Here is a 72,089-nt window from a genome sequence, read left to right on the forward strand (position 1 = left end):
GTCCAAGAAGGCCATCTTAAGTAGAATTCCTTGGATACCCCCTAGCAGCACAACCCTCTAGGTGGAATCTTCTGGAGGATCTATACCAATGGGTAAATACCAAGGCCCAAAGTTTGAAGGTCTAGCTGCTGGGGTCCTTTGAAAGGCCTCAAAATGAGTGCAGTCAAGTGTGTAGTGGCAGCTGTGACCCAGACTGGCTGGCTTTCCTAGTATTTCCTGGCTCGACTTGATTTTATACTCTGGCTTCTTGACTCTTTTGAATCTTGACTGCCTGGGCAAGCTCTGAGTCCCAAGAAGCGGAAGGTTGTTAGGCGGGTTTGAAAGGAAGACAGGCAGAGGAGTCAGACAACTGCATGGTATCAAGGCACCCCTGAAGTAGTCTTGGGGGCAATAGATAACAGGGTAGCACAGAAAGATCATATCTCTGCTGGGTTTTCAAGGCTGCTGTGTATCTGCTTAGAGATGCAGTGCATGTAGAACACCCAATACACTGGTGCCCTGGCCACCCACCTCTCCCCAGAAAATGCTGCCAGTCCATCCTGCCAGTAAGTAATGCAAGAACAATGTGAGAGGGCACCCTTAGATCCAGATTGACCTCCTTAGATCTGGACATGGTGTCTCACCACCCACAATCCCAAACAGGAGTACACCACACCCAAGAATTTCTCATTTTAGGGCAATTTAATTGAGAAAGCAGAAGAAAAATGCACAAGAGCTCTGAAGCCTCCATGGTGGACTAGCAAACACAAGCTTTACTTCTAGGTGATCCCTTCCAAAACACTCCTCCAAACATCTCAGTGCTCTTGGGTCCCAAAGGTTACAGACTCAAGCAGCCTCAGGGAGTCTTGCACAGAAGGGCCCGAATCCACCCCTAGCAACCTTGGCTTTTCTCTTGGCCTCTGGCAGGGGCAGGGGGAAGAGGACTCTTACGAGAGTCACCACCACCAGAGGTCTTGGCCTCTAGACCTCCCTCATCCTTGTACCTGGAACACAAGGGAGCCCCAGAAGACAGTTGATGCTGGGGCACCTTCAAGACCCCCGACTCTCCTGGGTGTGCCTGCAGCTTCTTCTGGGTCAAGGACACCTGCTCCAGGACAGGAGGCTCTGTGTCCTGGTGCAAGGTGCCCTGTGCTCTGGGAAAGTCATCTTCCCATGACCAATGCCAGAGAAGAGGTCCTTGGGGTGTGGAATGCAGGTTGCTGTGGAAGGCGTGTCTGCCATAAGAGATAACTTGTTGCTGGATGTAGAAGGGCAGCAACTGGGGTCCAGGGTATATTGAGCTCAGAGTTGGAGGCCTCTGGAGACCTGGCTCATTGTATACAGAATTCCAAGCCTGTGGCACACAGCAGGGAAAGTGCTGCTCCATGGTGTTGTGGGCCTCACAGCAGGAACCAGTATGTGGGGCTTAGCAGGCAGCTAATTTGGTCTTCTGAAACTCTTCTGGCCTCCAATGAGTTTCTAAACACAGACTGGGAATAAGGATCGTGCTTGCTTTAATCCGGAAATAAAATCCCATCAGAAATCTCAATTAATGAGATTAACAACAATAACAATTATCTGTTAGTCACTGTAATAGGAAGTCTTGCTCCATAAGACACTGAAAAATAGACATTTTTCTTCTGGCTTTAGAAGGTTGTCAACACAATACATAGATAATCACAACATGTTTTAGTTGTAACCTTTTTCCTTCCTGATCTCTGCCTGTATGATAGAATACTTGTGACCAGGAGTACTTCCAAAAAACAATATGACCTGGAAAATAAACTTTAGTTTTCAGATCTGGTACTATAATCTGATTGATCTCTCACCTCATCCCCAACTCTATCAAATACATAACTTGAGAAATAAAACCCTAATGATAATAGGAGGACATGGGGCTCTTTGGAGTAAATTAGGCCACAATCCTTCATAAAAGTTATTTATAGCCCATAGAAAAGATCTTATAAAAAATATTTTAAAGATAACTGTCAGTATCTTTTAAACACCCAATAGGATGAAGCTAAAAATCCATAATAAAAAGAGGAAGTGAAAATTCACAAATTTATGGAAAGCAAAAAAAAAAGTCAAATAATTTTCTGATGAAGTAAAAAAGCACAAGGGATAGAAGAATATACATAGATATCTAATAACAAAGAAAACACACCATACCAACATTTATGAGATGAAGTAAAATCAGTGACCAGGAAGGTGTAGTAGTCAGGATTCTCAAGTGGAACAGAATCAAGAGAAAGTATGATTATAAAAAGGGGATTGATTAGATTGGCTTACTTGACCAGAGCTGGAGAGTCGCCAATGGCTGTCTGCAGGCTGTAGAGCTGGAGGAACCAGTAGCTGCTCGAAAAAGTGGCTGAAGCCCCCAAAACAGGAGAGATCAACAGTGCTCTCCTAGTCTGAACAGAAGCTTCTGGAAACTCTGGACAATCAGTATCATATGAGTCCACTTTAGAGGAGTGAAGAAGCAAGATTCTGATATCCTCAAATGACGGCAGCAGCAACCAAGAACTGATTCTAGGAGAATCAAGCTTGCATCTGCTGATGCTTCCTTGTTCTCCTACCTTTTATTCCATCCAAGCTGCCATCCTATTGGATGGTGCTGATCAACTTTAGGGGGGGTCTCCACTTCAGTTGTAATTGCACATGCCAGTCATTCCCGACACACCCAAAAGTCTCTTAATCATTGGCATGTCTTAATCCTATCAAGTTGAATGAATGTGAACATTAACAAAGAGTACCAGGACTGAATCAACAAGAACACCAGAACAAATCTACAACTATGACTAGGATTAAATCAGTAATCAAATACAAGGTGAGGCTGGGGATGTAGCTCAGTGGTGCGGAGCATTTGCAGGAGTCCCTCCCTGGGTTCAGTGTTCACCACTGGAGGAAAAAAGAAAATCCCAATAAATAAAAGCTCTGAACATAATGGTTTCATCGGTGAATTCCATTAAAGATTTAAAAAGTGCTTAGTGATATATTGCCAATTACTCTCAGGCTCATTCAAAAAATTGAAGAAGGGGGAAAAGAATTGTAGAACTCTACTCCTAAGTCTACCTGCTAGTGGGATTATAGAGAGCTGTCAGTGTGTGAATTCAAGGAATATTTCAATTGTACCAATATTTCATATTTCTGTCAATAATGTAAATTGCTATTAATGCTGAAAAAGGTGAGCACAAAATAAAGTATTAAACTAGGAGCTGTCCTTCATTTCTCATTTCTGGTTCTTCCTGATTGCATTTTCACTTTTCAACTCTAAATAAAAATACAAATAAAAAGGAAAGCAGAAAATTGAAGTACTTCCTTAAAGGTGCATCAACATCTCTAACACATATCTGGATTATCAGTTTCTCTGGGAATATAGTTTGCTTACTGTGTTTTGCCTTTCCTGGAAAAACTCTTTTTGAATCTGACAAAGTAAAATATCTCCTGGGTCTATCAAAGTTGTAAAAGTAAGACTTTTAGAATTCACTCTAGGAAATGGAGGAAAGGCTCCAAACATTCAGACAACTCTGGGATCAATCTGTGTGGATTTTTGGCCCCAGAACAATTACAGAAGTGAAATGAGTTTAAGAATACTTGTAATTAGCATTGACCATACATTTATTACCTGGAAGGATTAACAGGCAAGCGAGAACCTCATCTGCCCTCTGTGCAAAGGGGATCCCCAGTACCTATCCGATATCCAGCAAAGATACCCACAGCACAAAGTATACTGGCATCCAGGAAATCCGCCCTTCCTTTCTCAATCTCTAAAACAAATACACAAGTAAAAAACAATTTTTTTCCACAATTTTATTATATAAGGGACAGAACATTTTATGAAAATCCAAGACAGCATAAATTTCTCACATGATTACTAAACTGAGACACTTTTTTAAAATATTAATTTATATTTTTCATTGTAGTTAGACAGAATACCTTTATTTTATCTATTCATATATGGTGCTTGAGGATCGAACCCAGGGCCCCGCACATGCTAGGTGGGCAATCTACTAATGAGTCACAACCCCAGCCCTGAGAAATGTTTTTTTTTTTTTAACACTCTTTTCTTGCAGAGGTTCTTCCATTGCAGCATGTTAGCAGAGACCTCATGGCTCTCAAGTCAAGGGCAAGCACAGGGCAGTCCAGAGCCCCCATTATTCTAACGTCACTGAGCATGGGTGGGAACCTCAGGCAGCATCCTGTAGACTTGAGGTTGTAGGCCTTAGCACATAAGAGGGAGGCTCTGTAAAGAGCATGGATAATCTCAGGATTCCTCACTCCATGGGGGCAGACTGGATGCTGATAAGTCGGGATTCTCAGAGGCATCCTCTTCTCCTGGGGGTACATGGGGCTATTGCTGGGTCTCACATATCTGTACTGGACAGGCAGGCGGCTGTGTGCCCCTTGCTAAGGTGCTGTGCAATCTGGGTCCATGGATGGGGCAGGGCCAGCTGAGAAACCCACAAGGTCTAAAAGGCATTATACAGTTGAAGTCCTGGAGATCCCACGAAAGGAAGCCCAGCCTGGGATTTAAAAAAGCAGAGGCCAGAGCCCAGAATCTGATTCTTCATGGCTTGGCAGTGCCTGGGGCCCTGGAGCCTTATCTCCACAATCCCAGGCCTCCCACACAGCAGGGCAAATGTTTATCCATAGCTGCAGCCTCTCAGAGGAGGAAAAGTTTTCAGGGACCCCTTTGCCTGCTAATTTCTACTCTTCTGGGCTCCTCTTGATCTGAACCACAAGGTGTAAAGTTGAGGGAAGATAGGAAATCAGGGGAATATTTCTTCAGAAGGCAGGATCTCCTAATCCTAAAGGCCACTCCAATGATCTGGGATGTCAGTGTTCATTTAAGTAGATTTTCTTGATTGATAGGTTTAAAACAATTTTTGAAAATTTCAGGATCCCCTCTGCTGATTGTGATGGCCCCCAGCTTAACTACCCTGGTCTCCAAGGAGAAAAAGAGAGGGTAGAGGATGATAGAGAAAGAGTGAATGAGTTAGCCTGGGAGTGTTGTAGGGACAGCCAAGTAGGGCACTAAAGATAGAAGGAAACAATTTTATTTGGCTGCAGCCAGGCTCACAGGGTACAAATTTCCCTATAATTAATTAATCCCCTGAACCCGAAGTTCAGGTAGTTTCAGAACTTTATACCCATCATGTAAGGGGAGGAGCTCAGAAGTTCCACAGTCTGCAGAATTCCCATAAAAGCAGCTTTTTCTTTCACTGTTTTGGGCAAGTTAACCCTTCAAGGACAAGGCATGGGGTGGGGGCTGATTCTGTGGTGACATTGCCTCAGTGGGAGGATCAGAGGTCAGGAGTCAGAGGCTGCCCAACAACTTCACCCAGAGCTCTAGCCCCAATCTCATTTCAGCCCCAGGCTCCCTGGGGGACTTCTCCCTGCCTCCAGGGCCTGGCCCTTGGGGATAGCAGCCCACAGCTGACAGGAGCAGGTCCATGGCTTGGCTCACTATTATCTGAAGACTAGAAATAGAGTAGTTGCAAACATGGAAAGGCAGAGAGATTATTTTTACATTTCATAAATTGTCACCATATGTTATGTGAAATCAGAATAAATGATTTGTATAACAAAATAAACTCCCCTGTCCTTTGATAAAAAAATTGTAATCTATCTTTAGGAAAGAATATAGTAAAAAAAAATGTATTCTTGTAAAAAGGGTTAAACAAAAAGTTATTTGTTAACAAAATAACAAACTTATTTCATCAGCAGGGAATAGGGCTTTCCCTGGCCAGGAACAAGGGCAGCTTTAGTGATGGGGCAAGTCTTCTCTGAGATCCTAACTTTAGGTCATCCTATTGTTGAGACTTTGCTTTCCAGTGTTGGGGTAAGGTGGGCTTATCTATTGCACCCACGATTTCTAGACTTTTCATTTTTGTACCAGCATTGAACTCAGGGGAGATTAACCATTGAGCCCAAATCTAACCTATTTATTTATTCATTTATTTATACTGGGAGTTGAACCTGGGTGCTTAACCACTGAGCCACATCTCAGCCCTTATTAGCTTATATTTTAAGACAGAGACTGATTAAGTTATTAAGGGTTTAGCTAAATTCCTGAGGCTGGCTTTGAACTCACCATGCTCCTGCTTCAGCCTCCTGAGTCACTGGCATTACAGGCATGTGCAACCATTTTCCAACCCTTTTCTTTTTTATTTAAAGAAGTAAGGCACTGTGAGGGGTAGAATCATTGGTGTTCCTACCTCTAGACACTAGAAGTGATAACTGTGGGTCCACATCCCCTTGAAGCCTAATTTCCTCCTCACAAAAGTGAAATTTCTGTTTTAAAAGCACTCACACTCACACACATAAAGTGTCTACATTGAAATGCTTAATCTGTGTTGCCTTATTGGGTTCCTCTTCCACTCTCTCCCCTCAGCTCTCTACACCCTGTGTTCTGTGGCTCTGGGGATCAGAACCAGAGCCTACAGTCCACCAGGAAAATGCTCAACCACTGAGCTGGACCCTCAGCTCTCATATTTGCTTTCAAATGATGTTATCTTATGTATTTCTACCAACAGTGTTTGAGAGTCACTAAGATATAACTGTCTATCTACCTACCTACCTGCATTGCAGAGAAGGCAGATGTTTAGTATGTGACAGAATACTAATGAATATTTTAACTCACTTCTTAAATTTGAATTTCTATGATGTTAATGATCTCACATATCCCTGTGCTCTTCCTCAGACTACAGGTCGACCCCTAGTATTTCCTCTCTTGACTTCAAAAACACAAAATTTTTATTCCAAAGTTGGAGGGAAAAGGCTTTAATAATGTTGTAAATTTTAATAAGAGAAAAAACACATTCTGAGTAGATCAAAGGGAACATAGAATAGGATAAATTAAATAAAGAGATTTATCTCACTGAAAAGTGTTCAGTCATTCATGAGAAGAAGAGAAAGGAAGGAGTGGTGGCCACTACAGACACTTCAGGTGGGGAAAGAGAATGAAATGTAGGGGCATCAGAATTTTACAAAGTGGCAAAAAAGTACCCATATCCACTTTTCATTAGAAAAAAAAAAAACAGAACAAGGAAGAAGTTGTGAGGTGAGACCACCCTAAGCTCTCCACTCTCACTCTCTCCCCTTCTAGTTCCTGTGTCTTCCCATATTTTAAGAGACCTGCAGCTTTGATGTGCATGAGGCCTCTCTGCTGCTCAGCATGAGAAGTAGAGAAGATATAATGTACCCCCTGTTCACTAAAGAATTAAACAGCTTAATCTGGGGTCCTAGCAAGTTCTTCCCAAGTTATTTTCTAGAGAGTAAATGAAGCTCATCTTTTGCCACTGAGTTCCCATCGTATATAAGCAATGAGTCTATACATATGTTCCTACAATAATGTCTTAGCACTATGTTAATGTTGCACCCTGGAGACATGGAAAAATCTTACACAAAATAGACTTTTGTTGAAATGAGTACCCTGGCTTTTGCTGTTAGCCAAATCCAATGCTGTATATTAGACACAGGATATGAAAGTGATATTAAGCCAATTCTCCGAAGAAGGGCTGAAGCAGGTATTAGGATTTTTAAGCTACAGTAAGACCTCAGGACTGCCAAGCTGGATTTGGCTCTAGACCTGCAGCAGAGTCAGAGAAGGTCTCAGAGTTCAGACATAAGAATCACAAAGGCTGGTTCTGGAGAGGCAGAGCAGGAGAACACAGTGATAGTCAGTGTTTAGCTCCACTGGTGATCAGTAGACATCAGTTGAGGAGTCATCTCCATTGTCACCATGCCAACTGCTCTGTTCTTCAACAAACTGTGCACAGTGCTGAAGCTCCAGGTGTTTTGCCAGTTGCAGAAAATGTGGAGGTGAAAGACATCCCTGCTCTTTTTCAGGCCAGGGAGGCAGGTGTGAAGACAAACTTCAACATCAGAAATGACACCTGACATGATGTGCCCACTCCAGAAGAGTGAGTAGCAAATATGGCCACCTGGAATCCATTCTCTTTTCCTCATTTTTAAATTTTTTCTGGAGAGACAGTGTAGTAGAAGAAATATCCTAGGGGTTGAAACAGACACAAGTATAAATATTGGTTTTGTATAAAATGGAGACATTTCATATCAATAAGCAAAACCAATATTTGGATTTGTGAGGAGGACATACAATCAATCAACAAGTACATGAAAAAATGCTCACCATCTCTAGCAGTCAGAGAAATGCAAATCAAAACCACCCTAAGATACCATCTCACTCCAGTAAGATTGGCAGCCATTACGAAGTCAAACAAAAATAAGTGCTGGCGAGGATGTGGGGAAAAGGGTACACTTGTACATTGTTGGTGGGACTGCAAATTGGTGCAGCCAATTTGGAAAGCAGTATGGAGATTTCTTGGAAAGCTGGGAATGGAACCACCATTCGACCCAGCTATCCCCCTTCTCGGTCTATTCCCTAAAGACCTAAAAAGAGCATGCTACAGGGACACTGCTACATCGATGTTCATAGCAGCACAATTCACAATAGCAAGACTGTGGATTTGTGATTTTCATATGCAGATGAAATTGTGAACACATCTATCTCAACCAATAGAAATATAAGCTATAAATAAGGACCTAACTATGAAATTTTAAATTTCACTGTAAGAAAATACAGAATATCTATGACCATGCAATCAGACAAAATTTCATAGACACAATATAAAAATCAGATATCCTAAAGTAGATTTCAATGAAAGAATTGAGGCATTTAACCTACATCTGTTGATCAAATATGAGAGATAAGTTAAAACTACATCACTCTTGGAGAAGTCATAGAAAGTAACAAAAGATAGACATACAAGAAACAATAAAGGATACAGATATTTTTATAGCTCTAAAATTTGTAAATAAGACAAAGAATTTAACATTGTAGGCTTTAATTTATTAAAGGTTAGTAAATATTTAAAACAATCATTTTAAGTCAAATAAAAAGAAATCAAAACAATACCCATGTCACCAGGCATATCACTCTGGGTCACCAGTCAAATCTCTTACAACTCAACATTCCCACAAGGGCATCATCATGGTGACCCTGGGTAGGCACAAAGAGATTAAGTGGGCAGTTCAGCAAGCAGGAAGAGAGGCAGAGGGAAGCCCCAGCACAGAGCAATTTCTCTGGCCTTCAAAGCTCTGAGTTTTAGCCCAAAGCCAATCCAGTCTCCTTCCTTTCCCCATCAGGTCCTTCTAGTTCCTTCTTTCTCTTTCCCCTCTCCTAGCATCTCTTTGACACTCATATCCTTTGAAATTCCAAGACACCCTTCTGATAATCACCAGTCCAGTCAGGTGTGTACCCAGATTTTGTGGAGGAGGGCTAGCAAAATCTATTTAAAGAAGACTGAAAAACCTCAAGTTACATGGCTAGGGACCTTATCAGAAGCTCTGCGGGTTCATTAGCTTTATGAGATTGATTAATTTTATAGTGACCCTTTTCCTATTGCATTCTCTAATTATTAAACTTGCTGAATGTTAATTTCCCATTTATAGTCAGAGCTCTAGTGTTTTTAAAGACTAGGGGTGAGTTCTGTATGCCCTTGGGGAGGGCTTGGACAATACCCCTGAGTGGGGATTGCAGAAAATGCCAAGCTGATCTGAGAAACAGGCTTGCACTTGGGGGAATAAAAGAAATGATGAAGACAAAGAAGGCAACTATCTGAAGACACCTCAGAACTTTGTTTCAGTTGGAAACTGCCATCAGGCTAAGAGGCATGGACCCCACTTGGCAAAGCCTCATTCCCTGGGAACTTCACTCACCTCACACTGCCTCTGGCATTGTGGTGCTCCACACTGGCTGCCCCCTAGGTGGTGGCAGAATGTTGCAAACCCCTGGATTGCTTTTGCTTTTTGGAAAAAGTGCTAAGCATGCCTGAAAGAGTCCTTTCTCTTTTTTTTCTTTTAGCTATTGCAGGTCACTGCTGAAGCCTCCTTGGGCCCCTGGGGAGAAAACCCCATTGCACCAGGCATCAGAGTGGTCAACAGGTAAACTGGGGTTAGATAAACTGGAGAACCCAGCTTAAAGAGCTGTGCTTAGGAAGGAGGCGGGTGCAGGGGCAAAGCCTGCACTGTTGCCCAGGCTTACACCTAGGCAACAGTGCAGGCTTTGCCTATCATGTGTGACACCCTGAGTTCAATCCTCAGCACCACTTAAAAATAAATAAATAAAATACAGGTATTTGTCAAACTACAACTAAAAAATAAATATTAAAAAAGGACAAGTGGTCCCATAATAACTACTCTCATGTGAAAAAGGAGTAACAAGGTAGACAGGTATAGAAGGAAGAGGATCCCCTACTCCAGTGGGCTGCAGAGCCTCAAAGTTGGAAAGAAGCCAGCCTTGAGTTCACAGGCAGCCAATTTCCATTCTCAGCTGCAGGATAACCTATGGTTTGATTTGGGATAATGAATTAAGCCTTTGTAGGAACAGAGGTACATGTCCTGAAGAAGTGCTATGAACTTGGGATATCACATATGTAAAAGAAGCAGAGAGACTGGCATTTCATAATAAGTAAGCCTTTGTGAAATATTTTAACCTTAATCTAATTAATAACTCATAGAAATTGGATTTATTACCATTGCATCCAGCCCAACCAAGGAAGGTGTGAATCTGCAGGGCTCCTTTGTGGGGCTGGCGGCACAGGGCAGTGGATCGGAAATAGAAATGGGTTTCAGAGACCAAGAAAGCAGGAGCAGGCTGTGGGAACGCCCCTGGGAACACATGTGGCCTCCAGCAGGCTCTTCTTCCCTTCTGTACTTTTGCATGCACTGATCTACTGGGACTAGAACCTCATCTGCAGTAGCTTGGGGCTGCCAAGACCTGATAGGTGCTTATACAGAAGTCTCCAATCCTATCCACAAAGGAAGTCATTTCTGTGACTTTAAGGATCCTGCTCAGCAACACTGTGATCCCTTTCCAGGTGGAGCTCTAAGACTGCAGGACTCTGCACCAGCTCCCACAGGAGAAAAAAGATTAGTTTTATTCAACTTTGTGTTTTTGTAGTGCTTTTAAAATTCATCTCGACACATATTTACAACAAACATTGAGGGGTTTAAGTTATATCTTTGTTCATACAGAGTGCATTGGTCACTTCCATCAACTCATCTTCCATCTTCTTCTCACCCTTTCCTAGACTCTAATAATCCCTACTGTACCTTCAAGAAAACTTTGTGTTTATAAAGTTACACATTTGAGAGAGAACATGCCATACTTGTAGCTCTTTTCATAACAACTATAAGGTAAGCACTCTGAATATGCTTAATTAATAATAATGCAGAATTGATGACATTGAAGGTAAAAGGATCATTAAACAGAGAGGACTGTGTTCCTATAGATGTAAATATATACACGCTTCTGATAATTTTTAATAACCAATTTCCGATAACCAGGAAACAGTGGGCCACACCTGTAATCACACCTATTCGGGAGCCTAGGTGGGAGGATTTCAAGTTATAGAAAGCCTGGGAAATCTAGGAAGACCCTCAAAAAGAAAATACCAATAAAGTGGCTCTGGTAGAAGAACGTGAAAATTGCTTTTACATTAGGGAGATGTTTTAAAGGGCCACGATTATACATTTGTCCTTCTTTTGTGTTATGCTTCTAGGGTAGTAGTATGATCACATAAGAATTTGTTGTATTATGTCTCAGGAACTGTTACTTTATTTATATTTCCTTTATCTTCTGCAGTACTGGGAATTGAAGCCAGGTCACTAGAACAAAGCTACATCCCAGGCTTTTTTATTATATTGAGAGGGGCTCTCCTTCACTTACTCAGCCTGAGCACTAAGTTTCACTCCTTCTGCCTCAGCCTCCCCATTGCTGGGATTATAGCTGTGTGCCACAACTGTGTCTGACTGACCTATGCTGTCTTAAAATCCTAAAACCTACTTTTTAAAAATAACAACTTTGTTCTCATTTCACAGGTTGAACAATGATGACCAGCTGTGGCTTAGAAAATTTAAATAACACTTTAATCTACTAAAGTTTGAGACAAGAATTTAAATCTGAACCATATTTGTTTATTTGATATTTAAACTCTATAGCTTTCTATCTCCCCCTACCTCTCTTTCCCCCTAATTCCTTATAATTTAGGAATTCATCAGTAGAGAAACAAAACAGGTAGCTGAGAATTCCAGTAGAGACTGCAGAATTAATCTCCATCTCTTCTCCTAACAGTACTCTCTACAGAGGACTCGGTTGCAGCATTACATATAGTTTGATTTGGGATAATGAATTAAGCCTTTGTAGAAGCAGAGGTACATGCCCTGAAGAAGCACTGTGAACATGGGATATCACATATACAAAGGAAACAGAGAGTCTACAGTTTCATAATAAGTAAATCTTTGTGAAATATTTTGACCTTAATCTAATTAACAAGTAAGAACAATTGGATTTATTATAATTGCATCCAAGGTGATTGCTTTTCTTTTTTCTTTTTTTTTTTAATTTGTTCTTCCTAGATATACAGCACAGTAAAGATGCTGTTCTGTACAGTTGAGTAAAGAACTTCTTTTTAACTGAAGTTCATCAGACCCAACCTTGTGAAGCAGTTTTCCTCCAATAGTAAAATCATCACCCACATAATAAACTCTACTTTGAGATTGTGCAAGAATGCCATCAGTAAACACCAAATGCTGAGCAGCCACTCAATCATTTGCCTCCTCTCTCAGCCCTGCCACTGCTTCTTCTGACCTAGGGGCCAAAGTCATGGACCATTCACTCCTGTGTGAAGGCAAGCTCTGGAATCTGCAGAGATGACATTAATATCCCAGTTGCCTTTGTCACTGATCTTAGAAAAAGGGGCAATAGTCCCTCTTATGTTCTCAGCTGAAAGAGCCCTGGTGGGAAACCTACATTTCCACTGGTAACTGCTCTCTAGGCCATGGGGGCTGCTCTATTGGGCCTGCCCTCCACACAGACACTTGCCTAGAGCCCACCTACCACAGAACCATCCCTAGTTTCTCCTGCCTGCCTTCCTGGAACCCTATGCCCATGACACAGAAGAACTCAAATTCAGCCTCAGGAGAGTGCCATGCTGCAAAGCAACCAGATGGTCCCCTGCCCTGGCAGATTTTCTTGGTCAAACCCATGTAGTCCTAGAGACAGGCTCCCCAGAAACATGATGATCTTTAACCCTGGCCCATTACAACTGAGTCCTAGTGATGTGGCACCACATTGCTCCACAGAAAAGTCTTAATTGGGCTTCTCCAGAAATATTCACCATGGCTGGTTTTAGGACTGTCAGCAAAAGAGTTCAATGTAAATAAACTTTCTATTTTCATGTTGCCCTGTTTTACTTGGCCACTAGCTGGGAAGTTACCAGCACTCCAGGTGATGGACACCCCCTCACTAGTTTTTAAATAGAGCCTCTTTATTGGTACCTGTAGCTCAGGTACAATGTGTTCCCACAGCACAAGCTGGCAAAGCTGCCTAGGCAAGGGGGCAGGCCCAGAGCCTAGCTTTCTTGGTACAGACACACAGAGAAATGAATAAATTATACTTCTGACACTGATGGACAATATAAAAGTTAATGTAAAATTCAAAATTTATAATTCAACATCAGCAAACAAAGAGCATAAAACTTCTAAGGGGCCACCCCTTAGCAAGTGACCTTAGGGTACACGGTGGGCTGGGATGGAGTGCAGTGCCCCAAAGCCCTGCAGGGTCATGTTCATACCAAGGCAAGTCCCTTTCCCTTTCGGGGCATCTAGTCTCCCCTCCTACATTATGGGCTGGGAACGGAGGCCACTGCCTTTTGGAGGGGAGAAAGTTGATTGGAGGGCAGGAAGCAGAGGGGCTGGGTGGGGCAGGCATAAGGGATTTTGGTCACAACTGGCCAGCCCAGCGCCTGCTTACACAGCCTTCCCTGAACCAGGCAACTAATAGGAGATCACAGGGCTTGCATCCACACCTGGTATTCACCAAAGCCCAGGCAGGACAGGATGCAGGACAAAGGGGACCCTGCCCCCAGCACTACCTACCAGCCAAAGAGGCACAGCTAAAGCTGCTTCAGTCTCCAAATAAATTATGGAAATAAATTACAGTCTTCACAGTCCAGAGGATCTAGCCACCTTATGGGTCTAGGGCTCAGAGGGGCATGAGAAGCCTGAAGAGGCTGATTCGCCCCGTTTCACTGTCCTTGGGCTAAGGAATATCATACAGAGACTGAAAAGAGGTCTCTGAAGCTCCGGGAGAGCCATGTCTTCTCTTCCTGGCACACGCTATGGAGGTGGAAGAGCACTGTGTGGGTGTGGGGGGCCAGGCCACTGAAAGGGGGAAGCCCCTCTCCCTCTCTTCAGCATACAAAATTTATTTATTTATTTAATAAATAAATAAATTCAGAGTGTTTCCTGGAAACCAAGAGGGCCCATACTTGTGGCTCTGCCAGCCAATAGGAAACTTGTTACATACAGACCTTGGGGAGCCCCCAAATCACAAAAAAGCAGCAACATGGCTCTTGGGGCAGGGAAAAGTTACCCTAGTCCTCACAGCTGCACAGGCTCTACCAGAGAGGCTGGGGCAGTGTTCTCAAACTGGCTGTCGATGAAGGGGGTCGAGGCGATGGCAACTGGTTCAGACAAGCCCATGAGGGACTCCAAGAAGCAAGTGCTGCCATCCCCCGGTGGAGAGAGGCCAGGCAAGGGGCCATGGGATGCCTCAAAGTTGTCCAGGCTGCCAGGCGCCTTCTGAGAGGTATAGTGAGGCCCCAAACTATAATCTGGCAAAGACTGGAGTAGCTCAAAGGAGTCACAGGAAGATAGGCTGAGGTCCGCTGAGTTGCTCTGGCGGATGTCCACACTGGGTGGCAATGAGGTGCCAGGGAGGCTACTTTCTCTGAACCCTTCAAAGCCACCATTTAGGAAGTAGCTAGCATCCAGGTTGGCATTTCATCCAGGTGCCTGGCACAAAGCTAGAGCCAGAGCAGTTGTGGGTCCAGCTGACCAGGCCATTGGGGTCACCAGTAAAGATGTCAGTTGGGTAAAAGCAGCTGAGGTTGTCCAGGTTCCCCACACCCCCTCCTCTTCCTCCTCCTCTCTAGCCCCCAACCCACTTGCTGGCTTCATGAAAGAAGAATTGGAATAGTGAAAAACCTATAGGGAGTTTTAACTTAAAGAGACAGGACTCTAATTACCTTTAAAACAAGCTCCAGGATGGCTCCTCCCAGCCCCAGCCTCAAGCCACTGAATGTGGTAGTGAGTTTTACTGAAGAGGAGAGGGAGAGAGGGAGAGGGAGAGAGGGAGAGGGAGAGAGGGAGACAGGGAGAGAGGGAACATGCCAGGGAGTGGAATTTTATTGGGGAACAAAACATTCTGGGGAAAATCTTATCCAATGAAGATTAAGGGAGGCAGCATCCCAAGGTCAGGGGCAACCATTGGGTCTTTGGGGCAGTGGCCAGACTCACCTCTGCAGGGACAAGCTCTCAGACCTGGAGAAGGGTGGGGAAAGCTCAGACACAGCTGTGTCTAAGCACCTCTCACCCAGCCAGGGAGGTAACTCAAATCTCCAGCAAGGATGGCCTCCCACACTCCTCCCCACCAAGGTCAGAGTTACTGAAACTCAGGATCCCTGCCAGGCTGTCATCATCCATGCTTGGCTGGAAGCCAGGGCCAGGCAGGCCTGGGTGGGTCGAGTGGTCTGGGGCCTCACTAGCGCCTGATGAGGAAGATGTCATGGAAGAATCAGTCATGTCACTGCTGCAGCTATTGTTTCCCAGCTCACTGCTTGCTGGGGGGTTGGCCAGCGGCAAAGAGAACACCATGTCCTGCTCGCTGGGAGTGGGGTGGGCTGCCCTGTGCTGGGGCCTCCAGGTCCCCAAGGCTCTAGGCGCCCTACTCCAGCTGCAGGCGCTGTGGATGACATGGGTCTGCACACTCGCCTCATTAAATTCCACAAGGCCATTGGGGTTCTCACAGCCCTCCTGACAGCAGCCACAGGGGAACCCTGTGTGGTCCATCTGGCACTTGATACCCGCCAAGCTGCAGCTGCAGGTCTCAGGGTCACAGATCCTATCACAGGGACAGCCACAGTCCTCACGGGATTGGCTCAGCGCCTGCAATTCCTGCTTCTCCTCGCGGTGGATCCTTCACACACCTGAGCCTGCAGCGGAGCTGCACAAGGAGAAGTGGTGGCAGGCGCTGTGGCGAGGGGCCACGCCCAGAGTTCAGCCACCACGGCTGGGCACACTGTGAAGCCCTGGCACCGCGGGAAGATGAAGACAGTGATGCCAGTGGAGGCAACACGGCACGGGCGCTCCCAGGAGCCCGCTTCAAAATGGACCCAGGGGTAAAACCTTGGGAGCCACAGAAGCCCCGTTCAGGTAGGGGCATCTGACCCCAGGGGCTCTCTTCACCTGAGACTGAAGAGCCTGGGGAGCAGGCAGGAGAGACGCAGTCAGAGGAGGTGGAGGAGCAGAGCGAGGAGGAGTCGTCCTCCAGGTGGTCAAACGTCCTCTTCAGCAGCCCAGTCAGGGTTGCAGAGGTGCTCTAGGGGCTGGCGACAGACTGCCTGAGAGCACCGACGCGACCCTCGTCCCAGCCCAGCTAGCTCCTCCCGCCGCGACTCTCTGGGCTCCACAGCGCAGCCTTGGGTCAAGCTGCCCCTAGCTCTGTGCCTCTGGCGGCAGCAGCAGCGGCGGGAGACTTAGAATGCCTTCTTGATTGCTGCTGTCTTCATTGAAGATATCCGACTCTTGCTTCTTCACTCCTCCAAAGTGGGCTCTGAAAGTGATTGTTCAGGGAGTTTCGGGAAGCTTCTGTTCAGACTAGGAGAGCACTGTTGATCTCTCTTGTTTGGGGGCTTCAGCCACTTATGCAGCTACTGGTTGCTCCAGCTCTACAGCCTGCAGATGGCCTTGGGCACTATCCAGCTCTGTGGTTAAGTAAGCCAATCTAATCAATCCCCTTTTTATAATCATACTTCCTGTTGATTCTGTTCCTCTCCTACTACACCTTCCTGGTCACTGTTTCTGCTTCATCCCATAAATTTTGGTATAGTGTGTTCCCATTGTTATTAGTTATCTATGTATTTTCTTTTTTCTCTTGTGCTTTTTTGCTTGATGCGATTTTTTTTTCTTTCTACAAATTTGTGAATTTTCACTTCGCTTTTTATTACAGATTTCTAGCTTCATCCTAATGGGTCTTTATAAGATACTGACAATTATCTTTAAAGTATTTTTTACAAAGTCTCCATGATGGGCCATAAATATCTTTCATGAAGAATTATGGCCTAATTTACTCCAACAAGCCCCAGTCCTCCTATAATCATACTGGAAATTTGTTTCTCAAGTTCTGAATTAAATGCAGTGGAGTTTGAGGTGAGAGATCAATGAAAATATAGCACCAGATTTAAAACCAGAAACTTATTTCCCATTTTTAAATTGCTTTCTGGAAGTATTCCTAGTTAAAAGTATTCTATCATGCAGGCAGAGTTCAGGAAGGAAAAGGGTTACAAAACACACCATGTTGTGATTATCTAGGTATTTTGCTGACAATTCCACTAAAGCCAGAAGCCACAGCTCACAGGAGATAGACACTGATAAATGAGCCAGTGTTAAATCTAATAACAACACAACCCTGTAGTAAGTGTTGGACTCAGGCTGCTCGCTAGCATATGAAAAACTGATTCATAACTGAATGTGAGATCATCCTTGCATGTGCTATCATTTAATCCTTTTTGGGAATAAGTCTGTTATCTTAGTGTATCAAGTCAGAAAATGTGCTCACAGAAGTTAGTTAAAATTTACCAAAAATACTACAACAGTCACCCCAAGTCTTAATCTTTCAATTTGGTTTCTGGGGCTTCTTTTTGTGTATGTGTGTGGGGTGGATTTCTCCCCATATGATTCTGTTGCTGGGAAAGGCTGAGAACACCACTCCAAAAATAATATAGTGAGTTCTGAGTCTCTACTCCCACCATGTTTCCCAACTTTTTACTTTTTTTAATATTTATTTTTTAGTTGTAGTTGGACACAATATCTCTATTTTATTTTTTTGTGGTGCTAAGGATCCAACCCAGGGCCTCGAACGTGTTAGGCGAGCACCCTACCGCTGAGCCACAATCCCAGCCCCCAACTTTTTACTTTTATATCATGGGTTTCCTATGTTCTTTTTCCCAGAAGTTCTTACAACTCTCCTACAAGGTTAGCTTCTCTTCCTATGTTCTCAAACCATCCAGGTTGGAGACAGGCCTGGAGCCTAGACAACACAAGTCCCTGACTGCCTCCCCTACTCCAGCCCCACTCATCCTCAGTAGGCTTAATTAAGACCCCCCCCCCCACATACACACACACACCAGTCAGGATGACCGAGGACTGGGAGAGCTCAGCAGATTCCAGCTCTCAACTTGCTCTTTCATGTCAGCTCACTCCCCAGTCTTTTCCTTGGTAAAGAATACAAAGCTGCTGCAGCTGGGTTCCAATTAATAGAACTACAGATGTAATGACCTCATTTAACTCCAGGGCCTCACCTCATTTCCAGGTTCCTTTATTCTTTCATTGAATTTGTGTTAGAAATGAGATACTGAATGGGGAGCCAGGTGGTGTAATATACAACAAGAATCCTTGGAATATCATCCACTGCTTCCAATGGAGCCATCAGAAACAAAGACACTAATCCCTTCCAGAAAATAAATAATACTTAAAGGGATGATGGTGGATGAGGGAGTAGCAGCCTGAAGGCAGAACTCTGTGTGTGGTGTTATTCCATGCTTTTTGAGCAGTTAGCACAGTTGGGTTATATTACTTGTTAGTGTGTGTGAACGAAGGGATATAGATGATTCTGATAAGTGAACTGAAAGGCTCATTTTTGGCCCTCAGCTATTTGAAAAGCACATGGTAGACTGGCCATGCTGAACATTTTGGTTTTACCTGTTTGTGTCATAAGATTGCTGATACAAAAAGACAAGAATTAGACATATTCCTTAAAAAGAAGTGAAAATATACAGATGTGAATTATGTAGAAGAAATTGATATGGATGGGCACAGTGGCACACCAGCTTGTTATTCTAGCTGTTGGAAAGAATGAGGCAGAATCATGGCAAGTTCCAGACCAGCCTGGGAAACTTAGGACTTGCCTCAAAATTAAAAGGGGCAGGGACTAGATATGTAGCTCAGTGGTAGAGCACCACTGAGTCCAATTCCAATACTACAAATACATATAAATGACAAGTGGTCCAGGGCTAGGCGTGTGGCTCAGTGGTAGAGCACTTGCTTAGCATGTTCCAGGCCCTGGGTTCATTCCTCAGCACCATGTAAAAATAAATAAGTAAAATAAAGTTATTGTGTTAAAATACAACTAAATAATCAATATTAAAAGAAAAAAGGACAAAGGGTCCCAAAATAATTCCCAGTAGCAAAAAGGTAACTACTCTCAATTGAAAAAGGAGTAACAAGGTAGACGGGTAGAGAAGAAAGAAGGTCCCCTGTGGAAACTCCAGTGGGCTGCAGAGCTTCAAAGTTGGAAAGAAGCCAGCCTTGAGTTCACAGTTGATTTGGGATAATGAATTAAGCCTTTGTAGGAGGAGAGGTACATGCCCTGAAGAAGTGCTATGAACATGGGATATCACATATGTAAAAGAAGCAGAGACTGGCATTTCATAATAAGTAAGCCTTTGTGAAACATTTTAACCTTAATCTAATTAATAACTGATAACAATTGGATTTATTGTAATTGTACCCAGCCCAGCCAAGAAAGGTGTGAATCTGCAGGGCCTTTGTGGGGCTGGTGGCACAGGGTAGTAGATCTGAAACAGAAATGGGTTTCAGAGACCAAGAAAGCAGGAGCAGGCTGTGGGACCACCCCAGGGGGGCACATGTGGCCTCCAGCAGGCTCTTCTTCCCTTCTGTACTTTTGAATGCACTGATCTACTGGGACTAGGACCTCATCTGCAGTAGCTTGGGGCTGCCAAGTCCTGATAGGTGCTTATACAGAAGTCTCCAATCCTATCCATAAAGGAAGTCATTTCTGTGACTTTAAGGATCCTGCTCAGCAACACTCAGGTATGTGGATTGGGTCCTTGCCTGCTCCAGCTTTCCCAAGGTGGGGAATTTTCCCTCACACTGTGGTCCCTTTCTAGATAGAACTCTAGGACTGAAGAATTCTGTGCCAGCTCCCACAGAAGAGAAAAAATTAGTTTTATTCATCTTTTTTTTTAAAGAGAGAGTGAGACAGTTAGAGAGAGAGAGAGAGAATTTTTAATATTTATTTTTTAGTTCTCAGCGGACACAACATCTTTGTTGGTATGTGGTGCTGAGGATCGAACCCGGGTCGCACGCATGCCAGGCAAGCGCGCTACCGCTTGAGCCACATCCCCAGCCCTTATTCATCTTTTTTTGAGGTGCTTTTAAAATTCATTTATTGACACATATTTACAACAAACATTGAAGAGGTTCATGTTATATCCTTGTTCATACAGATGTATTGGTCACTTGCATCCACTCTATTTCAACTTCTCACCACTTCCTAGATGCTAGTAATCCCTACTCTACATTTAAGTAAACTTTTTGTTTATAAAGTTCCACATTTGAGAGAGAACATGCCATACTGTAGCTCTTTTCATAACAAGCACTCTGTATATTCTTATGTGAATGATAATGCAGATTTGATGACATTGAAGGTAAAAGGATCATTAAACAGAGGAACCTGTGTTCCTATAATATGTAAATATATATATATGCTTCTGATAATTTTTTAATAACCAATTTCTGCTAATAACCAGGCAACAGTGGGCCACACCTGTAATCACACCTATTCGGGAGCCTGAGGTGGGAAGATTTCAAGTTGTAGAAAGCCTAGGAAATTTAGGAAGACCCTGTCTCAAAAACAAAATACCAATAAAGGTAAAAGAACATGAAAAATTCTTTTACATTAGGGAGATTTTTAAAGGGCCACAGTTTTGCGTTTGACCTTAATTGAGGTTATGCTTCTAGAGTTATTATATGATTACGTAAGGATGATTAAACCTTTACAAAGTTTATTTGTTGTATTATGTCTCAGGAACTGTTGTTACTTTGCTCATATTTCCTTTTTTCTTTTTCAGCACTGGGGATTGAAGCCAGGTCACTAGGACAAAGCTACATCCCCAGGCTTTTTACCATTTTGAGAGAGGATCTCCTTCAATTGCTCACCTGACCACAAACTTTCATTCCTTCTACCTCAGCCTCCTAGTTGCTGGGATTACAGTTGCGTGACACAACTATGCTGGACTCACCTGTGGTTTCTTAAAATCCTAAAACATAATTTTTAAAATTTACAATTTTGTTCTCACTCCACAGATTGAACAATGTCCACGAGCTGTGGCTTAGAAAACTTAAATGACACTTCATTCTATTAAAGGAGACAAGAATTTAAATATGAACCATATTTGTTTATTTGATATTTAAACTCTATAGCTTTCCATCTCCCCCCACCTCTCTCTTCTATTTAGTCCTTAAAATTTAGGAATTCATTAGTAGAGAAACAAAACAAGTAGCTGAGAATTCCAGTCAAAACTGGAGAATTGATCTCCATCTTCTCTCCAAACAGTCTTCTCTAGGGAGGACTCAGTTGCAACTTTACCTATGGTTTGATTTGGGATAATGAATTAAGCCTTTGTAGAAGCAGAGGTATATGCCATGAAGAAGTACTGAGAACATGGGCTATCACATTCACAAAGGAAACAGAGAGTCTGGCATTTCATAATAAGTAAACCTTTGTGAAATATTTTGATCTTAATCTAATTAACAAGTGAAAACAATTGGATTTATTATACTTGCATCCAAGATGATTGCTTTTCTTTTTTTATTTGTTCTTCCTACATATACAGGACAGTATTGTGAAGATGCTTGCTTTTCAAATGAAGTTCATCAGTCCCAATTATCTGAAACAGTTTGCCTCCAAGAGTCCCATCACCACCCAACATAATGAACTCTACTTTGAGATTTTGGAAGAGTTCCATCAGTAAACACCAAATGCTGAGCAGTCACTCTATCCTTTGCCTCCTCTCTCAGCCCTGCCATTGCTTCTTCTGATCTAGAGGCCAAAGTCATGGACCATTCACTCCTGTGCAAAGCAGGCTCTGGATTCTGCAGAGATGACACTAAGATCTCAGTTGCCTTTGACACCAATATCAGAAGATTATGGGCCAAGGGAACTACTGTTCTGTATTCAGCTGAAAGGACTCCTGGTAGGATAGCCTACATTTCCACTGGGAACTCCTCTCTAGGTTATGGGGGCTGCTATATTGGGCCTACCCTCCACACAGACACTTGCCTAGAGCCCACCCACCATAGAACCATCACAACTTTGTCCTGCCTCCCTGCGTGGAGTTCTATGCCCATTGCACAGAAGAACTCAAATTCAGCCTCAGAAGAGTGCCATGCTGCAAAGCAACCAGGCAGTCGCCTGCCCTGGTAGTTTCTCTTGGTCAAATCCATGTAGTTTTGGAGACAGGCTGCCCAGAAACATGTAGACTTTTAACCCTGGCCCATGACCACTGAATCCTAGGAGTACCAAGTGTTCAGATTGGTAGATTTTATTTCAACTTCTGTTCCAGAAAAATGTAAGACATATCACTTACCAAAGTCTTCTTGTATGGGATGGCAGGAATTCCTTAGGTGGAAAGTATATCTCTTTGGACAGTATTTTTATTCTACATCTATCTAAGAAAGGAACTGGAGTCTTCAGTTTCTAAGACCTCCACACAGATGTCCCTGTCCAGCAGAGCCTCTTCCAGACACTGGCCACTGTCAGACTGGTGTCACTCAGATCCAGTTTAATACCCACCAGGGAGAGGTGGTCCTGGAAGGCAGAATGTCTGCCTCTGGTCCCAGGATCCCTGTGGTAATACAGTTAACATGTATAGAAAATGTACAAATATCTCTATTTAAATAATGTATTTCTTTTTAAAAAAATAAATTTTTATAGTTGAGATGAACAGCATGCCTTTATTTATTTATTTTTATGTGGTTCTGAGGATCAAACCCAGTGCCTCACAGGTGCTAGGCAAGTGCTCTGCCACTGAGCTAAGCCCCAGCCCTAAATAATGTATTTCTTGATGGAAAGGCTAATAAAAAAGAAAAACTGTAAAATATGAAGATGAAATTTTAAAAAACTTTTTAAAATCTGTATGTTTATTTTCAAATAAAAATTATGTGAAATTAACCTGATAAAGACCTCTTATAAGCAAAAAGATTTTAAATACTTTTTATGGAGAATATGTATTTTTTAAATATTATTTTTCTGTAGTATATGGACATAACACCTTTATTTATTTCTGTTTATGTAGTGCTGAGGATCAAATCCAGGGCCCATCACATGCTAGGTGAGTGCTGTACCACTGAGTCACAACGCTAGCCCAAGAGGAAATGTATTACTTATGGATGAAATCTAAGTCCATTTTTCTGGGGTTTTTAAAATTAAAAGACATTATAATAAGCTCAAAGGCAAGAAGTGAAATGTAATGGCACTATTGTTTTCCTTCTATCTTTAGGAACAGATACTGAACACACACAGTTTAAGCACAAGGGAGAAAGATAACTAACAATCTGATCAAAAAGCAAAGGCAAATTTCAGATTGAAGAGAGAATTTCTCTCAAAATCACAGAGCAACTGGCCCATAGAAAAAGACTTTCAGAAATCAGAAAAAATCAGAGCAGGTAGCCATCAGCACCAGAGCAAACCTCTCCAGAGCCACAAAGCCCCTGGCATATGTCAGAATCTGGGTTATTCCAAGTGTTTGTGGGAATGTGTGCATGCAATACTGCACACCATTATTGTTGGAAAGTAAATGCTATGTTCACTCTAAATATCAATGTGGCAATGCTCAATAAAACTCAGGTTATACTCTTTTAAAGGAACAATTGTATTTATGGGCACCTACCCTAGAGAAATTCTCCCACAGCTTCATATGTGTAGTGATGAGGGATAGCAGCAATATGAATGTCCATTGCAGGACAGTGGAGATGTAGGGTGTGCTAAGGCACATCAGAGACTACCATGTCAGAGTTTGAAGCAGCAGATGAAATGGACATAAAAAGATCTTAATAACTTGCAAATGGGTCTTTGAGTGCAGGTTAGTGTAGAGTGCTTGCCTGGCATGCTTGAAGCCCTGGGGTCAATACCCAATGCTAAAAAAAAAAAAAAAAAAAAAAGGAAATATTAAAAATTCCATCACACCTGGCAAATTACACATTTAAATAAACTAGAAATAGGAAGAATTTAAATGAAAACAGGGAGAGTAGATAAAGGGAAGCAACTCAAGATAGAATATGCATATTTACATTAAAATGTTTAGGCTCCTGAGAAAAACTATGGATAAAGCATGACATTAATTCCATTCATTTGCCCTTTAGAAAGGAAAATCAGAGGAAATTTAGATATTTTTGATGCAGGAAATGTAGACATAGATTAGAAAAATTACAATTCTAAATAGCCATAGGACTTTCCTTTTCTCAACATAACCTGCTCCCATACTTAGCTCTGTATGCTCTAAAACTTAGCTTCTCTATCCAACTCCAGGATGAATTAGCTTATGGTCTTGAAAGTATGATCCAGCACTACTGAGTCTGGTCTCTAAAACCAGGCAATCCATATGGGGAGAATTAGCTGGGTGCACTGAGCCATTCAGGCAATCCCAGCCAATGAAGAGACTGAGGGAAGATAAACATGTTTGAGGCCATTCTAGGCAACATTCCCTACCTTGGCCTGGTAGGGAAGCTGAAGCTATGGCAGTCTGTCAGCCTCAAGATTGCTGACTCCCAGGATGGTATGTCTAGAGCCCCACATGCCACCAGGCCTGAACCCAGGATAATTTTCCTGCACTGAGCCACTACTCTTGCCAGTGCCTCCAGAGCTGCAGAGACGTGAATTTTCCAGTAAGCCAACAGCCTCACTGGGCTTACACAGAGCAGGAGCTGTCTTTGGGAAACAGGTTGAGAAACTGATGTGACTCCATTTTTTAAAAACCAGCAGAGCCTGTCCAAAGAGGGAGGGGTGACCCTTATCCTTGGAAAACCCATTCCTAGGCACAGAAGCAACCCTGCTGAGTCATTTGTCTGTACCAGATATCCTTGACTCAGCAAATGCAAGTTCCTGAAAAGACCAAAAAATGCCTGAGGCCTAATTTCATACCATTGCAACAACCCAAGTGAGACAGGGAAGATATCTGAAATACCAGGCAACTCTCCCAGTAGTTTCTTGATGGATAATGTGATTAGGCAACCCTGCAGTTTAGCCTATACACTCTTGCAACCCCTGGAGGCCTAAATCAGTTCAAAGGTATCCACCACTTGAACTAACCAATCATCCTTACCCAACTTGTTCCCACCAAAGAATGTGCTAATCAATGTTAAGTGTTGTCTGGGGGCTGGGATTGTGGCTCAGCAGTAGAGCACTCCCCTAGCAGGGGCAGGATCTGGGTTCCATTCTCAGCACCACATAAAAATAAAGGCATTGTGTTGTGTCCATCTTCACCTAAAAAATAAATATATATAAAAAAGTTTTTGTTTTAGTTTATCGTGGTGTCAAACGATTTGCTGTGTGATGTTGTGATGCATAGAGTATCCCCCAAAAGCCTATAAATCCTCATTGAGCTAAGGGCGCGGACTCACTCCTAGAGACCACTGTTTCAGAAATGGTTTTGAGTCCAGGCTCGAGCTGTAAATAAAGACTCTTGTGTGATTTCATGGGATTCGGCTCCTGGAGGTCTATTGGGATCCCATGAATCTATCATAACAAGGTGGTGTACTAACAGAATATGTTGTTACACAGGAGCAGGGAGTTGAGAAGAACCAGCATGGAGTTCAAGACCATCCAGCAGCCAATGGCTGAAACCTCTCAGAAGCTCCAATCACCTCAAGAAGAGGCAAGCACTATGGTCGGTGGGGCCCAAAGGGCTCTGAATCTCCCAGAAGGTGCCAGTGCCTGGGCCATTGGACAGACACACACTCGAGCTGTCTCCTGGAGCCCAGGTCCTCCTGGGAAGCTGATGAAAACTGAGGCTTACATCACAGAGGAAACTAGAAGGGGGGAAAAAAACAGTCTTGAGGATGCCTTGCACTACAATGTCCTTCATCCAATGCCCTGGAAGAAGCCAGAAAACTCCAGTGGAGACCCTCATACTGTCCTTGTGAACTCCTGCACTGGGACTGTGCCTGGCAGGCCTAGGAGGCTTGAAGTCTTGGCTGTGGTGGTCATCTCTTATTTTGTTCTTTCTCTCCTGAATGATTTAAAGGTTCGTGAATAAGAAAAACTCTTCAGTTACTAATATGGCATTATGTAAAAATGTGGATGTGTAATCGATGTGATTCTGCAATCTGTATTTGGGGTAAAAATGGGAGTTCATAACCCACTTGAATCTAATGTATGAAATATGATATGTCAAGAGCTCTGTAATGTTGTGAACAACCAATAAAAAAAAGGTGAAAAAAAAGAAATCTCTTTCTGTAATTAATTTGTTAAGGAACTCTTCTTTTAGATGGACTGAGAATTCTCACAGTTTCTAATCCAATTGAGTTTTTCATGATGAAGAAAGCCATTCCTTGATTCACTGCTTGTCTATTGATATTGAGGGGGTGAGTCAGGGTTGGAAGCTGTATAGGTGGGTCTGGGGCAAGAAGAAGAAAATTACCCAAGTCAGAGCTGTGGGCTGAACCCCAGGGCATCTCTGGAGTTATAAGGGTAGTGTGCTAACAGAATGTGTAGTTGGGTAGCTACTTGCTGGTGTTTCTTCAAAACTGACCTTCAGAAGAGGGGAGAGAATCAGCATCAAACAGTATTCTTTAAATGGTCTACAGTTACTTTTATTAATTAAGAAAGGACACCAAAATGAAATCTCTAGTCTTGGGCCTTCTGAATTGATAATCATGAGATCCAAGAAATCAGCTCTAGGTCAGATATGTCCAGGAAGTTACAGAATTCTGCACAGGTCGGCTGTGTCCAGTGTAAGTGACTTCATAGATTGTACTTCAACATCCACTGTCGCAGTCCGGCTGCAGCAAAATACCTGGCAAAATAACTAGCTTGATCTGAAGTTTTGTCCGGTTCTTAGCAACACTGGAAATTCTTCCACCTTTGTTTTTCCTGGCACTGGGATGAAGGCAGGAATTCCGGATAGCTAAAGAAAATCCTGTAGTATTCCAGCAGGTGCTAAGAAAACAACCTTCTGAACAATTTAGTACATTATCTCAAGCTTTTTTACATTTGAAATAAGCCTTAATAGTGCTCATTACTCATTAGCTTTCAGGTGTGGGAGAACCATTGTAGTTACTGGCCTTGGAAATGGTCAAACTTCAGGGACGAATCAGGCTGTCTTCAGCCTGTAGCATCCCAGACAGCCCCAGGTGGCCCAGGGGAGTGTCCTGGACTCAAACTGCTTCTAGGCACAGGGAGCAAGAGCCTGTGAGACTGTGCCTCCAGGTCAGGTTTGGATTTGGGCTCTCCTAGTGGCATCTCTCTCCCCGGGCGGGGGCGGGGCTGCCACCAGTTGGAAAGTCCTTGCTGTTCCATGACCGCCTCGCGCACATGGCAGCCGCCACGTTGATTCATGCACCCTCTGGTAAGGAAAAGTATTCAGTAATAGTCTTTTGCTGTAACTTTTTTTCTGATAATCCTTCTTCTTCTGAATTTTCTTCTTTTTGACTAGAGTTCCTGGGCTTCCATCAACACATGCCCTAACTATTCTTGGTTCCATTAGGGTGCCTCTTTCCCTTATCAATTTACTTTTCACCCCTTCTATATTTTCATCACAAACATACAATATACTGAGACAAAACAAGACACAAACATGCTGTATCAATCTTCTCCATTTTTTCAAAATGGCCATTTTTCCTCTCGCCCTATCTAGGGAGGAGTAGATTTGTTCCCGTCCTATCTATGGATGGAAAGCTTTTTTTCATCAACTTACCCCTGAGTGTCCCGGGGCTCCCCGTACGGGCCACCATCTGCCACAGTCTGGCTGCAGCAAAATAACTGGGGGGTGACGAACAACTTATGTACATTGATACAGCAGGAGTGGGAGCCGTTTATTGTAGGACAGCAGAGGTATTTATACATTCCACACAGCTTATCTAATTAACATAAACTAGATACAGCAGTCAACCAATAAAGAATCTCCACACTTAATGGCTCACTGGCTGCCATTACTTCATAAACCACTCCCTCTGGCAAAATGCCAGGCGCCATCCAGACTTGTTTACAGATTTTAACATTTGCCAGGTGCCATCCTGACTTGTTTACAGACCCTAACAATCCACCAAAACTGAAGGCTTGTGGGTAGGGTCACATGGCAAATGTCAGTTTGCTCAGGTGGCTTTAGCAAACTATCAGCAGGGTGTCATGATGTGTACCAGTAGTCTAAGCTATACAGGAGGCTCAGACAGGAGCATTGCTTGAGCTCAGAACTTTGAAACCACTCTGGGCAACAGAGAAGATCCTGTCTCAAAAAATGAAAAGATAAATTACTACACACTGGGCTGAGCTTCAAGGGATATAAATTCCTTCATTAGCATGGACATGAACTTTTAAACTTTCCTGTTCCTTAAAATTCAGTAGGTTTTAGATTGAAGGGATTTGGATTTAGAGGGGTTTAGGTGCTGGGTCTTCCTGAACAGTGGGATCAGACCTGTTTACCTTGTTTTTCTCATCAGTTTATTTGAGTGTCAATGGTCCATGGCATGGAATGGGAGTAGAGGGTCAAATAGGAGTTGGAGTGTTTTTGTGGTTCAGATATACAGACAGGATTCCAATGTGATCATCTTTCTTCTAAAAACCTGAAGTCTAAATCAACTTTCTTTGCTCAGCAATAAAAGAGAATACAAAATCATAGCATTTGCAGGTAAATAGATGAAGTTAGAGAAGATAATGCTAAGTGAAGTTATCCAATCCCAAAAAGCCAATTGTCAACTGTTTTCTTTGATATAAGGTGGATGATTCATAGAGGAATAGGGAGAGGGAGCATGTGAGGAATAGAACTCTAGATAGGGCAGAGAGGTTGGAGGGGAAAGGAGGGGGCATGGGATTGGAAATTATGGTGGAATGTGATGATCATTATTATCCAAAGTACATGTATGAAGACATGAATTGGTGTGAATATACTTTGTGTAAAACCAGAGATAAGAAAAATTGTGCTCTATATGTGTATTTGTTTTAATTTCTTTTAAAATTGAAAGAAAAACATTAATTCTTATGCATAATATAATATTTGATATATAATATCAACATATTGTCATAAAACCATAGGAGAGACTATAATTTTTAAATTTATGTATCCATTGAGTTTTCAGTTGAGGAATGAGTGCCTTAAGGCAAAAGTGTTCCAGGGGCCAAGGGTCAGGGTGGGTCTCTGCAAAGGGCAGAGGGCCACAGGTTCTGTTGCAATTCCCCAGCCTCAGGAAGGCTCAGCCTTTGATAAGTAGCACTGGGAGAGACCAAGTGCTTTGGTCTGAGCTAGCAAATGCACCAGGAAGAGAAGGAGGTATCTCTCAACTTGACCTCCACTTAATTGTTCTATGACACCTTTACTTGTCTTAACTAATCTGTATACTATTTAAAAGTTTGTCTTTTAATAATCATCAGTGTCTTTTGCATCCATTTAATAATTTAATAAACTTCTTAATTGAATTATTATTGATACCATTTGCATCCATTTTGCAAACTAAAATCTCATTATATTTTTGTAGTTTTTGTGACTCTACAAACATCTTGCTAAAAGTCATTACTTAAATTTCATTTCACCAGAATAATTTCCAGGAATACAGAAAAGGAATGAAAGTGGAACATGAGATTAATAGAGAATTGATTTTATCAAATATTTCTTTTCTGATTAAAGGTCCTACAAATCCTACAAATGATGTGTAGCATCATTACCTTTGTTTAGTGATTTAGAATCTACAGGATTCCACATCAACAGGGAGCCATGTTTTCATAACTATAAACATTTACATATATGGAAAAATTCTTAATGCTTTCTACATTTTGGAGTTATAAGGTATTTAATATGTCCTAGAACCTCTATACAATCTATTCCCTTTGGGATTCTAAGGATTGCCTTGTTTCTAACTATGTGGATCATTTTTATCTTGTACTATGAAAGAACAGTATTTTTTCCTTAATGGAGTTTCTTGTTTCTGTGAATGAATCTGTGGAATAAATTTCTAAAAGTGAAATTTCTATATCAAAATAGTATATTTAAAACTGTTAGAACCCATGGCTATGTTGCATGTTAAAGAGTCCTACCAAATTCATTCAAACAACAGTATTGAGGAAGGTCTTTCTGCCAATATATTTTTTTAATTTCTTAGTTATACATGGGCACAATATGTTTATTTTGTTAGTTTTTAAGTGGTGCTGAGGATCGAACTCTGTGCTTCACATGCACAAGGCAAGCCCTCTGACACTGAGCCACAACCCCAGCCCTTTGCGAATATTTTAAGAACATGGTTATAATCAAAATTTCTTCTTCTTTTTTATTTAGCAGGAAGCAAATCCAGGGACTCATTGCATGCTAGGCAAGTTCTCCACCACTGACCTACATCCCTGGACCCTGTAATAAAAGTTTTGGACACTTTTTAATATGCTATTTAAATGTGTATTTCTTTTAATTTGTGACAATATTAGCAAGGCCATGATTATCTTTCCTACTACAGAAGTGTTTAGTATTGTGTATTTATCTGTGGGAATTTGAAAAGAGTTCCATAATTTATAATGACTTTTCTAATTGATTTTGGGTGAATGACATTGATAATATCTGTCAATAATTCATACTGTCAAAGGGGCAGGGATCCACTCCCAGCAGGCTTGGCTGGTCTCCTGGCCTCTGGCGCAGGCAGGGAGCAAAGCACTCTTACAAGGATCACCACCACCAGAGGTCTCTCTTGCACCTCACACTTGCACCTAGAACACAAGGGAGCCCCACCGGGTGGTTGATAGTGGGGCACCTTTGAGATCCCCGACTTTCCTGGGTGTGCCTGTGGCTTCTTCATGTTTGCAGACACCCTGTCCAGTACAGGAGGCTCTGTGTCCTGGTGCGAGATGTGTGTGCTTTTGGAAAGTCATCTTTCCATGACCAATGTCAGAGAAGATGCCCTTGTGGTGTAGATTGCAGGTTGCAGTGCAAGTCTTGGCTGTCATGGGTGATAACTCTTGACTGGATGTAGAAGGGCAATGACTGGGGCCCAGGATATATTGAGCTCAGGGCTAGAGGCCTCTGAAGCCCTGGTGTGTTATGCTCTAATTCAGGACCCCCAAATGACCACCAGAGACCAAGATGGATGTAAGCAGCAAAGAGGTGTTTATTGGGACGTAGCTCTGTCCTCTGCATACACAGAGCAACTGATGATGCTGACAAGCCAGGAGCCTAGGGTTTGCAGCAGTTTTATACCTTCTTTGGAGTAGGCAGGGACCCCACATACATCATAGGATCTCTTAGCAAATCATCACACACACCTCGGAAAATCAAACAACAACTCTAAAACATGATTAGCATATCAAGTGGCTGGAAAGAATCTGAAAAGAATTTTTGGTTAGTTCAAGTTGACTCACTTAAAATTGATTGGTTTAAACCATGAGGATGTCACAAGGGGGGGTCTCTGCCAAGGTTCAGGGCTTCTAGTTTAGATATTGGTCACCACACCTAGGTGGGGGCTGTCTGGAATTTCAGATATTTTGATATCTTGGCTTATCTTAGGCCATCACCATCTGCAGCTTTTGGGAGAACTGTTTCCACAGAGCTTTTCTGTGGTATTTTCCTGACTTTAGGACTGCAGTAGGTCAGGAGTTAAGTTTCAGAGCAAAATGAGGCCCAAGTAGAATGAGGTTGCTTAGGTCTTTCACCTGATCTGCAGAATTCCAAGCCTGTGACACACAGAAGAGAAAGTGATGTTCCATGGCATTTGGGGCCCTAAACAAGGTGCCACCAAGTATATGGGACTCAGGAGGCAGCAGATTTGTTGTTTTGAAACTTCTCTGGCCTCCAGGGAGTTTCTGATCATTGACTGGAATCTGGGTGATGTTTGCTTTAATCCTGAAATGAAATTCCCTTGAAAAACCAGCCTCTACCTCAGAGCAAAGCCTGTCCAAGGAAGGGACATGACCTTTGTCCTCGGAAAGACTCACGGAACAATCCTAGGTACATTCCCACTCTGATACGTTGTTTATCTACAAATAACAGGAGAGATCTGCTGTGCCAGGTGTCCCTGACTCAGTCAGGCTAGGTGGGGATCCATAGCAACCCCCTAGCAGCCACCAATCAGCATGAGACAGGGAAATTCCTGGGATGCTAGATGACCCTCCCAGTAGTTTATGGTGGTTGATAACAAGTTGGGAAACCATGTAGTTCAGCACATACACCCCTCTTGGCTTAAACCAATCAGTTCAAATGAATACCCCTTTTGTATTGACCAATCACCCTTACCCAACTTGTTCCCGCCAGTGAATGTGCTAATCATGTTTTAGAGTTGTTGTTTCATTTTCCCTCGGTGTGTGATGATTTGCTAAGAGATGCTATGATGTATGTGGGGGTCCCTGCCTTCTCCAAAGAATGTATAAAACTGTTGCAAACCCTGGGCTCCGGGCCTCTCAGCGTTACCAGTTGCTGTGTGCGCAGGGAGGACCGAGCTAGCTCGCAATAAACACCTCTTTGCCGTTTACATCGATCTTGGTCTCTGATGGTCTTTTGGGGGTCCTGAATTCGAGCATAACACCATCAGAAAGCTCAATTAATGGGATTAACAACAACAACAATTATTTGTTAGTCTCTGTAATAGGAAGACTTGCTCCATATAAGACAGTGAAAAGTAGATATTTTACTTCTGCCTTTAGCAGGGTTTTCAGCACAATATCTAGATAATCACAAAATGCTTTGTTTGTAAGCCTTTTCATTCCTGAACTCTGCCTGTGTGTAGAGTACTTGTGATTAAGCAATTTAAAAATGGGCAATGAGTTTTGTTTTTCACATTTGGTGCTATAATCTGATTGGCCTATCACCTCATACCCCACTCCATTCAATTCATAACTTGATAAATGAATCTCTAATATGATAATAGGAGGACTTGGGGCTCTTTGGAGTAAATGAGGCCATAATCCCTCATTAAGTGTATTTATGGCCCATTCTGGAGATTTTTTTAAACTATTTTACAGATATCAGTCAGTATCTTCTAAACACCCAATAGGATGAAGCTATAAACCCATAATAAAAATGGGAAGTGAAAATTCATGAAATTGTGGAAAGCAAAAAAAAATTAAATAATATCCTGATCAAGGAAAAAAAGCACAAGGGAAGAAAATACAAAGATAACTAATAACAATGGAAACACACTATACCAAAATTTATGGGACGAAGCAGGTACAGTGACAAGGGTGGTGTATTAGTCAGGGGTTCTCTAGAGAAACTGAATCAAAAAGAATTATGATTATAAAAAGGGGATTGGTTAGATTAGCTTACGTGACCAGAAGCTGGGTAGTCCCCAATGGCCGTCTGCAAGCTGTAGAGCCGGAGGAACCAGTAGTTGCACAAGTGTCTGAGGCCCCCGAAACAAGAGAGATCAAAGTGTTCTCCTAGTTTGAACAGAAGGCTTCAGGAAATTCCCTGGACAATCCCTGCCAGAGTCCACTTTGGAGGAATGAAGAAGCAAGAATCCAATATCCTCAAGTGATGGCATCAGCAATCAAGAAGATGAGCACTTGCATTTGCTGCTGCTGCCTTGTTCTTCTACCTTTTATTCTATCCAAGCTACCATCCTTTTGGAGGGTGCTGCCCAACTTTAGGGAGGGTCTCTGCCACAGTCTGGCTGGGCACAAAATCACGAGCCACTCAAGCAGGAACAAACTTTATTTTTGAAACTGCCGCCAATACCCCGTACACGTCTGGGAAGAAGCCGGTCCACACACGCGGTGTTCTCCCGGAACCCCAGAACAAGTTCCTCCCCCGGAATTCCCTCCTACTGTACTTCCCCAACCAATGGGAACTCTCCAGGAGTCCCGTAGCAGGCGAGGTGAACAGCAGGAGTCCAATATCCATATGAATGCAAATCTTAACATAATCATATCATCTCAATGGCTAGCTGGCGTCACCTTTCAACCAAAAGTGCCATGCATCATATTACTTGGCTGTGGCTCTTAGCATCTGCCCCCTTCTGTTTAATTAAGCAACAGGCAATGTGGCTAGGGACTGTGCCTTTTAGGTTTGTCCAATTCAACATATGGTTCTTATCCGTCATCGGAAAACTGACCTCTAGGCATCAGCCTCCTGTCTTAGGTTGATACCACTGCAATTGGATCATACCCGTCACTGACTACCAACCGGTCCAGTATATAGCCATACCTGTGGATAGGCCTATGCACCAGTTGGGGGGAGGGGTGAGGTTCTTTGCCTCACCTCAGTTGGCCCCCAAAATTAGACCATCACTAGTAGAAGGGAGGAGGATACAGAAATGCCATGACATCAAGTCAATTGACGGCTCTTTAGAAAAATTGCAACACTGGTGACACATCAGCAAAGATAATTCGCTATATCAATATATAGAGCACAATGCATACAAGTGATACATAGTCCAGGCAAGTTTTGTAAGCAGTTCAAAGCGGAGGACTCTATCAACATGTCCATTTCCTCCCAAAATAAATCGGCTCAGTGATTGAGCATTACTTGTTGAGTTATTATTCATTGATGCATCAGTTTATACAGTTTGTTGTGATAATTATCGAAGAAGTTGTAGTTTGGTTTCATCTTTGTCTTCACTGGCACTGGGATGAAAATAGGGATTTTGACAATGAGTTCAAGAGGGTGTGAAACCGTTAAAAGGTAAACGGGTGGGGTCCAGCCCGTGGACTGTGTGAGGCCGGTAGCAGCCCCCGGTGCACCGGGCCCCGGGTCTTCCCGGAGTCGAGTTGCTTGGGAATGCAGTCCAAAGCGGGTGGTAAACTCCATCTAAGGCTAAATACTGGCACAAGACCAATAGTCAACAAGTACCATAAGGGAAAGTTGAAAAGAACTTTGAAGAGAGAGTATTTTTGGGATACAGAGCCGAGTGGAAGTGTGGATTTTGCCCAGAACGTGATTTTCCCCAGGACGTGTTTGTAGAGGGCCGGTGTGAGTTCAGGAATAAAGAATTGCTGTTTGAATCTACAAAGCTGTGAGTGGCTCGTGATTTTGTGCCCAGCCAGACTGCGGCAGGTCTCCACTTAAATTGCTGTCCCACATGTCAATCATTCCTAAACACACCCTCACTGGCACACCCAGAAGCCTCTTAATCATTGACATGTCTTAATCTTAACAAGTTGAATAAATGCTGACATTAACAAAGACTACCAAGACTGAATTTAAATCAGTACTCAAACACAAGGTGAGGCTGGGGATGTAGCTGAATGGTATAGAGCATTTGCTGGAGGCCCTGCCTGGGTTCAGTGTCCACCACTGGGGAAAAATAAATAATAATAAGTGAAAGCTCTGGGCGTAGTAGTTTCATCAGTGAATTCTATGAAAAATTAGAAGAAGCATGGCTGACTACTTTCAATCTTTTTCAAAATATTGAAGAGGACCCGGAAAAAAAACTGTAGACCTCTACTCCTAATTCTATTAGTGATTATTTGCAAGTTGGATTATAGAGAACTGCCAGTGCATGAATTCAAGAGATATTTCAATTATACTAATATTTCATTTTTCAATAATGTATCTTGCAATTGATGCTGAAAAAGTTGTGCATGAAATAAAGTATTAAATTAGGGACTGTCCTTCATTTCTGATTCTTCGTGATTGTGTTTATATTGTTCAACACTTAAAAAAATAAAAATAGATAAAAATTTTAAAAAACCTATTGCTGAAAATTGAAGTATTTCCTTGAAGACACATGAACATCTCTATAACTGATCTGGGTCATCAATTTCTCTGGGAATATACTTTACTTAGCATGTTTTGCCTTTCCTTGAAATATTCTTTTTGAATCTGACAAAGTAGAACATCTCCCTGTGGTGTATCAAAAGTGTAAAAGTAAGACTTTTGCAGTGCACTATAGTAAATGGAGGGTAAGGGTCCAAACGTTTAGACAACTCTGGGGTTAAGCCCTGTGAATGTTTGGCTTGAGAATACTTGTAATTAACATTGATCATGCATTAATACCGGGCAGGATTAACAGGCAAGGGAAAACCCTGTCTGCCCCCTGTGCAAAGGGGACCCCACCATCCACCCCTTGTCTAGCAAAGAAAAGATACCTGCCCAGGGCCCATGCTGGCATCCAGCCAACCTGACTTTCATTTCCCAATCTCCAAATCAAACACACAAGTGAAAAACAATTGTTTCTATAATTTTATTATACAAGGGACAGAAAATTTTATGGAAATTCAAGAAGGCATAAACTTCTCACTTGATTACTAATCTGAGAATTGTTTATTTTAACATCGTTTCTTTTCAGAGGATCATCCACTACAGCATGTTCTCGGTGTCACAAGTGCTCTCAAGTCAAAGGCAGGCAGCCAGGAGTCCAGAGCCTTAAAAGCTAAAGTCTCTGCATGGGAGTGGAAACCTCAGGCAGTGGCTCTTGGCACCCGCAATGCACGATACTAGAAAGAACATGGGCAATCTCAAGATCGCTTGGTCGAAGGGGGCAGCATGAGCACTGGTCTGTCTAGTTTCTTAGAGCATCCAACTCTCTTGGTGGGGCCTGCGGCTCCTGCTGGGTCAAAGGCTTTGGGCCAGGGCAGGCAGGCAGCTCTGGGCCTCTTCTCAAAGTGCTGTGTGATCTGGATCCATGGAGGGGGCAGTCAGAGCTGAGAAACCCACAGGGTTTTAAAAGTGGTTCAAGATTAGAGTCCTGGTGATCCCAAGAAAGGAAGCCCAGCCTGGGATAAAAAGGCAGAGACAAGGGCCTAGGATTTGCTTCCATGAGGGCCAGCAGTGCCTGTGGCTCTGGAGCATCATCTCCACAATCCCAAGCCTCCTTCGCACATCTGGGAAAATGCTTGTGCATAGCTGTAGACTCTCAGAGGAGGAAAAGTCTTCAGAGAACTCTTGCCTGATGATTTCTACTCTTCTGGGATCGTCTTGATCTGAAGCACAGGGTATGGAAGTTAGTGGAGATAGGATCTCATGAGTATATTCCTCCTAAAGGGCAAATTCAATCATCTTGGATGTCAGTTTTGATTGGATTGATTTTGTTGATAGATAGGTTTAAAACAATTTTTAAAAATCCCAGGATACATATCACTGGTTGCCATGGCCTACATCTTACTACCTGGTCTCCAATGAGAGAAAAAGAGAGAAGAGGGAGAAAGAGAGAGAGAGAGAGAGAGAGAGAGAGAGAGAGAGAGAGAGAGAGAGAGAGAGTGAGTTAGCCTTGGTGGAGGCTGACGCTGGAGGATTGCAAGTTCAAAGCCAGCCCCAGCAATTTAGCTAGACCCTAAGCAATTTAGGAGACATTTTCTGGAAAAAAATATGCTGAGGATGTGGCTCAGTGGTTAAGCAGTTTGGGCTCAATCCCTATGCATTACAGTTCTCAAGAGGAACAGAATCAACAGGAAGTATGGTTATAAGAAGGGAACTTATTAGGTTGACTTACCCACCAGAAGCTAGATCATCCACAATGGCAGTCTGTAGGCTGGAGAATTGGAAAAACAAAGTATCTGCACAGTCCAAGAGGCTGAATCCCCAGAACAAGAGAGATCAGGGTGCTCCCCTAGTAGTAGACCAAAGGCTTCTGGAGAATCACTGGCAGAGTCCACTTTGGAAGAACGAAGAAGCAAGAGTCTGACATTCAATCACAGCAGCAATCAGGAACTTTTCAAGAGGAATTAGCTTGCATCTGCTGCTGCTTTCCTGGTTCTTCCAACTTTTATTCTATCCAAAACATCATCTTATTGGATGGTGCTGACCATGCTTAAGGAGGGTCTCCTTTCTGTTGGCTATCCCACATGCCAATCCTGTCTAGACACATCCTCATTGACACACCCATAAGCCTCTTAATTCACCATATCTCTTAATCTAATCAATTTGATAATCAAGATAACCATAACACCTGGTACAGTAAATAAATAAATAAAATAATTAATTAATTAATATTCCAGGGTCCCTTCACAAACAAACACACACAAAATGAGAGAGAAGATAAGAAGAAGTTAGAGATGGATAGTATAGGGGAAGGGATTTTCTGGAGGTCAAGGGTTGGGTTACCATGAACACAGCCAAAATAGTAACCGAGGAAATTCATGTGGCAAACTACACATAAAGGGGATTAGACTTGAGGAGCAATTTAGAACATTGTTCCCTTACAAAAATATCTAGGCTGGGTATGGTTGTGCTTGCCTGTTACTCTAGGACTCAGGAGGCTGATAGGATAATCTTAAGTTCAAAGCCAGCCTCAAGCAAGTTAAGGAGGCCCTAAACAACTTAGTGAGACCATGTCTCAAATATAATATAAGAAGGCCTGTGGATGTATTTTGGTGGGTAAGCAAATCTCCAGAACTCCCTACCACCACCCAAAAACTGACTAATAAATGCTTCATAACGTTTGTTGATTTCCATCCCTTGATTCTCAGGATGATTCTGCTTGAGTCTGAGAGGTTGGCCATCTGTGCAATACATTCCTGCTCCATGCTTGTGAATACACTGGTCTCTAAGGAGAGACAGGCACACAGAGAGAGTTGAATGGAGTATTCAGATGTGGTGGGTTCAGGTGTAATTGTTGAATTATAAATTGTAATTGTAATTGTTGACTCCTAGTTTTTATTTTTATGTTTTTAATGAATAGCTACATTAAAGCACTTTTTAAAATTGTGGTGAATACCTCTGATAGGGAGGGACCAATGCCAAGGGTCCTGAGTTTCACAAGTTTAAGTTCCATTCCTACAACTTTATAGATGTGATACTCAGCAGGTGATTTAAAATCCATAGTCTTCATGTTTCCATCTGTGGACTGAAAACAAAACCTTTCATAGGTAGTATCATGATACAATTCATCCATCAGTGACAAGTAGACAGCTCAAAGCAGAAAATCAGTTGTTAAATTATGATTATTGTATTATCATAATTGATGAAATCGTAAATACAATCTAAATGACTAATACATTATAAAGGTTTCTAATGTGTGTTTCTGCTGTGAACTTATTGCTTTTCCTCATGTCATGTGCTTGGAGCAGTTACATTCCAGTGGATCTTTCCTTCAGTTTATCAGATATTCTAGTTACAAAAATGTGAGTGCATGAAAGCAGAGCTGTCCTTGACCAGACATTTATCTTCAATGAAACCAAGTCAGTTTAATTCAGATATTTAGGGAGCATGAATGGTAACCTGCCATGAGTGAAATTCTGTGATGGATGCAGCATATAGAGACTTGAAGAGCTGCTTCCTACTTTTGAAGAGCTTATGTTAATGAGTGAAAATTAAGTGAAAGTCAAGAGACAATGCAGGACACAGCCAACTCTCATACCCCATGGTGGCTGGTTAAATGCAAAGTAACCTAATGTTCATGATGACTCTATCAGAACCAGCCTTTATATGAGCTGTGGTGGGGGAAGAGACAACGGTAGGAATAATTATGAGAAATAAGGGAATAAAGAGGGAAGAGAGTCATCACAAAAATTGAAAGGGATAGAGGAGAAAGTAAAAATAAAAAGGAAAGAAAAGGAGGGAGAGAGGGATGAAGGAAGGAAGGAAGGAAGGAAGGAAGGAGGAAGGAAACTGTGGACATCAGAAGAGGCAGATGATTGTAAGCTGTGGCCCAGACAGCCAATAGTGGCAGGTTGTAGAGTTCAGTGGAGAGAATGGACTCTCCACACCTGGGTCATGGAACAAAACTTCTCAAAGATAAGCTTTTAAGGATGAGACAGGCATAGGTTCAAAAACTGTATGTATGTATAGAAATATCACATTGTAGTTCACAAATATGTTTATTTGTTGTGTGTCAATTGACAACATTAAAAAAGAGAGACAGAGAATTGAGGGCATTGGCAATACTGCTGACTTCATCCAGTGAACTCATCCAGTGCTGGGGCCCAGGTGTGTGCTTGGCTCAGTCTCCATGGAATTGGGGGCTCTGGACATGCCTGATACCAAGGAAGCTTTTCCAAGTTTGATGGATGGAGCTCCAAAGCTTCAGGTTTTTGATCCGGCTAAGCAATGTCACTGGTCTGGGAAAAGGGCAAAAGATTCACTCAGATACAGACAGTGCACACGTAAACTGTGTTGCATGGTACAGGATGACAGAAAACAAAACCCAAATACTCATCTGAAGAATTGATGCTTATTTGATTTGAAAATTGCCTGAAACCTCATAGGATCAATGTGAAGTTTTTATCTTCCTGGAAGGCATGGCCTGATCAGCTTGTGTTTCCTTGAATGCATGGGAGAGGGAAGGTGTTTGGAGGGAGGGATCCAGTTCCTGACCATTTCCACCGAGTACAGGAAGCCTGTGTGTGTCAGGCATGCCTAGACAAGGACACCAATCATTGTCATTCTCTTGTCACTTCAGAGAACATTGCCTGGTTGAGATGAAACCCAGGTTAGACTATGATAAAGGTCAGATGACGGTAAAATTACAAAAGTAGTTCATGCTGGGGCTGAAAAGCTAGGTGCTAAGGATACAAGTCAGGTGGGGAAATTAATGAATGCATAATTTCATTGTGTACTGAGTGTCCCAGATAGTGCTTCAATTTTTTTTTTAAATTTTGTTACCAGTAGATTACCTTAATCAAAAGAAGGGGACTCACTATATGTGATTTTCAGAACCAAGGGCAAGCAAACTGAGTGAATGTAACATATGTAACATTTTCAAAGAGCCCCCCCTCCCCAAATCCCTATTCTGTTTTTTATAATTATGTGCTTTGTATTATTACCCATACCCAATTATATTCTCTTCTACTTGTTGGAATTCTTCCATTAAGAATCTCTTTTATTTTAAAATGTATATTGTAATATTTTATCCATTTTATACAATATTTACTTTTGTGTGGATATATTCTATTTAATTTAAAAAGATTCACATATTTTTTATTACTTTTTATTCATTTGTATGTTTCTATGATCTTTTACACACATTTCACCTGCCTCTTCCAAATCCAGCATATTATCCTCTGATGAGTGAGTTTGCCTCACTCCACTGTACATCCACCCATGGACAGTCAGATCACCATCATCAAATATAGTAGTCACAGAATTCCGAGAAAATCTGTCTAGGACAGACATCCAAGAATACAACTATACCATGGAAAATGTAAAAACTTATAACCCAAAGGTTACTGAGCATTGCCAGATGTTCTTTAGGATAGCTGCTACATTTATATTCTATCACAGCTCCCCCACATACTTGGAATTACACCATATTCTAATACTTTTCTGTGGGCAGCTTGCTTCTGAAGAGTGCAGCTCTTGCAGTAATTTCCATTCAGGGTGTTCTAATTTCTCACACTTTCTCTTTTAGACAGTGATTTTACTCTTTGTGCATATTTTACCTTGGAAGTTTGTGGGTTTTCCTTTTTTTAAGTGCTCTTCAATCCAAAATGCTCACATAAATATCCTTTGTTCTCTTCTATATGTGTTTATTTCATTAACATGGATGCAGGAGACAAGCCAGGATTTTTCCAATCCTTTCTGGGAACAAGAGTAAAGTTAGGCTCCTGAGTCTACCCTATGGGTAGGGACTGACAGTGGTGGTGCTTCATGGGTGGGGAGAGACCTTGAAACTGAAGACCAAAGAGCTGCTATATAGCTAAACCCAGAAAGGAAGTTTTCCAAGTAAAAGGCTTTAATCTGAACCAGACCCTACTTCACCCTAATCCCACTTCCACTGTTGCTCAGAATTTGAGGCTGACTTTAGGACCAAAAATTGCACTTGCCTCTTTAGATACCTCGCACATGAGCTAAAGTTCTGGACTAGTTTCTCAACACACCAGAGAGAGAAGAGACCTTCTGTAGGTAGGATGCATAAGTCAGAATCAGCGATCTGTCATTCTTCAGTCTAAAGTGGTAGAGGCTGCAGAACTGGTGTTATGCTTGAATTTGGGACCCCGAAAAGATCACCAGAGTCCAAGATCGATTTAAGCAGCAAAGAGATGTTTATTGTGAGCTAGCTCAGTCCTCCGTGTGCACACACAGCAACTGATGATGCTGAGAGGCCTGGAGCCCAGGGTTTGCATCAGTTTTATGCATTCTTTGGGGAAGGCAGGAACCCCCACATACATCATAGCATCTCTTAGCAAATCATCACACACACCGCAGGAAAATCAACCAACAACTCTAAAACATCATTAGCACATACGTTGGTGGGAACAAGTTGAGTAGGGGTGATTGGTTACTACAAGAGGGGGATTTGTTTGAACTGATTGGTTTAAGCCAAGAGGGGTGTAAGTGCTGAACTACGTGGTTTCCCAACACGTTATCAACCACCATAAACTACTGGAAGGGTCATCTGGCATCCCAGGTATTTCCCTTTCTCATGCTGATTGGTGGCTGCTAGGGAGTTGCTATGGGTCCCCACATAGCCTGATTGAATCAGGGACACCTGGTGCAGCAGATCTCTCCTGGTATTTGTACATAAACAACTCAGCAGGGTGGGTATATGCCTAGGAGTGCTCTGTGGGTCTTTCCAAGGACAAAGATCATGCCCCCTTCCTTGGACAGGCTTTGCTCTGAGGTAGAGGCTGGTTTTTTCACTGGTAGATGCCAGAAACACCACTCAGAAGGTGCAGGCACCAAGTTCCAGTGGGTTCCCAGGCCAGGTTCACAGGGCTGCCATCTGCTGCTTGTCTTCGAGGCTCAGAGCTGTTAAGTATGTGAGACTTCTGATCCTGCTTGTCACCATGCACGATCAGAATCCAGGACACTGGTCAGACAGGGCTGTTGGATTCACAGACTCCTTGAGTGCCTATTCCCCTGTCCTGTACTGCATGGCCACTCAGAGGGCCACTTGCCCTCCAAGAGCTCCTTTGGCTCCCAGCCTGCACTGGCTTCCCGCTCCCTTCACATGGCTGCTTGCTGGGGCTCCTGCTGGTCAAGAAAGGAGCTTTCCCGGTTTGGTCCTCTGGAGGACCCTCACTGGCGCTCTCCAACCTACTCATCCACAGCAATATTCCTTTTGCGTCCACAAGGAAATTCTCAAATGCACACATCTGTATAGCAAAATAAACATCATACATTTCGTAACATTCTCTTGGGAACATGAAAAAATCAAATCAATATTTAAAGCCATGATTTGAAGTTGATTTTATGGATTCTTTTCATGAGATGAATTAAACTGCCATGAGGACCTTTCTGGAAGCTAAAGGCAGAGACCGGGAAGGCACAGGCACAAGTGCAAGTGCAGGCTTGGGCCCTCTTCTCCTGCCCCTCTGCCTACTCCAGCTCCTGTGTGCCTGCACCTGCATGCGCATCCCTGATGCTGGGTGGACAGTAGCCCTCAGAAGGAAGGATTTGGTGGTGCCCTGCTCTACTGGCAGGGTCGCATCAGTACCTATGTGGCCCTAGACCTGCTTTTACCTTCATCAGTCCTTTCCTCCATAAGAGAAAAATCATATCTGTTGGCTGTGTTGGTTTAAAGGCAATGTTAAAATTTTATATCATATGAAACATTTTCTTTGAACTTGGAGTTTTTGTTTTTTCTGCCTTTATTTTTACCCCTCCCCTCTTTGTGGCTTTTGAAAGAAATTATATTTATTTGCATGTGGCTTCAAAAGTACTGTGAGGCCCCAGCTAGACTCTGGTGGATGAGTCGGTTCTGGTTGGCTGCCTATTCACTCCAGGCTGAAGCAAGGTGAATTCTAAAGCCTCTCACATGAGCTCTCCTCCACGCAGCTTCGACACAGTTTCTGCCATGAGGGCGATGAGGCAAGGATTCCATAACTACAAGAAGTTAAGTTCGTACTCTTTTTTTTTTCCTTTAAACCCTGAACTTTTGGCTCTTGATTTAAGTCTTACCATGAGTCCCTAGGATTCTCCAGTGCAGGCCTGCATCTTGAGCCTCACTCAGCAGAAGGAGGAACACATGTGGCAGGAGTTCACATTTGGTGGACCCTTTTATTGGGCAGGTCACAGAAAAAGGCAGGAAGCAAAGTGAAAAAGAAACTTGTCACATACCGTCTGAACAAACACAGAGTGTAACTGGAACATCCTATCTCCAGCTGAGGGTCTCTGGGGGAAATGGTGAGAATCCCAGAGGCCAAAGGTGGGTGACTGAGGCAGACGGGCTTGTGGTCTAGTCCCTAAAGTGCCTGCATATCTGTCTTGAGAGAGCTGGAGGGTGAACTAGTGCTTCTGGGAACTAGTGCTTCTCACATTCTGAGAAGCTATTGAGGAGCTGTATAGTTTCAAAACATTCATGCATATAAAACAAGTGGAACTATGAGATACATACCATTGTTTCAGTACCTTTCCATCACTTAATAAGTTGTAACTATATCGTGAGATTTTGTTCATCAATTTTATATGTCCTGATTTGGATTCATAATATTTCTAATGCCTTATTGCTCAATTTAAATGTTTGGATTGTGAACATCTTCAGCTTGTAGGTGTGTGTGTGTGTGTGTGTGTGTGTGTGTGTGTGTGAGAGAGAGAGAGAGAGAGAGAGAGAATGCACCAGAGAAACAGAAAGATGTACACTGACCAAAAAGTTAACATTTGGGTTTGAAGTATAGATGTATTCTAAATTTAGGTTGCTTCCTTACATTTCCCTTTAAAATACTACACCCACTGCCATCCTACTTATGTTGTCAAAGTGTAGTTTGCCCTACTATGTGAGGATAGCTCATTAAAACAAGCTAGAGTATATTCTAAAACTTTTCTTTGTTTGTAATTTTTAAATAGATTTTATGCATATTGTTCAGTCTCTTTCAAACTGTAAAGTTCTGTCTGAGGAAAGACCTACTTATTTATAGACAAAGTAAAACAAGTACAATTTTTCCTCAATGTTTGTAAATGTAGCCTCTGTCACGTGAGTTGTTCGTTGGTAAGTTTTCTTCCCTTCCCTTTGCCAAGTATTCTAAATTGTAAAGAAAGTTTGCACCTAACTTACCACTATGTTCGCTGCTACATAGCCTTTCTTTAGATTGATGAAACCTAGATCATTTGGTGACCTTCAGATTACATCAGAATGTGGAATACACCTCCTAAGTCTTCGCTTCTGTGCATCAGTTAAAACAAAGCATGTATATTGCTGTGAGATCTGACTTGCAGAAAAGTAATCAGTGTGGCTAAAGAAATATAGGAACTATTCCCAGGAGGTTCATGTTGGTTGGAGTGTTCTGAGGAGGGAAAACTGTGAAGCAGACAGATGCCCTGGATGAAGATCATCCCCATCACACCTTCTTCCTGCCCATTGCTCATTACACCTCATTTCCCTCCTTTTACAACCCCATTCATGCACCTGAGTTCCCTGTGGTGGTCTTTCTGGGAATGATGTCTGCACCCCAACTTCTCAGGGTGCAAACTCTTGAGTAAACCTGATTGTTTCTGAACTCTTGATTTCCGGACCTGGATGTGGTAACACATTCAGCTTTTAACAATTTGAGTTCACTGGGGACCTGGATCTGCATCCTTCTCATGCCATACACTCACTTCTGAAGGGCCCTTTCAGTCCCTTGTCCTGAAATACCAAGCAGGAGAGTAAATCTTTCCCCCACATGAATCTATTCCCCCAACTCAAGCTCTGAATCTCCAAAAATTGATTCCTTTTTCTGTACTGAACACTTGCACTGGATGCACTCAGACATTTCAATACTAAGCCTACCCTCCATGTGTATTCCCTGTGTTGAATAATGATACCCAGAATCGTTAACAGTAACTCAGAAATCTAGGATGAATGTTCCCTCCATCGCTGTCTCATTCTTTTTTTTTTATTGGCATCCTTTTTCCTGTTCTTCCTTTGAACTTCCCTACCTCCTTCACCATAATCCTAACTCTAATTCTATCCAGAGACTGAACACTTCATGCCATGTTACTTATCACAAGTTTAAAAAATGAGATATTACAAATTTCAAATCCAAGGCATGGAGAGAGAGAGAGAGAGAGAGAGAGAGAGAGAGAGAGAGAGAGAGAGAGAGAGAGAGATTGATTTTCAATGAGTTCACTGCTTAGCGACAGATTAACAGATACATCCCACATTCTCGAATATATTTTGAAATTTTCACATATAATTAGGAGTTTTCTTAATGAAGAGGATTATGAAAGAAGGTCAGGATATGCCACCCTCAATGTATGCCACTTTAGCATAAGGATTATTTTGAACTAAAGGCAGTTTACTAGAGCTACCACATCTAGCTTATGTGTGAACTTTCTGGACTATGAACATTGACCAATCCAGAAGCAACAAGTGAACTCTCCCACTAGTCCTCAAAGTTCCCAATTTTCCATTATAATGCCTCTCTTATCTATAGCCAATGTAAGCTAAATTTAAAATGATTTATGCTTTCCTTCCTTACATTTTTATGATAAGAATACTTTTGGCTCTTAGGACTGGTAGACATATTTCCAGCCACACTCTAGCCTTGCTGCTGGTAGTTGTGGAACTTATCTTGGGACCTGTCCCTTTTCTGGCTAGCATCTGTCATGGCCCAATATGGACAGTGATTTCAGGGAATCCTCAGTTTAAAGGGGTTTTGTTTAATATCACCCCCTATGTACACATTCCCCTTTCTAGGGAGAATGATGTCTGCATTCACTGTCCTCAGTACATGTTCCTAGGCAAGTGCACTAAGACTCACACCAAAGTTTAGTGAAAGAAGAAATTCTCACTAGGTTCTTAGTGGTTCACATTAATGCCATAACATTCACGAACTCAAGATGCCTTGTGTAATCTGAACTCAACTAGGCCCAGGTTCATGCTGTCCCCACGCATTGCTGCTTTCCTTTCACAGGAGAGACACACAGTTTTAACCCAGAGCTGGGTGCGCTCCTGGAATCAGTAGCTGAATACAGCCCTAGATTATTAGAAATAACTTACCCAAATCAGGAAAAAATCTTCCACAAGTATATTGGGAGTGCTACTCAGGGAGCTCCTCTTTACCCTGCTAGACTAGAGAATCAGGATACTTACAATCCATCCATATCTTCTAGAGAGCATCTCAAAGCAAACTCCTTTGAGCTGCAACAAGGATGCAAAATTGACACTTAATGGCCAGGGGGGAGGGTGAATTTTCAATCCAGGAGACCAATGGAAAAATGCTCTCTTTTTGGCTGGTGAATAAGGTGACACAGTGGAGTTCTCTGTTGAGACAAAAGGCTACAGGAAGAATTGTGCACTGTCTATTTCAGTGTTACTGACCCTGGGAAATGTTCTCTTTTACTTCTGCTCATTGGTTGCCCTGGTCTTTATTTTCACCTGAACTACCTGGCCCAGGGGTGATCACTGTTACCTCAGTATTGAGCCTCAAATTGACATTTGAAAGAAGGAGGTGGAGATCCTTGCTATGGTTTAAGTATATCCCGGAAAGCTTATTCATAGGAATCTGAATCCCCCCATGCAACAGTACTGGAAGGTAGGGCCTTATAAACATGATTAGGCCAGCAGGGCTAGGCTTCAGTGACCTTTACAAAAGGGCTTTCAGTAATGGGCCCTCGCACACATGTTCCTGTGCCTTTCCATCATAGGACAAGGTAGCAAAAAGGCCCTTGTCAGTCACCTGCACCATGTTCTTTGACCTCCTTGACTCCAGAACCCATTAAGAATGTATTTATTTTCTTAATAAATTGCCTGGTTCCTGAGATTCTGTTATAGTGACAGGAACCAAATTAAAATAGTTGTTACAATTAGGAGTTTTCCTAATGAAGGGGATTATGAAAGAAGGTAAGGATATGCCCCCCTCAATATATGCCACTTTGGCATAAGAATTATTTTGAACTAAAGGCATTTGAGTTTCTGAAATCTCTCCTTATACCTAAACGTAGGGCTTTCCCAAATAACTTGATCATCATTAGTACTCACCCTAGGAAAAATTACATCTCCCTCTGATTAGAGAATTTGCCACCACACTCAAACAGACATTCTCTACAAACTATCTTAATTCCCTATTAAGGTGAGTGTAAGTTCTCCAATTTCACCACTTGGAGTAATTAGGTCTTTCTGTGTTGCCTCCATACACACAAAACTTACAATTCATAAATCTGTTATGCCTTTGGTCCTGTTCAGCTGTTTCCAAATTATTTCACAGTCCCAACCACAGCTATTGAACCTACCAAGGTGGAGAAAAAGCTTTTCTTTGTTTTCCTGGAAAGCATGGACATGTGTTATTACTATCTCTCTAAGACATTACTGCATAGCTTCTAATCCATGTCCACATTTCCCACAAGGTTCACTTGTGCACATTGCTGTGCTTCCAAACTTCCTTTCTGCATTTTCGCTTCAAATGCAAAAGCTGGGTTTGGCTTTTGCAGGGTCTAGTGATGCCAGCTCCTGGAATCCCAGTTCACTAGTATCCTAACAGTCAATAGTATCCTAACAAGTCTTGTTATTGTGCTGCTTATCTTGGTTTAGTGAATCTTTCCTTAAGGACATTTTACAGACATTTTACAAGACATCTCTCTCTGTTTAAACTTTGTTTCCTCTTTCCATTGCAAATGAAGACAGACACTGTGAAAGGCTCCACATCATGTTTTTCTGTGCCCCCAAATTGGCCCTGGGTGGTTGAAACCATGGCATGGCACCTATACACCTGACATTGCCAGCCTGCCCAGAATGTAGCCAATTTCAGGCTGCCAATTTCTCCTCATGGGGAATATGCCCTTCCCATGATCAGTCTCTGGCCATTCTCACAGACGCACACCACACTGGAATTAGACTGAATTTGAAGGCCTGAAGTAGCTCTGATGCACACTCCTTCAGGGGAGTAACTCCTATCAAACTCCTCTTTAGATTCCTAAAGGGGAGTTGGTTACCTTTACCTCTAGGGGTGCCTATTCCAACATTTCTGTTAAGGTGCAAGGTTAGGTTGGAGGAGAAGGGTTGGGGGTTTAGCTCAATGGTATAGCACTTGGTCAGCATGCCTCAAGTACCTAGGTTCAATCTGCAATACTGCGAAGTGAGAAAGAAAGAAAGAAAGAAAGAAAGAAAGAAAGAAAGAAAGAAAGAAAGAAAGAAAGAGGCAAGGGGTGGGTGAGTGGGAGATAGAACTAATGAGCCCCCAGTTTTGCTTTAAACAGCTCTCTGCCCTGGCCTCTTGGTCCTGATAAGGTGGCTATAACTTTTCCTGTGGGGATAAGGCACTTCTTTCTTCATTCTCCAGACTCACAGCAAAGGAGGCAATTGGAGATGCTTCAAGTACCAAGAGGGCTTTGGCTAGGGGAGGAAATGGTAGGATAGTGGGGGAAGACTGTAGTAGCCAGCTTGAGAAAAGGTGAGATAAGAGTGCAAACGGGGTCCTCTAATCTCTCTGGGGCACCTGTCCCTTCCTGCAAACAACCAAGGTTCATCTGGGAAAAGATGGAATTGATTTGATGGGACCAGCCAGAGGAGTGTGGGAAATCTTAAGGGCTGCTGGAGATGCACATGGTGGAGTCTTCAGTCTCTGTGGGGCATCCCTTCCAATAGTGCAGATTTTGGGGGGAAGCATAAAAAAGTCGTGGGACAGAGCAATTTCCTTCTGTGCAGTGGCACTTCCATACTTTGTAGAAAATAATAATTCAGAGGCATCAGTCTTGCTTGAAAAGTGAGTGGAAAGGGAAGATTCAAATGCTTGAAACTTTGCCACCATAGCAACATCTCAAGACAGAGAAACCATCAATGACTCATTTAAAACATTGACAGAACCCCAGCTAAGTAACTAGGGAGCCCTAGTTTGAAGGTTTGGGGGCAGAGTTTCCTGTCACAAAGAGATGCGTTTCTGACTCATAAAAGCGCTGAGGTGTCTATAAAAGGAGAGGGGTCGCAGACCAAAACAGAGGGGTGGCATGCAAGGAGGGCCCAGCACTGCTTCTTACTAAGGGAGCTGTTGGTGTCTGGGAGGCCTTACTTTTCCCTTAGACCAGCCTGATCCCTGCCTGCCTTGGGTGCTACTCAACCTGCTCTCATGTGCAGCCCTCTGGGTCAGTAGCTGGAGATTTAGGTAACTGAGAACTGGGACTTCGCCAAGAAAAATAAAGGTTTTGTTATGTGGGAAGCCCGGGTTTGTGGACAGCCAACAGCCAGTGGGAGTGGAAATCTCACTAGCCACATTGACTCACCGACACTGCCACTACCTTCTAGAGCTAGCTTAGATATATACCTGCTGCACTGTTGATGGAGCCAGAAGCAATGCCTTTGGCCTCAGCAAAGCCATAAGCTGGGTTTGGCTTTTGCAGGATCCAGTGACGCCAGCAACTGGAATCTCAGTTTACTAGAGCTGCACCCAAAACGAAAGGAACCTGCTTTTCTCCTTAGCACTGCCTTTAGGTGTGCGGAGAGAACGTTTCTCCCCACCCTGGGCGGTCCCTGTCTCTGTCCTAGGCCAGTTGATACAGCCTTTCCAGGTCGTCCTTCCAGGTGTTCCCATTTGCTCTCTGATGCAGCAGCACACTCCTGACAATTTTCCGGTTACAGCACATATTTGCACCAAGCCTGGGTGGCAGTAAGGCTCCTTTCTTTGCATCACCAGATTCTAGGTAACAGCACCATGGTTGGCGCCAAAGTGGAGGTTGGCACCAAAGTGGAAGTTTGTCTCTAGCAGCAATGGTAGTTGAGGTCCTTTGGGGAATCTCAGCACACCTTTCTCTCCCGCCCACTTTCTCTTGGTCTCAGCTCAGCTAGTTGTTCTGTGTGCGCGCTTTCTCAGTGGCACCACAGAATACACAGCTCTGATGGGTTCTAACTTGCAGTTTCTGCGGTGTCCCTGAACAGAGTTCCTTAGTGGCAGCCCTGCTGGCAGGCCATGGTGCCTCTGTTCCCAAGCCATTCAGCTATAGTGGCGCCTGCACTTTTTCTTTCCCAGAGCAGTCTTCCCGAGGCCCTCCTTTCCTTCTCTACCAAAGAACTGAGGTTTGTTTCCGTGGAGGTCGTGACTCTGTGTCAGGATCCCTGGCCTCCCTGGGTCCTGCGTCTATTGGCTTAGCAAGCTTCGAATTAGAGGCGCCTGTGATTTCCATTCCTTGTCCGCCCAAGTACCAGAAGTGTCCAGTTTGGAGGCAAAGCTAGAAGCTGAATAGCATCCTGGGGTCCCGCCTTGGGTTTCCTGGTCCTGGAAGTCCCCGTTTATCCATGGCCAGTTAGGACTTAATGCTGGATAATACTGGAGGGTGATTGCTTCGTCCCAGCAAGTCCAGGATTGGCCATTTCTTTCCCTTCTTTTCTTTTCTTTTTTCCTTTTCCTTTTTTTTTTTTAGAAAATGAAAGAAAAATTTTATTATATGCAGTAAAAATAATAGTTTGGTTTGATGCAGGAGTCACCTATCACACAATAACACTTTATGACACCTGGGATTCTCTGAGACACCCAACTCCACGGGATTGGCCATTTCTTAGCATTTATTCCAGCCTCTGGTGTTTAAATGGCTCCTGCCATTTAAGTGGAAGCAAGTTCCGGATTCGTGAGAGCAAATTCCATTTCAGCTTTGTGGATGATAATTATGTCGGGTACAAAGGTGGGTACTGGCTAATGCCATTTTTCTGAAAGGTCAGTTCAACAATTGCCACTTTAGCACTATCCGCAGTTTCTTTTTTCTAACAAGTTTGGTTTTGCAATGGAGAGTTCCGCTTTGACTACATTCAGAATTTGTACCTCCTAAGGAAACTCAATGTGCCACAAAAGCCATTTCTCAGTTGCCGCAGTTCCATTATCTCGGTATCCAACCATGGCATGTAGCTGCCTATGATTTTTTTACTCACATAGAAATCAGGGAACACCGGCTATTGGGACTTGTAGGCATCCCCAATATCGGTCTCTTTTTAATTTTAGAAAATATTGGTTTAGGCAGAAAGGGTCTCCGTTTACATCCCACGGGTATATCACAACCCAAGATCACAGTGCAACAAACCATGGTTTGCAGTTTCCTTGTAAGGCTCTCTCTGTTTTGTTCATTTTGAAGAAATTTTTCTGTTGGTAAATTTTGCTGTGCATTTTGCAGTGTTTTCGTGTTGGCTTTTAATAATTTTATTACTTGTTTGTACTTAGGTAAATGTTATGCTTTTCCTAGGGATTCCCTCAGTGCCGCCCAGAGCTTTCTGCCTCCTGACTTGTTCCTCCAGGAGCCAGTGTTACTGTTTAGGTGCAGAGTGGAAATCTCACTAGCTGCATTGACTCACCGACATTGCGGCTACCTTCTCGGAGCTGGTGTAGATCTAGATGCTGCACCTCTGATGGAGCCAGAAGCGATGCCTTTGGCTTAGGCAAAGCCATAAACTGGGTTTGGCTTTTGCAGGGTCCAATGACAGCAGCAACTGGAATCCTGGTTCACTAGCACCACACCCAAAAGGAAAGGAGCCTGCTTTTCTCCTTAGCACTGCCCTTAGTTGTGGAGGAGAGAACATTTCTCTGCACCCTGGTCGGTTCCTTTCTCCATCCTAGGCGGGTTGGTGGAGCCTTTCCCTGTCGCCTTTCCAGGCCTTCCCATTTGCTCTGACTGGCAGCGCGCCCCCCGACAGTTTCCAGTCACAGCACATATTTGCACCAAGCCTGGGTGGCAGTAAGGCTCCTTTCTTTGCGTGGCCAGATTCTAGGTAACAGCACCATGGTTGGAGGGAAAGTGCAGGTTGGCACCAAAGTGGAAGTTTGTCGCTGTCAGAAAGGCTATTGAGGTCCTTTTCGGAATCTCAGCGCACCCTTTTCTCCCGCCCACTTTCTCTTGGTCTCCGCTCAGCTAGTTGTTCTGTGCGCGAGTTTTCTTGGTGGCATCGCCGAATACATAACTCTGATGGGTTCTAATGTGCAATTTCTGCGGTTTCCCGGAACAGAGTTCCTTAGTGGCAGCCCTGCTGGCAGGGCCTCAGAGGCTCTGTTCCAGAGCCCTTTGGCTGTAGCGGCGCCTGCGTTTTTTCTTTCCCAGCGCAACTTCCTGGCGCCCTCCTCTCCTTCGCCGCCAAAGAACCGAGTTTTGTTTCTGTGGAGGTGGTGACTCTGTGTCAGGATCCCTGGCCTCCCTGCTTCATGCGTTTATTTGCTTTGCAAGCTTCCATTTAGAGGCGCCTGTGATTTCCATTCCTTGTCTGCCCAAGAACCAGAAGTGTCCTGATTGGAGGCGAAGCTAGAAGATAAATTGTGTCCTGGGGTCCCGCCTTGGGTTTCCTGGTCTTTGGAGTCCCCGTTTGTCCACGGACAGTTAGGACTTAACACCGGAGGGCGATCGCTTTGTCTGAGCAAGTCCGAATTGGCCATTTCTTAGCGTTTATTCCAGCCTCCGGTGTTTAGTCCTAAGAACTCTGGTTTAGCAGCAGCACCTGCCATTTAAGTGGAAGCAATTTCCGGACTCCTGAGAACAAACTCCATTTCAGCTTTGTGGGTGATGGTTATGTGGGGTTCAAACATGAGTACTGGTGAATGCCATTTTTCTGAAAGGCCAGTTCAACAATTGCCACTTCAGCACTATCCGCGGTTCTTTTTCCTAACAAGTTTGGTTTTGCAATGGAGAGCTCAGATTTGACTGTATTTGGGGTTTGTACCTCCTAGGGAGGTAGCCACCAAAGCCAAGTGCCAGTTCCCTTATCTCCATATCCTTGGCTTACAGCTGCCTGGATTTTCTTTTTTTTTTCTCATAGAACTCAGGGAACACTGGCTACTTGGACTTGTAGGCATCCCCAATATCGGACTCTTTTTAATTTTAGAAAATATTGGTTTAGGCAGAAAAGGTCTCCGTTTACATCCCACGGGATATCACAATCCAAGATCACACCGTGCTACAAACCATGGTTTGCAGTTTCCTTGTAAGGCTCTCTCTGTTCATTTTGAAGAAATTTTTCTGTTGGTAAATTTTGCTGTGCGTTTTGCAGTGTTTTCGTGTTGGCTTTTAATAATTTTATTACTTGTTTGTACTTAGGTAAATGTTATGCTTTTCCTAGGGATTCCCTCAGTGTCGCCCAGAGCTTTCTGCCTCCTGACTTGTTCCTCCAGGAGCCCGAGTTATGGTTTAGGTGAGGTGTGCCCCAAAAGCTCACGTGTGAGTCAAGACAAAGTTTGGAGGAGAAAGAATTGAGCTTAATTAACCTTAATTTAATGGGTGAATGAATCCCTGATGGGATTGACTGGGTGGAAACTGGAGGCCCTTGGGGTGTGGCAGGAGGAAGCCATTCCTTGGAGGCATGGCTATGGAGTACACTCCCAATCTGGCTGGTGGAGTCCCCCACCCCCAGCCACCAGACCACCGCGTGAGCTGCTTCCTTCCACCACCAGGAAGTTCTGCCTCACCCCAAGCCCAGAGGAATGAGGCTGGCCTTCCATGGACCAAGACCTCTGAAACTGTGGAGGCCTTAAATAAACTTTTCCTTCTCTATAATTGTGCTGGTTGACTCCTTTTAGTCACAGTAGCAAAGAAAGCTGACTAAAACAGCCAGGAAGCGGGGCTCCGCCTCCAAGTGGCTGGTGTGCATCTGAGTTCTGCTGCTGGCACTGCTCCTAGCCCTATGGGGAGTGGGGGTTTCTCATCAGCCCTTGGGGCATCAGCGCCCAGTGGATTTCCAGGTTTCCGCTCTGCTCCAAGTGCCCCCAAACCACGACTCTCTCTGGAGACCTGGTGGTTCCCTGTGCAGGCGCTTTCTTGGTCCTAGAACTGCTATTTTCCCAGGGCTATTTTTCATCCAGGAGGTGTTCACTGAGAGGGCTGGGCCTCGTTTTTTCCATCAAAGGTTGTGTTTTCATCGCCTGTGAGTTTCGCAGGGGAAAGGTTACCAAACCCCCACAAGATTGCCCCCTGGGTGACTGCAAAGCCAATCAGCACAGGCAGAAGGCTGAGGAAAGGTCTCCTACAAGGGGCGCATTGGGGATGATCCCAAACTGGTGACCTCTGTCCTCCAAAAAGGAAGGCAGGGGGAACACTTACTGGGAAGACCTCAAGCCTATTCATGCCAGTAAGACTTGTGACAAGTAGAGGGTTGCCAGTTTTCCTGCGCATGCTCAGTTGAGACACTTAGGAAGGCCTGTTCAAAGATCTGGGCTGTAAGACACTGGGACCCCTCCTAGCCTGAAACTGTGTGCAATTGAGTAAAACCGTGTGTGCTCTAAAACAAGGTAGGTTTGGGGATCATCATGGACTGTAAGCTATAACACCAGAACTTGAGCTCCTTTTGCAACTATTTTTATTGCAACAGTTTGAAGTCCATTTCATTATAGCATAAGTCACAAATCAGATCAGTAAAATGGACATTCCTCATTTAAGTAGCCCAGAAAATAAAGGTAATGCCCTAGTGGAGCCAGGAGAATAATCTGGTGAATCAGTCATTTATTCCTGTGTGCTCCTGTGGATATTTGTTAAAGCCTAGATGCCTGTTTTGATCTTTTCAAGGTGCTTTTGGATTTCACAAGTGTTAATATTAATGCTGTGGGAAGTATATTAGCAATAGAAAAATATTGCTGGAATATAAATCCCTAAAGGAATTTTGTTATGGCGCACTGATTTCCCTAAGAATTCTATACCTTTTTGTTGGGTGCAAGATGGCCCAGAAGGTTTCATTAGTTGTGGTTTTTCAGGGTGAAAGATTTGTCATCACATGTAAAAACACAGGCACAAGCTATCACATTCCTGAGCATGTTCAGTTCCAGATCATGCTTCTTCAGACCTGTGTTCACAGGTGGCAGAGGGAACCACTCCTGGATGGAAAATTTTGTATTATAATGAATTTGAAGCCAGTGGTCTCCAGATTCCTGATGAAGGGGTGTTTCCAGGCAGCTTGGACAATGGTAGCCAGCTGGGTGTAGCTGAGCCCTCCTCTTGCATTGCTTGGAACTGCCAATTCTAGTCTCAGGAGTCCCACTCATTCATCCCTGAGGACCAAAGCACCTGAGGTGCCACCTCAGGCTCCTGGGTCTTGTGTGAACTAGGGTCAAATCATGTGTTGGTATGGGTCTTCCCCTTGTTTGGACAGTCTCTTTTGCTTCCCTAACAACTAGTGGGGAGCCAGCCAACAAGGATTTGTAGCAGACAAGTGGTATCCCAAGTTTCTGACACAGGGACTCCAGGCTGGGAGAGTACAAAGCACACCTGCCCAGGGTCCATCCCACACAGTACTCACCACCACTAAGCATCCACCTCTCTTGTGCAGACTTCCAGCTTAACAAGGTCCACTACCAGAACTCTAGCAAAGCTTCTTCAAAGTCCCTGTGTTGAGAGTGATGAAGCAATAATGGATACTTGCCCAGCTTTAAGTAGCCAATCCACTGCAGCTCCATGGGATGTAAATTGTGACAGTTCTATACTTGTGTACGTGAACTTTTGCTGAATAAAACAGGACAGTATCCAGTAATCAATCATTCCTATGCATGTACATATAAGCTGGGATTTTAAAAACAATATCCTCAAATTATCCCCATCAGATTTGGCTACCAAATGAGCTTCACAGTCAAATATATACTTCAAACATTAGGTAAAAATGTTTTTGAATTATTGTATTGCTAATAAGCAATCAAACTCTTCCTTGCAAGAGAGCCTATGGGAGCTGGGCATAGTGGTGCACACATGTAATCCCAGTGGCTCAGGAGGCTAGGCAGGAGGATCAAGGGTTCAAAGCCAGCCTCAGCGGGACTGCGGCACTCAGTGCTAAACCGTGCCTTCCACACCAAACCTAAGGGCAAAGACTGCTAGACATGCAAATCAGTAAGGAATCTTTCAAACTGGTGATCTGTGCCTGGCCCTAACACCAGAAATAATAAGATTGATAACCCCCGCGGAACTTTTGACAGAATCAAAATTACTGAGTGTGAATGCAATGAAATGCCATTCTTAAAAAACAAAGGAAGGCGTGAGAGTAGAAATAAAATGAACTGGGACTGAAAAAAAATGAAAGAATATAGAAAATACATAAATACGTAAGTCAAATCAGTATTTAAAAACACATTGGAGCTGGGCATGGTGGCGCATGCCTACTGTAATCCCGGCTGGGGCAGGAGGATCACAAGTTCGAGGCCAGCTTCAGCAACTTAGTGAGCCCCATTTCCCAAGCAACTGGATGTCTAAATAAATAAATAAATATTTTTAAAACCACGTTGTAAAAACGAAAGGGATGTGAAATTAAATGAGAAAAGCCAAGGCATATTTATATTGTAAATCGCGCTAAGTAACAAACTTAATGAGTATTAAAGAAATAAAATCGAGAAACCAATTCACTCTTTAAATTTACAAAATTCTGAGAGTGATTCTAAAATCGTACTTGTCGTTTCTAAAAGTTGAAATGGGATAAAAGTCTCAAGTTATGGAAGGGAATGTGTAATAAGACGAATACAAATGTGTGAAACAGAAGAAAACGGCCAGTAATGGGCGACCTGAAACGCTACAGAGAATCGTCAGGAGAAAGAGAATTTTAAAAAATTGACAAGGAACAACTAAAGGCAAATCTCAGTGCGTTTTAATTTCCTACGTGAAGCCTTTTTGTGAACAGTCTTCACAGAGTAAGATCAGAGAGGCTCCTTCTCCGCTCTAAGGCCACCTTGCTGCCAGCACCCCCAGGGCGTTGAGAACACAGGGGAATCCACTCCAGGAGGCCCAAGGAAACCAGGTGCGGGTTCCACCAGTTGAAGGAGACAGGTCGGGGGCACTCGGAGAGACACTGGTCCGCAGAGGTCTTGCTGTCCAGGACTGGTCACCGGGGTAGGAGGGTGGGGGGCTGCGTCCTTCCCAGTGAAATCTGCTGCAGTCATGAGTGCCTGGGGCTCTCCTGCAGACTCCTCCCCATCTGCCCCAGCCTCCAGTTTCTTGCTTCACAGCTTCCTGGCCTCCGTTGGTTCCCCAGAGCTCTGGACTCCCGCGGAATCCGTTTTGCAGGTGGACCCGGCGCCCGCCAACAGGACTGGAGTAGTGAGTCCTCTCTCTTCTGCCTGCAGAGGTGTACAAGCTCCTCCAGACACCCAGGTGGGAGGGGTCTCCCGCCTAGAAGGGTGAGTCCCCTCTCTCCTGGTTGCGGAGGTATATGAGGTCCCCTTGACACCCAGGTGAAAGAGGTCTCCCACATGGAGGGGCGAGTACCTTCTACCCTGGATGCGGCTGTATAGGAGCTCCCCCTAAATCCAGTTGAAAGGGGTCTTCCCCCTAAATCCAGTTGAAGGGCGGGAGCGCCTTGAGGGGCAAGTCCCTTCTGCCCTGGCTGAGAGGGTACACAAACTCCAGAACAAGGAGGAGGGAGGGGGCTCCGGCGGGGAGGAGCCTGGCTAAGCGGTATAAGAGCTCCCCTCTGCACCCAGGTGGGAAGGGTCTCCCGCCTGGAGAGACAAATCCTCTCTACCCTGGCTGCAGCTGTGTAGGAGCTCTCCTGGACACACAGGTGGGAGTGGTCTTCCTCTCCAGGGCAAGTTGCTCTACCCTGGCTGCAGTGGTATACTAACTCCCCCCCAAACCTAGGTGAAGGGGTCTCCCCCCTAGAGGGGCAAGACACCTATACCCTTGCTGCGGGGTTATAAGAGTTCCCCCAGACACCCAGATGAGAGGGGTCTTTCGGCTGGAGGGGCGTTTTCCCTCTACCCTGGCTGTGGAGGTATATGAACTATCCATACACCCAGGTGGGAAGGGTCTCCCATCTGGAGGGGAAAATCCTTGCTACCCTGGCTGCAGCTGTATAGGAGCCCCCCCCACACCTGACACCCAGGTGGGAAAGATCTCTGCCTGAGAGGCAAGTCCCCTCTACCTGGCTGTGGCTGTATAGGAGCTCCCCTGGACAACCAGGGGGGAGTGGTCTTCTGCTGGGGGGGGGGCGAGTCCGCTCTAGCCTGGCTGCAGTGGTATAGGAGCTCCCACCAACACCCAGTAAGTGGGGTCTCCCCCCTAGATGGGCAAGTCCTCTCTACCATGGCTGCAGCTGGTGTAGCAGCTCCCCCAGACATTGAGGTGGGAAGCATCTGCTGCCTGTAGGGGCGAGCCCCCTCTATCCTGGCTGCAGCCATAATGGAGTTCCCCCAGACATCCAGGTAGGAGGAATCTCCCTCCTATAGGGGAGAGTCTCCTCTACTTTGGCTGGTGCCATATAAGGGCTCCCAGGACACCCAGGTGGGAGGGGTCTCCCTCCTATAGGGGAGAGTCTCCTCTACTTTGGCTGGTGCCATATAAGGGCTCCCAGGACACCCAGGTGGGAGGGGACTCCCTCATGCAGGGGCTAGTCCCCTCTACCTTGGCTGTGGCAGTATTCAAGCTCCCCCTGACACCCAGATGAAAGGAGTCTGATGCTCATACAGGCAAGTCCCCTCTACCCTGGTTGCAACTGCAATGGAGCTCCCCCTGACATCCAGGTGGGAGGGGTCTCCCGACTGGAGGGGCGAGTCACCTCTACCCTGGCTTCAATGGGATAAGAGCTCCCCCGCACACCCCAGGTTAGAGGAGTCTTCCTCCTGGAGGCACAAGTCTGCTCCACACTGGCTGCTGCAAGTATAGGAGCTCCCCTGACACCCTGGTGGGATGGGTCTCCTGCCTGAAGGGGCAAGTACCTTCTACCCTGGCTGCTGCGGTATAGGCGCTCCCCCTGAACACACAGGTGGGAGGGTTCTCCCTGCTGGAGGGGCGACTCCATTTGACCCTGGCAAAGGTGGTATACAAACTCCCCGTGTCACATATGTGGGAGGGGTCTCCTGCCTGGTGGGGTGATTCCCCTTTTCTCTGGCTGCAGTGGTATACTAGCTTCCCTGACACCCAGGTGGGGTGTATCTCACGTTGCAGGGGGAGTCCACTATACCCTGGCTGCAACAGTAGAGGAGTTCCCCCCTACACCTAGGTGGGAGGGTCGGTCTCTGGCCTGGAGGGGCGAGTCCCCTCTACCCTGGCTGCAGCGGGATAGGAGTTTAAGAGCTCCTCCAACTGACACCTAGATAGGAGGAGTTTCCCACCTGGTGGGAGGAGTCCCCTCTACCCTGGCTGCAGAGGTATATGAGCTACCCCCAACAATCAGGTGGGACCCGTCTCTTGCCTGGAGGGGCCAGTCCCCTCAACCAAGGCTGCAACGGGATAGGAGTTACCCCGACACCTTGGTGAAAGTGGTCTTCTGCCTTAGGGGATGAACCCTGCTACCCTATCTGCAGCTGTATAGAAGCCCCCCCAGGACCCCAGGGGGGATGGGCATCCCGCCTATAGGGGCAAGTCCCCTATACCCGGGCTGCTGTGGTATAGGAACTTTTCCTGACACCCAGGTGGGATAGATCTCCCGACTGGAGGGGCTAGTCACTCTACCCTGGCTAAGGTGTTATACAAGCTCCCTGAGACACCCAGGTGGGAGGGGTCTCACGCCTGGAGGGGCGAGTCCTCTCTACCCTGGCTGCTGTGGTATACTAACTTTCCCTGACACCCAGATGAAAGGGGTCTCCCATGTGGAGAGGAGAGTTCCCTCTCTCCTGGCTGGGGCAGTAAATGAGCTCCCACTGACACCCAGTGGTAGGGGTGTCCAGCTGAAGGGGCAAGTACCCTCAACAATGGCTGTGGCAGTACAAGAGCTCCCCTACACCCAGATGGGAAGGGACTCCCTCCTGGAGTGGCTGTATATGAGCTCCCCTGACCACCAGGGTTGAGGGGTCTCCCACCTAGTGGGGTAGTCCCTTTTATTCTAGCTGCAGCGGTATAAGAGCTCCTCCCCCCATAGCCAGATGGTAGGAGTCTCCAGCCTGGAGGAGCCAGTACCCTCCACCCTGGCTAAGGCAGTATACAATCTCCCCCAAGAAACCCAGGAGGGATGGGTCTCCCGCATGGATGGGCGAGTCCCCTCTACCCTGGATGCTGTGGTATAAGAGTCCTCCCCATACCCAGATAGGAGGGGTCTCCCACCTGAAGGGGCAAGTCCCCTTTTCCCTGGCTGCAGTGGTATACTAGCTTTTCCTCACACCTAAGTGAGAGGGGTCTCCCGCCTGGAGGGAAGACTTCCCTCTACACTGGATACAGTGATATAGGAGTTCCCCCAGAGACCAAGGTGTGAGGGATCTCGTGCCTGGAGGGGCAAGTCCCCTCTCTCCTGGCTGGGGCAGTATGTGAGCTCCCTGCAACAATCAGGTGGGAGGGGACTCTTGCCTGGAGGGGAGATTCCCCTCTACCATGGCTGTTGCAGGATAGGCACTCCTCCCAGACACCCAGGTGAAAGTGGTCTTCCACCTGGGGTTTAGAATCCCTGCTACCCTGGCTGCCCCTGTATAGGAGCCACCTCCCCCAGGACACCGAGGTGGGAGGGGTCTCCACTTTTAGGGGCGAGTTTTCTCTACCCTGACTGGGGCGGTATATGAGCTCCCCCCTACACCCAGGTGGGAGGGGTCTGCCGCCTGGAGGGGCGAGTCCCTTCTACCCTGGCTGCAGCGGTATAGGAGCTCCCCCTGTCACCCAGGTGGGAGGGTATCCCTGGCTGCTGCATTATATGAGCTCCCCCCTCCATACCTAGGTGAGAGGGGTCTCCCGCCTGGAGGGACAGGACGAGTCCCTTCTAGCTTGGCTGCTGCAGTATAGAGCTCCCTCAGACACCTAGGTGGGAGGGGTCCTCCACCCGGAGAGGCAAGTTCCCACTACCCTGGCCACAGCGGTATAGGAGCTCCCCCTGACACCCAAGTGGGAGGGGTATCCCACATTGAGGGGCGAGTCTCCTCTCTCCTGGTTGGGGCGGTATGTGAGCTCCCACTGACAACCAGATGGGTGGGGTCTTCCCCTTGGAGTGGCGAGTAACCTCTACCCTGGCTGTGGTGGTATATGTGCTCCCTTGAAAACCAGGTGTGAGGGTGTCCCAACTAGTGGGGTGAGTCCCCTCTATCCTGGCTGCAGCGGTAAATGAGCTCCCCCCCCCCCGCCATAGTCAAATTGGTAGGGTCTCTGGCCTGGAGGAGCAAGTACCCTCCACCTTGGCTTTGTCATGTACAATCTCCCCTGGACAAACAGGAGGGAGGGGTCTCCTGCCTGGACAGGCGAGTTCACTCTAACATGGCTGCAGCCCCACCCCCCGACACCCAGTTGGGAGGGGTGTCCTGCATGGAGGGCAGAGTCCCTTGTACCATGGCTTGGGCAGTTTAAGAGCCCCCCCAAAAAAAACACCTAGATGGGGGAGGTCTCCTGCTTGGAAGGATGAGTCCCCTCTACCCTGGCTGCTGCTGTATACATGCTCTTCCAGAAACCCAGTTGGGAGGGGACTTTTGCCTAGAGGGGTAAGTCACCTCTACCCTGGCTAAGGTGGCATGCAAGCTCCCTCCTAAACTTAGGTGAGAGAGGTCACCCGCTGGAGTAGGGAGTCCCCTCTACCCTGGTTGGTGCCCTATAAGAGCTCCTGGAACACCATGGTGGGAGGGGTCTCCCCCATAAAGAGGCTAACACCTGTACCTTGGCTGTAGCAGTAAGTTCTACCTCCTGGAGTTGTCAGTCCCCTCAAACCTGGCTGCGGAGGTATATGAGTTCCCCAGACACCCAGGTGGGAGGGGTCTCCCACCCCGAGAGGCGAGTCTCCTCTACAATGGCTGAGGCAGTATAGGAGCTCCCTGACACCCAGGATTGAGGGGTCCCCTGCATTGAGGGGCAAGGCCCCTCTACTCTGGCTGCAGTGGTATACAGGCCCCCCCCTACAAGATGGAAGGGGTCTCTCCCTTGAAGGGTCCAGTTCCCTCTATCCTGGCTGTGGTGGTATAATAGCTTTCCCTGACACCCAGGTGGGAGGGGTCTCCTGCCTAGAGGGGTCCTTTGCCTGGAGGGGAGAGTCCACTCTACCTTGGCTGCTGTGGTAGAGGAGCCCCCCCATACCCAAATGGAAGGGGTCTCCAGCCTTGAGGGGCGAGTCCCCTCTACCCTGGCTAAGGCCCCTTTTACTGGCCTCCTCCTGTGAGTCAACTCTGTTTCCCTAATGGTGTGGTGTCCTGGCAATGCCTGGACCCTCTGCTCCCCCTCCTTCTTTCTAGCCTGGGCTCTTCAAATGGGTCCTAGCTGCCCATCGATCCCACCCCAACCTCCACACCAAAGGTATCCCCTCACAGTGTCCATTTTTGCCCCTCCTTTGGTCTAGGTTCCTCTCTGAGGATCTACTCACCTGGGGCAGAGGAGCGAAATTGGCTGGCCTCTGTGCCCTGAATGCTCCCTATGGGAAACACAGCCCTGCCACTCATCTGTGTCCCCTTTGCATCCTGAAACTTGATGCCTGGCAGTTAACATGCGACTTGCTCCAACCCAGCCCTGAGAGATCCCCTCCCTTCCCCCCACTGCCCTCTTGCCTGGCATGCTGCCCCTACCCCAACCCAGCCTTCCCTAACCCTGACATTTGCACTCCACTCCCAAGGCCTGGGCTCTTGCCTGAGTTTCTTAGATCCTCATGTTCCTTGGCGTAGCGTGGATTCTCTTCTTGTTGGGTCTGAACCAGGAGCCCCTTGATTGGGCCCACCAGCATGGTCCCCTAGGTGCCCCTGGAGCTTCCCTCTGTCTCCTGGTCCTCCCGAAGCCCTTCCTACCCTTCCTTTCTTTCCACTCATGTGGTCCCCAGCTTCTTGGGTCTCTCATCATCGTGGATCCATCCATTGTTTGGAATCCTTGCTTGGTTCCTGACTCTCGCCACTCTCCACAACCACTGTGACCTCAGGTCAAGCCCTCCTGTCACCCTCCTCCTGGTCCCCTTCCCTTGCTAGCCACCTTTGCCCAGTCTCTGGCCCTGGATTCTCATCTGTGCCAGTGTGCATTATAGGAAACAGAGCCCTGCCCCTGGCCTGGGCCCTTTCTCTCCCTGGGCCCTTGGTCCTGCTCCTGAAAACATGAAACCTGGCAGTGGCCCTGGGCTTGGAGCCTATTTCCCTCCTACCGGATCCCCTGCCTTCCCTCTCTGCCCTTGTCCACTTACCTGAGACCCCTGCCCCAGCCCTGGCCCTTGGCTCTCCATTCCCTGGCCTGGCTCCTCGCTTGAGCCTCTGCTGGCCCTTCTTGCTCAGTGTTTCCCTGGGCTTGGTGTATGGGCCCCTCTCTAGGGCTGCTTCCCTTGGCTTTCCTGAAATGCAGTACCCTAGCACAGCCCCACCTTACAGGCCTGCCCTTCCCTGCTCTCCCCTGGCCTGGGCCCTCCTCTAGGTTTCTAACCTGAGCTCCTTTCTTATATTCTGGCCCATATTCCACCGATACTCATCCTCTGGCCCTTAAAGATATGACCTCCATTGGTCCTCCTGTCGTCCCTGTCCATGCAAGGCCCTTTTTTGTGATCTCTTTCCCAGGATACTCACCCAGGCCAGGAGACTGGACCTGGCCTCTTGGCCCTGCGGGCTCCATTTTGTAAAACATACCCCTTCCCCTTGCATAGGCCATTTGGCCTCCCTCAGCCCAGGCCCTGCTCCACGACACTGACAACCTGCATTGAGCCTCCCTCATTTGTGCCACCAGCTTCCTCTCTCGCCTCCCTCCCCTCACCAGCCCTGTCCATTTTTATGTGTCCCTGGTCCCATCGCTTGCATTTGGCTCTCCATTCCTGGGCCGCCTCCTTGCTTGAGCCTCTGGCTGCCCTTCTCGAGGACCCTGCTCATGTACCTTGATTTCAGGTCCCCTACTTGGGACCCTGATATGCCTCCCCTCTGGTTTCCTTGTGCTGTGGTATCCTGGCACTGCCTGGACCCTCCCCTCCACAGCTTCTGCCTAGACTGGGCTCCTTGATTGGGTCCTTGCTCCCCACCTACCTCCCACACATCTGGGAGAAAGGTATTTCCTCACAGTCCCCTCCTTTGGCCCTTCTTTGGTTCTGGTCCCTCTCTGAGGATCTACTTACCCAGGGCAGAGGAGTGGAATTGGATGACCTACATCCTGAAATCCCCCTTTGGAAACATAGCCCTGCCGCTTTTCTGATCCCCCTCGCTGCCAGAACCCTGTCACCTGGCAATGGAAGTGTGCTTTGAGCCAGCCATGCCCTGTGCCATTCCCTCCCTTTCCTCACCTGCCCTCTGGCCTTCCATGCTGCTGCAACCCCAACCCAGTCCTCCCTGACCCTGAACTTTCGATTGAGCCCCTTACCGCATTCCTGAGTCGCATGGCGTCTGTGTGGCTTCCACTGGTGTCATTCCGTTTTGGGCCCCCTAGTGTGCTCCCCTTGGTTTGCCCTGTGCTTCCACCTAACTCCTCCTCCTTCTCGTGTCTCCCTTTTCTCCACAGCCCCTTGTGTTTTACCTGGGTACACCTGGGAGCCTCGTGCTCATTGGGTCTCTCATTTTTGGTCAGTCTGGTGGAACACTTGCCTGGGCTCCTTGCTTGGGTTCTGGCTCTTGCCCCTGTCTGTACCCATCAAGACCCAGCGCTGTGCCCTCCAGTTGCCCTCTTCCTGGGCCCTATCCCTTACCAGGCCCCCTTTGCCCATTCAATGGCCCTGGATTCTCATCTGGGCCAGAGCACCTTATGGGAACAGAGTCCTGCCCCTCCCCTGGGCCCCTTGCTCTCCTTTGGCCCTTTGTCCTGAACAGGGAACTTGGACACCTGGCAGTGGCCCTGGGCCTCATGCCAGCCGGTAGCCTCTCAGATCCCCTGCCTTCTTGCCCAGGTCCTGTATACTGTCCTGAGCCCCATGACCCAACCTTGGCCCTCGGCTCTCCATTCCCTGGCCTGACTCCTCCCTGGAGCCTCTGGTGCCCCTTTTTGCTCCCTGTGTCCCTGGGCTTTGACTTTGTGCCCCTCACTTGGGCAGATTTTCTGCTTCCCTTGGCTTCCCTTCCCTGGAGAACCCTAGTGCTGTCCACCTGCCCGGTCCTATTCTTTTCTGCTCTGTCCTGGCATGGGACCACATCTAGGTCTCTAGCCTGTTCTCCTTGCTGGGGTCCTGGCCCCCAACACAACACTACCTATTTTCTGGCCTATTCCGCTGTGCCCTCCTTTGGACTCCAGTTGTCCCTGTCCCTGCCACGCTCGTTTTCCTGATTCCTTTACTAGGATGCACACCAGGACCAGGGACTTGACCTGCCCTTTTGGCCCTTCGAGCTCCCTTTGGGAAAATGTAGACCTGCCCCTTGCCTGGCCCTTTGACCTCCCGCAGCCTGGGCCCAGCTCCCCAACCCTGACACCCAGCAGTGGACCTGGTCTTTGAGCCCTCCTCTCCCTGTGCCACCCGCTCCCATTTCTATTCTCCCTCCCCTCCCCAGCCCTGTCTATTTTCATGAGACACAGGCTTAGGTCCTGCTACTTGGCTCTCCATTCCTTGGCCTTGCCCCTGGCTTGAACCCCTGGCTGCCCTTCTCGAGGATCCTGTCCCTGTTTCGTGATTTCAGGCCCATTTTTCTGGCCCCCTCCTGTCTCTCCCCTCTGTTCCCCTTATACTGTAGTATCCCAGTACTGCCTGGACCCTCCCCTACCCGTGTTTCTCTCTAGCCTGGGTTCCCCAAAGGGGTACTGGCTCCTTACTGACACCGCCCCCAATTCCGGATGCAAGGTATCCACTCACAGTGCCCTCCTTTGGCCTTCCTTTGGTCCTGGTCTCTCTGTGAGGTTCTACTCACCTGGGGCAGAGGAGTGGAATTGGCTGGCCTCTGGGCCCTGAAGGCTCACTATGGGAAACCCAGCCCTGTCTCTCACCTGGGCCCCCTTCTCCTTCCAAACCTTGATACCTGGCAGTGGACTTGGGCCTTCTGCTGACCTTGCCCTGGGTGATCATCTCCCTTCCCTCCCCTACCATCTAGACTTAGGGGCATGCTGCCCCTATCCCAACCCAGCCCTCCTTAACCCTGATGTTTTGTGCTCTAGTCCAGGCCAAGCTGCTTGCTTGAGCCCCGGACCCAGTTCCTTGTGTTGCCTGGCACTGCAAGGTGTCATATTGCATTGGGTATGACCTGGGATCTTTTGCTTGGGCCCCTTAGAAAACTCCCCTGGGTGCCCTTTGTGCTGCCCTCTGTCCCTACATCCTCTAGGTCCCTAGCCTGGTATCCCTACTGGGGTCCTGGCCCCCATCCCACCAACCGGCGTCCTCTGGCACTTCCTGCTATGCCCTTCTTGGGACCTCCTCTTGTCACTGTTCCTGAGGTGCCCCCTTTTTTTTTTTGATCCCTTTACCAGGATGCTCACCAGGGCCAGGGAACTGGACCTGGCCTTTGGCCCTGCGGGCTCTCTTTGGGAAAATGTAGCCCTTCCTCTTTTTCTGGACCCTTTAGCCTCCCTCAGCCCAGGCCCTATTCCTCAACCCTGACACCCATCAGTGGACCTGGACCTTGAACCCTCATCTCCCTGTGCTACCTGCTCCCCTTTCTCCCCTCCCTCCCCTCCTTAGCCCTGTCTGTTTTCATGGGACCCCTGCCCAGGCTATCGCACTTGGCTCTCAATTCCTGGGTCTGGCTCCTTGCTTGACCCTTCTCCAGGACCCTGTTCCTTTCCCTTTATTTCAAGCCCCTTTATCAAGCCCCCCCCTGTGCCTCCCCTCTGTCCTACTTGTATTGAAGTGTCACACCCTTTCTCCACAGAAAAGTCTTAACTGGGCTTCTCCAGAGTTCTTTACCATGACTGTTTTTAGGACTGTCAGAAAAAGAGTCTCCCCAAAAGAGTTCAATGTTGATAAACTTCCTATTTTCCTGTTGCCCTGTTTTACTTGGCCACTGGCCGAGAAGATATCAGCATTCCAGGTGCTGGAAAATCCCTTGCTAGTTTTTCACAAACATATCCAGTATAGTAATTTGTAAAAATGTGCAAACAAGGCCGCTGGTCTTGAGCTGGGCTTCACAGAGATGTCTGTATTTTAAGACATGTTACCAACTGTGCTCCTTGGTAACATCTGGCAGGGAGAGGAGAAATGGGGAAAAGAAGCTCTCCCCTTCTCAGGTGTTGTCCTTGAAGAGTTAACATGCCCAAAACAGTGAAAGCAAAAGCTGCTTTTATGTGAACTTCTGCAGACTGTGAACTTCTGAGCCCCTCCCCTTACATGCTGGGAATAAAACTCTGAACCTCCCTGAACTCGGGTTTCAGGAGATTGATTGATTACAGCAAAAGCTGTGCCCTCTGTGTCTGGCTGCAGCCAAATAAAACTGTTTCCTGCTATGTTTGGTGCCTTGCCTCCTTTGTCCCTACAACATTTGTAGTGACCCAGATGGGACAGAGGAGGTAGGGAAGGCTATTCTGCCTCTCTTGACTCTGGAGACTGGCTTCCCTGGGGCAGTGGGAGACAGAATTCCCCTTGGTGCACCCAGGCCACTCTAGGCCTGAAGGAAGATTGACTTACCCAGGGCCCTGAGGTTGCCACCCCAGAGCACAATGGGACCCACAGGCAGCAGGAACCAGAATTAGGGTTTTGGAGCACTGCCCAACTGAACAGGTAGGACCTGGGTCCTTGTTTTCGAAGCCCACCTGACTTCCCCTTCAAGGCCTAAGTGGGTGAAAGAGAGGCTTGATCAACCTCTGTTGGGTCCCCAGCATCCTCCAAAGGGGTTGGAGCTGAAACAGACCTGGGGAGTCGCAAGAGTAGTTTGTGTTCAGGGTCAGAGAGCAGAGGGGAAACTGTGATGACTTTTTTGTTTTGTTTGGAATTGTTGGAATTTGGGCGGTAAGAAATTTTTTTCTGACGTGTCTGTGGAAATGTGTATGAAAGTATGTGGATGAGACGGACAAAGGGAAGGGTTCCTACCCAGCCTGAGGGCCAAAGCAAGTGTGTGGAGTCCTGATCTGCGGTTCAATGGCCTCCCATACAGTCTATGGTGGAATTTCCCCAACCAAAATCTAGGTGAAAGATCCTGGTCAGGGGTTGATGCCATCTCGATTCCCAAGGCTAAGAGGGCCCAAAGTCCCCAAGAAGGGAACAGCCAGACAGACAAAGCGAGTCTTGTCCTAAATGTGCGAGACTGATGCAGGGTGGAACATGGGAGGCACACAAAGGAAACTGAGCCTTCTGAAATGTGTGTGAAAAACCTTTAGGAAGGTTTTCCTGGTAACTGTGGCGTGAGACTCACTCCACAAAGGTGGCATACTCTGTGAATTAGAATGGCCACCCAAGATGTGGGCTGGCCACCAGAAGGACCATTGGAAGAGAGACTCATTTGCTGAGGTCCTTTTGATTATTGTTGGAGTCGCTGAACCATTTCTCTTACTTTGATAGCTGTCAAAGATAGTACAGAAACAGCCCCCTTGGTTGAGAGCCTGTCTAGGTGGACAGTCCAAGCTGATGGGAGCCAGAAGCATAGTGGTCTCTAAGACCCAGCATAAAGCAGATAACCAGAAATCCTGATGGAGAAAAAACAGGAAGGGAAAGAGTATTCTCCATGAACCAGAAGAGGACCCACTACCTTATGTGCCACTCTACCCAACTTTGCCAAGACCACTGTGAGAGCAAACTGTCCCCTCAGCCCCCTCATCCTCAGAGGCAAAAAATGATGGCCCTCAATATTGGCTATTCCTTCCTCTGTGATGTCCTCAGAGCCAATGGCTTCCTAGAACTGAAGATTCTTTCACCTCTTAAGATTAAGGTGGGCGATTTGTCCTAAGACCAGAGCCACAACCCAGATGAGAGCACTCCAGATGTCCCTGCAAGGGACTCAAGGACCTGCCAATATTGACCAGAGGGAAACACCTGAGGGAGACAAGGCAGTTTTGTGTTCCAGTCTTTCACCACCATTTCGCTCATAAGCTGGAAAAATCATACTCCCTCCTACATGGAGAAACCCTGGACCATGACTGATCTATGCAGCCCATTATCCAGACCTAGGACGGGGCCCCTACAAAGAAGGCTAAAAATAAAGAGATATCAAGAAGCCCTCATAGGAAGTCTAAGAGAAAAAAAAAGAAAGAAAGAAAGAAAGAAACTGTGCCCAAGAGTTAGAAGGAATCGGAACTAGCCCTAGGCCTCAGCCAAAGCCAGAATGCATCTGCAAACAGAGTCGAGAAAAGTCTCCAGCTGCTCATCTTTGATAGCCCTGAACATTTCTCTGGGCCCCACATCTTCCTTAGGCCCCTCTGCCTTATGAAACTGGCAGTAATGATCAAAAGAGATGTACCCACCTGACTCAGAGCTGAGTGTCTGAGCCATTGCCACTGCTGCCCTTCTCCCTGCCCAGAAGTGCCGAGGAGAGGAGGGGCACCATACAAGCATAGCTGCCACAATGCAAGTTTGTCAGTGAAGAGATGCAGAGGCTCAAGTGACAGGTGACCAATGCAGCCTTTGTGGAACAGGCTCAGAGTGACATTTGCCAAAAAGTATAAACCTAGAGGGCTTCACTGAGAAGTGTGCCAGAGAGCTGACGAAGATGGCCACCACAGTTTCCATCAATCGAGACCCAGAGGCTCAAAGACAGACAGATCAAAAAGATAAAGAAGAGGATGGATCTCCTTACAGCTGCCCTCACCACAAACCCAGAGGTCACTCAAAGGGGGTCTCACTAGAACAAAGCCAATGGTTCAAATGTTTATAAGGAAAAAAAGTGGCAAGACAAAAGGGGAAGGCTCTAGTGGCCCAGGCAGGCAAGCATCCACTGCCATGCTCAAATGCGAAGCCTTCAACAGAGAAGGAATAAATGTTTTTCCTCAGCCTTTGGCCCTAGCCCCTCCTTTCAATTTCTTCCCACTTGCTAGGAAGTTGATGATTGAAGAATATGGCAGGGGTCCCATAGACACACACAACTGCATCTGATGCACGGGACCCAGTGCCTCAGAAGGGCTCAGCTGCTGCAAGCCCCCAAATCACCAGAAACATACTCACATTAATAGCCAATAATGGCCCATAGGGTGCACACTCCAAAAAGACATGCCACCCTGATTCCAAGCCACACTCTGTGAGAGCCACAGAGCCCCATGCACCCAGGCATAGTGAACAAAAACACAAGCAGGGCAGCCACTTTATACAATAGAACAGGCTCCCACCTGACAAGAGAAGAAGCCACGTAGACAAAGATCAACACCTACGTGGGCACAATGTGGCTGCCACACCAGGACCTGCACAGAACCTATCCTCCAATCTTGGCAGATGGCCCATGGCGAGATTGACATAGATGCCTTATATACAAATGATGTCCCAGGTCATCAATCTCTGCTAAGATTTACATTAGATTTGAGAGTTGAAGAATCCCAGCAGCCAAGATCCTGCACCAGGAGATAACAAAAAAATTCCTTCATCTTAAAGTGCCAGAGGATCTATGTAAGCTCCCCTTTTCCTAATGGCAGTTCCTCCCAGGGGCTTGAGTACACCATCCTTAGGACAGCACTGGACTCTGACTTAAAAGCACATATCTATCAAGAAAAAGGTCAAATACTTTGGTTACCATCTGACTCAGCAACAGAACCGACAATAGCCACTGGACCTCAAAAGACACAGCAGATCTGCTCAATTCCATTCTCTTCAACCTGCCATCAGACTAGAGAATACTTGGGGGCTACCAGATTGAGCCATATATGTATCCCTGTTAGAGTCTGTAAACAAGTCTGGATGGCACCTGGCATTTTGCCAGAGGGAGTGATTTATGAAGTAACGCCAGTGAGCCATTAAGTGTGGAGATTTCTTATCGGTTGACTGCTATATCTAGTTTATGTTAATTAAGATAAGCTGTGTGGAATGTATATATACCACTCCTGTCCTACAATAAACAGCTCCCACTCCTGCTGTATCAATGTACACAAGTTGCTCGTCACCCCCCGGTTATTTTGCTGCAGCCGGACTGCGGCAGATCCCCAACTTTCAGTTATGGCAAACCCCTCTATGAAGCCACAAAGGAGGGAGAATGGGATCCTCTAATATGAGGGCCAACTAACCAAAAGGCCTTTGAGGACATTCAACAAGCACTCCCAGTGCCTCTGAACTAGGCTCCCTGACCTCACAAAGCTTTACTTTCTGTATGTCCACCAACAGTCTGTAATGGCTGTAGGAGTCTTGACATGGACATCTGTCAAATAGCTGGGCTCTGTAGCCCAAGGCTGGCCACCTTGTTTACATGCCCTTGCAGCCACAGATCTTCTAGTGTTGGAAGCTGATAAACTGGCTATGGGCAAAAAATGGTTTTCAGGGTTTATACTTCATTTGACATTGTTAGAGTACAAAGGACAATATTGGTTGACTAATGGTCAATACCAGGGCATATTATGTGAAAACCTATGTGTCCATGTTGAAGTCATCCAGGCTCTAATCCCAGCAACCTTGCTACCCTTTGGACCTGGACAACCTGATCACAACTGTATTGAAGTCATGGATGAAATGTTCTCCAGCAGACCACACCTGGCAGACCAGCCCTCAGGGACCCT

The 72,089-nt window shown here is 45.6% G+C and overlaps 1 long non-coding RNA gene and 1 pseudogene across 1 annotated transcript; both read right to left on the reverse strand.

The window, feature by feature from the left end:
• Nucleotides 1-662: 662 nt before the first annotated feature.
• Nucleotides 663-2,518, reverse strand: LOC144374733 (uncharacterized). Its single transcript, XR_013434059.1, has 2 exons — nt 2,269-2,518; nt 663-1,469 (listed from the first exon to the last, which is right to left on the reverse strand). It is a non-coding gene; the product is annotated as an uncharacterized LOC144374733 (long non-coding RNA).
• An 11,701-nt stretch (nt 2,519-14,219) lies between these two features.
• LOC144374735 (cysteine/serine-rich nuclear protein 1-like) lies at nt 14,220-52,119 on the reverse strand (annotated as a pseudogene).
• Between the last annotated feature and the right edge of the window lie 19,970 nt (nt 52,120-72,089).

The sequence above is a fragment of the Ictidomys tridecemlineatus genome, unplaced genomic scaffold (genome assembly GCF_052094955.1).
Source record: "Ictidomys tridecemlineatus isolate mIctTri1 unplaced genomic scaffold, mIctTri1.hap1 Scaffold_847, whole genome shotgun sequence".
Taxonomy (NCBI): domain Eukaryota; kingdom Metazoa; phylum Chordata; class Mammalia; order Rodentia; family Sciuridae; genus Ictidomys; species Ictidomys tridecemlineatus.